The sequence below is a fragment of the Betta splendens genome, chromosome 8, assembly GCF_900634795.4.
Source record: "Betta splendens chromosome 8, fBetSpl5.4, whole genome shotgun sequence".
NCBI lineage: Eukaryota > Metazoa > Chordata > Actinopteri > Anabantiformes > Osphronemidae > Betta > Betta splendens.
Window position 1 is genome coordinate 15,848,687 of NC_040888.2, and position 72,089 is coordinate 15,920,775.

At 41.9% G+C, this 72,089-nt stretch overlaps 2 protein-coding genes across 5 annotated transcripts; both read right to left on the minus strand.

The window, feature by feature from the left end:
- Positions 1 to 737: 737 nt before the first annotated feature.
- On the minus strand, positions 738 to 30,582 carry LOC114860632 (MAGUK p55 subfamily member 2-like). 3 transcript variants are annotated; one of them, XM_029159367.3, is made up of 14 exons: positions 30,372 to 30,582; positions 24,354 to 24,402; positions 23,982 to 24,082; positions 23,677 to 23,832; positions 23,280 to 23,450; positions 23,002 to 23,109; positions 19,444 to 19,563; positions 19,143 to 19,274; positions 18,802 to 18,904; positions 4,719 to 4,787; positions 4,439 to 4,600; positions 4,135 to 4,337; positions 3,136 to 3,264; positions 738 to 3,018 (listed from the first exon to the last, which is right to left on the minus strand). In XM_029159367.3, the coding sequence occupies exons 2-14, from the start codon at positions 24,382 to 24,384 to the stop codon at positions 2,842 to 2,844; spliced, it is 1,662 nt and encodes a 553-aa protein (XP_029015200.1). In that variant the 5' UTR covers positions 24,385 to 24,402; positions 30,372 to 30,582; the 3' UTR covers positions 738 to 2,841. The 3 variants fall into 3 exon arrangements, with proteins under 3 accessions (XP_029015200.1, XP_029015199.1, XP_055366730.1); XM_029159366.3 differs by having other exon boundaries at positions 30,388 to 30,581; XM_055510755.1 differs by lacking the exon at positions 30,372 to 30,582 and adding an exon at positions 28,183 to 30,340.
- Positions 30,583 to 30,842: 260 nt separating this feature from the next.
- On the minus strand, positions 30,843 to 34,599 carry pyya (peptide YYa). Of its 2 annotated transcripts, none has more exons than XM_055511033.1 (4): positions 34,430 to 34,599; positions 33,432 to 33,619; positions 31,879 to 31,974; positions 30,843 to 31,781 (listed from the first exon to the last, which is right to left on the minus strand). In XM_055511033.1, the coding sequence occupies exons 2-4, from the start codon at positions 33,617 to 33,619 to the stop codon at positions 31,757 to 31,759; spliced, it is 309 nt and encodes a 102-aa protein (XP_055367008.1). In that variant the 5' UTR covers positions 34,430 to 34,599; the 3' UTR covers positions 30,843 to 31,756. The 2 variants fall into 2 exon arrangements, with proteins under 2 accessions (XP_055367008.1, XP_029015232.1); XM_029159399.3 differs by having other exon boundaries at positions 30,855 to 31,781; positions 31,879 to 31,959; positions 34,430 to 34,585.
- Between the last annotated feature and the right edge of the window lie 37,490 nt (positions 34,600 to 72,089).

Sequence of the window (72,089 nt, forward strand, 5' to 3'; positions counted from 1 at the left end):
TGAATTGATTTAACACATTAATATGAGACGCATTCAGTAACAAATTCAAAAGTAGTACATTGCGCATTTTTATTTTAAAACTACTACTCTGCGGTTAAATAACTGTGTTTATTTAGTTATTAATAAACTACATGTGTTCATGAGTTTGTCCCAGGTTGTTGCATTTGGGTCCTCCAGTCTTGTTAGTAGGCGGCCGCAGCAGCCTGTGCTCTCTCCCACTCTTAGTGAGCCCAGCTCCTAGTCTCCGTTTGTCTTGGATGTAACACTATCTTCTTTCCCTTATTGGATCTCCCTCCAAAGACAAGTATTGGACTGATCTGTAAACATCTTGGTTAGCTTTGATCATACAACTATAAACATTCACTATACTGACACAGATGCATTCTGCCCCCTCCCCTCCAAAACTAGTCTCAAGGTCTGCTGTCCGACTTTCATCTTTTGCCTTACTGTTTGCAACTGTGCGTTTCTTCTCGTATTGTATTGTATTAAAACTTACTAACTTGCCTCACGAATAGCGGCGTGTATAGACACAGCATATTTAATATCATTTATTATCAATTCATTTATTTTAATGTTACCATGATAATAAATGACTATCCTATGCTTTTCTAACCCATTATTAAGATCCCACATGGTTAAACAAAGAACCTAATTCTGCCTCCATGGAAAACCTGAAAACTCACTACCAAACAGTGCTATGATTGGTGCGGGCCAAGGCAGAAATATGAACAACAATCTCAAGCAATTAAATTTTTTATTCAGCAGAGACTTGAGCATAAACCATTTCTAATTTAGCAATAATCAGTTCTACACCAAAAAAAATTGAAGCACAATTTAATCCTTTAGCTTAAAAAAAGGTTGGTGCTAGAATACATACTGTAGCTCTGAGGTGACATAATTTGACATAATTTCTATCTATCACTCACTGACCAATAGGTTATGCAAGAGTAGCCTGAAAATAGCAATGTTTTCAACACAAATTCTAAATTCTGAACTACTGTACATTAGCAGGGTGACTAAGGTTTATCTGAAATGTAGACTAAATCTTTACAACAATTCAGGGCTAGACCATATTTTACCAACATTTAGATGATTAATAATTAGGATGAGCGTTACAGATAAGATAAGCAAACCTATATTTTATGCAACTTTATGTTCTATTTCTACAATATTGCTAAGATGTACAGAACAAGAATAAGTCTGGTACAGTCAAATTACTCACTTTTTTATATAGTCATCGGGTGCCCATATAAACCATGTAATGAATTTGTTTAGAACAACCCCCAATGACACCATTTCAAAATTCACAGTACTTGTATGTGTATTAAATTTGATACATACTGTGGCTTAGGAAGTCTAACAATTAAATTGAGTGGATGAAAATATTATGAAACTTATATGTGTTACCTTACTGCGTTTCAATGAAAGACTATTACTTTGTAGTAGTATGTAGTGTACATGGTATCGTATGAGCGCCAGAGTTTTAAACACAGACATGATAATTAAATGTTAAATTAAGATCCTATTTTAAATGCATGATAAAAACAATACAGTGACAACATTGTTTTATTACATTTGAGAAATTATTTTTTAAAAAGACACTGATTGTGATTTTGGAATGTCCTTGAGAGAACAAACAGCAGACACTCCCGAAATCTATATATAGCTGTCAGGCAAAAATCTGCTCAAGCCACTATTAAAATCAGTGTACTATAAATGCTATTTTACAAAGACTGATCAACTGTGTTGTTGTTTTTTATCCTTCTTTATTTATTATGTATATGTCATAAAAAATTACTATTTATCAGTAACAATTCATTGTGCATCAGAAGTATTCAGTACTTATTAGTATTTAGCTGCCACAATAGAAGTTCTGACTAAAAACAAGTTGCTCAAAGAGCATTTTACAGTTGGCACCATTGAGAAGGCTACAGTACATCTACGGGGCAGAGGGATTTAGAACATCCAAAAAGCAAAACACTAATTTATTGAAACTTAGTTTTTAAATTTGATAAAGAAAGTTGTGTGCACTTGTAGGCTCCTGTATGCATCGGTACTGTGACATTCTGAAAGTTTTCACTAAAGTGTTGCCTATGGCAAATAGGAACTAGGTAAATTGCGGTGAAAAAAAAACGATCAATTATATACATACTACAAAACTGAAGTGCAAATTATAAAACAATTTGTGGGTACAATATCATAGTAAAATAAAGCCTCTATATAATTCCTCAATGTTTGTGTACGCATATTTTTATAGAGGGTTTTTAGACTATGGAATTGGATCCAGATGTTTGACAATACCAGTGTCTGACTGTAAAATTATGCTTTAAACGTGTTTTATTTAGAGCTGCATATCTTTTTATCATCATTACTATATGTGTCTGTGAGTTTGTCTAATTATTTTACATAGCCACCACAAGAAAGGCACGCAGCTCAGACAGAGCACAGATGGACTGTTATTTTTCCTCAGTATTGTTGGTAAATACAATAAAAGTTACATTAAGATATCTATTTTCCACAGCCAGCCAGAAGTGGTACCAGATATTTCTGACTGTAACAGAAATATTTACATTGTTCATTTCATTGTTTGTAAGTAAATACTTTTGGGTTTTACTAAAAACTCTCCCACCAAGGCTAATCAATTCCAGTTTGCTGAAGATCACATGGCACAAAATATTTGACACAAAAGGGTTACAGTATTTTATTGTCCTGAAGAATATAATCCTGAATAATAATGAATGACTTACTTTCATATACCATACTTTAAAAAATGCTGCTTGAGCAGCTTTTGTGCTCTTAAGATTTGCTCCTAAAGACAAATTTAATTACCCAAACCTTAAATTAAAACACCCAGTTGACAGGAACCCATTGTGGGTTTTTAGAAACCGTTTCCAGGGCTGCTTTGACTGTGCGATAGGTCTCATCCAGGTTATTATTTATAATGCTGAAGTCAAAGTAGTGACCAAAGGCTGTTTGGATTTTTGTACTCTCATCACAGATTCTTTGTAGTTCTTCGTCCTGTGAAGAAAAACACTTATTTCCTTATTTCCATTTTATACTGAACAGTGTGTTGAAAATAAAATATCACATTACAAGTATCTACATAAACAATACAATACAAAAAGTGAGTCTTACTGTCATTGTTTTAGTAACCACCCCTGCATCCACAGCCGTTTGGTTCATTGCTTTAAGCACCTCAAAGTCTGGAGACTGAAGGAATACAACGTAGGGCAAGAACTCTGAGGTTCTCAGCACTTTGAGGGACTTGACGTGAACATAAAACAAATTTGTGTCAATACTTTACACCCAGCTTTATACAGTACTACAAAATCAGCTGATTGTACAATGCCCTTGAGTACATCAAGGTACATCAAACTGACTGAGAATGAGGTGTAACAGTAAAAATATATAATAATCAAGTATATTGTTATGCAGGTGTCTATTTTGTCTGTCTTTTCTCATAATAAGTAAGGTTGGATTGTTGTCTCAATTAGAGGGATACTGTTGGTATATCTTTTGAAAATGAAAATGAATTGTGTCTTGTGATAAATTGCTAAACTGTAAAATAGTCTTAATAACTAGTCACAATTAACCAGTCACAATTAACCAGTCGGAAGCCAAAATTTTGCTAATAACGCTGAAAATTGTATGTGTGCTTTTATTTTGAAGGACGTAGAGGGAGTATGTGTTGGTTTAGTAAACTACAAAATAGTCTTACTATCTATTTAGTCAGAACCATGAATCTTGCTATCAAAGGTAATTAATTGTGTTGCAGCTTTTATTTTGAAAGGATTTGGAGGGGGTGTGTGGGTATTTACTAAATTGTACAAGTCTTTTTGAGTAGTCATGATTAACCATTTTAAAGCAAAAGTAGTGCTATTAAAGCTGAATGTTTGAATTGGTGCTTTTACTTTTAAAAAGTGCAGTCCTAAGAACAGCAAGGATACTGCGCAGAACCCTCAAGCTTCCTGGCCTCTGGTAGAGGACCCGAGCTTGGAAAGTGGATGAGACCACCCAGGGAGGGTGAGAATAGAGTGTGTATATATAAACTAATTATATCCATTAATAACATATTGGTAGACCAGTTTAAACAACGATATAGCTTAATGTGTTTGCATTGGCGTGTGAAACTACCTGAGGATTGGCATCCAGTATGCAGATGCGTCCTGCCTCAACCACCTCATGTATAGAGTCTATCCTGATTCCATAGAGGTTGCCATCATACTCTCCATGTTCAAGATAACGCCCATTTTTAATATCAGTCTCCATGCTACTGCGACTGGTAAAGGCGTACATCCTATTTTCCCGCTCCCCCTTTTTAGGCTTTCTGGAAGTATCTGGAGAACAAAAGACAGGTATTATGTATTTGCTTAACAAGCAACTTTGTCACAAAATCACAATGCTAGGAACACACATTCTTTATGTTCATATGTCATACATGGTATTGTGGTGCCAAAGAGTTGTGAATCCCTTAAGAGAAGCTTGGTCTTTAGTCTTCGCCTCCCCACACTCTGGGCACCAATCAATATAAGAGTTTTCCTTTTGAAAGGCGGGACCTTGGCCACCTCCTCATACAACAGTATCTCATGTCTATCAAACTCTAAAAAGAGAAAGAATTAAAAGAAAGTACAGTAGAATGTTGTCATGTGAGAAAATATATCAGTAAGTAAAAATGAATAATTATATGACCCAACTTCACAGAGTGGTGGATTTGTTACCTGCATTTTTTGTGGTCACATACATCATTTTCTTTTTTTTCTTCCCTCCAACACCAATACACAGATTACCTGTCAGGTAGAGGTAGAGGCTGAAATCACATTAGTTGCTGCACTTATGCCATGTGTGCAACACACAATAGAGAGATAACTTTTCAGCACTTTAATTTTGACAGCTCCAGGTCAAAGATCACCTGTCCTTTCACCTGTCACCTTTGACCATGCTAGGTCGCCCTTTCACCCTGACCTCTGAGGTCATAGGTTGCCCTCCAGAGTCAAGGGTTAGCAAAGTCAGGGGCTACACTCTAACCCTAAATGTCAAAGGTCCGCCCTGTCAAAGGTGCACTGGCCCTTCACCCTCTCAGGTTAGAGAGCCATGTCACTCACATGGCTGCACTCTCGCTCCTCTCACCCTTGTCGGTCATAGATGGATCTGCTATTAAGTCTGTCCTCACAGTATCACCAATGCAAGGCATTCTTCCTTCCCCCATCAGGCTTTAGTCGACAATAACGGCTCTTTGTTTACCCTGTGCTTGCTACTCGGCTGTTTGTCACAGGTCTATATCCAGTGAGTGAGTAAGCAGATGGTAAAACTCTGAGCAGTCAGCATTCCAGTATTATCCCCTGAGCTCATCCTGCATATACCCTTGCTGCGTTGATAACCTGTGGGCCAGTTGGTCAGAGAGGTTCTTGTCCAGCAAGCATATGGCGTTCAGGCAGGGAGTCTATTCGTAAAGGGGCCTTTTCACTAGACACGCAGCCCTGTGCAGCAATAAGCCAGACTGCCTCTGGGGCGCACCCATCCAGCCATTTGTTATTTGAAACATCAGTTCTGAGGATGACGGGGTAAGGGGCCATTTAGGATGTAGGCACTCCGGATTTCTGGAAACATTTAGAGTGAATATGTCAATATAATAATAACGGGTCAATAATATATCTTAAACAAGTCTATCTCTGACAAGAGGGTGTCCTTAAATGAGAATAGTTTTCAGCCTATTGATCTTGCTCCGTGTAGAATAGGTAAAACGCTCTAGTTATCTATTATATAACATAATAGGAGTAGTAACTTTCACCGTCACAACACAATCATTCTATGATGTTAAAAAAGGAGTCGTTATCGCGGCTCTAACCTGAGTAACCCTCGTTGTGGAAATCTACTTATAAAAACATCAACCGAAGATGATAAGTGTGATAAGCCATCTCAAAGTTTACTCTCATGTCGACACGGAGTGGATCACAATTACATCTAAGACGTAATGCACATCTTACTATGTACAAAGTATCCACTGAAGCACTGAGGACACGACCTGTATTTATACGCTGTTACAAACCCCCACATGAGCCGTTGACTAGTTTTTGATATACATGAGTGCAGTAAAGCCCCTATTACTTCCTTAACAATGTTCCCGTGGCCATTACAGTGAAACCCCCAGCATTTGATAACCAAATGCTTGATGACCCCCCCATGAACAACCCTCAGCCAGCATCTCATGACAACACAAAAAAACCCACACCCTCCTTAAAAAAACAGTGTAAAAGCAGAAGGTGTTAAGGCGCTACTATCAGTGGGCTAGGGGTCAGAGTGGGGACAGTCCCCCATCTGTGAACCATTTGCACGGAAAATGGAATTGGAAATGCGTAGAATATAGGTGGGATTAAAACGCCATGTCATGTCTTCGAAGGAAGCTTAAACAGAGGCATGAATCAAGGTTGATTTCTAGTAGAATGCAAAGGGTTTTATTTCTCTGTTTTCACAAAAATATGTGTTAACAAATTTCATTCGCATCAGCTCCAGCATCTCACACAGCTCGTGGATCTCAGAGAGTAAGCGACTCCGTAAGTATGCATTCGCTTTTAAAATTGATGACATTTAGACTCCAGAACTCTTAAGAAATTTTCTTATCGTCAGACCGACTAGCGCTACACCGCCGCCAGCTCCAGCATTTGCCTCAAGAGCAAGGCCCCCTACAGCAGCAGCATCCGCAGGCCAAATACGCCTTTAACACCTTCCCGAATGGATCAGTTCTTACAACTATTACATAATATAGGTTGAATAACATTCAAGTCTGCAATGTGTTGACGATAAAAAAAAGACTTTTTTCTTTTCTAAAAAGACGCCAAGATTAATCCAGCGCCACTGACCGATCACAACCTCAACAGGTAGAAAATGCACAGTGAATGCTTCCATGCAAAATGTATTCCTGAATAACTGTTAATTGTTGCTAAAACATTTAAAACATATCTGAAAATAGCTGAAGCATGTAAAGTATTGATTGATGTATCTGAAGAGAATAAGGAATTGTTTAAACAATTTTAAGTAGAAGAAGCTTTAATAGTAATTTCAAATTAGGAAACTTAGCAAAAAAGATTTGTTGAAATTGAAGAACTGCTGGAAATGAAGGAAGTGTGTAAAGGTTTGCTTAATTTGATGTAATCTATCTTAACGTATTAAGCAGCTAAATATTATATTTTAAAAGGTTTAAGTTCAAGAGCTGAAAGAATAGCTCAAAGTTGTGAAAATATTTGATATATTTGATAGAAGCATCTGTATATAATTGCTAAAGAGTGAAATAGTGTTATTAATTAATCATAATTAACCAGTCAAAAGCAGAAACAGTGCCAGTAAAGCTAACGATTTTGATCGGTGATTTATTTTTGAAATGATCTGGACAAGGTGTGTGGGTAATTACTAAACTATACATTTGTAGTCATATTTAATCAGTCAAATCCGGAAACGTTGCTATAAAGGTTAAAGTTTTACATAGGTTCTTTTATGTTGAAAGGATTTGAAGAAGGCATGGGCAATTGCTAAACTGTAAAATAGTCTTAATAATAAGCAGCCAATAGGTGACAAATAAAGTTAGCAAATCGAATCAGTGCTTTTATTTTGAAAGGATATGAAGAAAGCATGTGAAGGTAATTGCTAAAATGTACAATAGTCTTATTAACTAGTCATTATAAACTAATTGAAAGCAGAAATACTGCTATTTTCAGCTCAAGATCTGGATTGGTGCTTTTATTTTGAAAGTATTAAGATTGTGTGGGCCTAATACATATACTATAAAATAGTTTCATTAACTAGTCACAATTACACACTCAAAGGCACAAATAATGCTACTAAAAGGTAAAGATATGAATTGCTGCTTTTATTTTGAAGAGTTTTGGAGTGGCTGTGCATGCTTAATTTCAAAATTATGAAATAGTCTAATTAACCTGTCGCAATTATGCATATAAAAGGCATGAATAATGCATTTTAGGCTAAAGACATAAATTGGTTAGTTTATTTTGAAATGACTTGTATGCGCTTAACAAAAAGCTGAAGGTTGCAATAGTTAGGTCAACCTGATGCAAAGGTTAATATGCTAATCCAACATTATCCATCAATCATAGGTTAACAGGGCAAAGAGAGCAAAGCTGAAAAGGTTTCTCCAGATGCAAAACTACGATTATACGTATGTTGAAATTTTACACAAAAAACAACTAATGGTTGAAAGTTGTAAAAGTTCAAAAGGTGTAAATCTAATGCAAAAGTAAATCATTGCAAGTGTCACTCCTTCTCATACCAGTTTCAATTAGGGTGCCAACAATGACTCACTATGTAATTCAGTATGTATGTAAAGAAATGTTATAACATTAAAACAAATAGCTCAAATTGGTTAAGACATTAAATGTACAGCTGAACATATCTATATAAGAAAAAGGACAAAGCTGAAAATCTTTGTGGATGGGAAAAATAGTTTTAAATGCTAATAGCATTAACATCTTATAAGAGTAATTAAATTCAGAAAATTTGTAGTATAAAGTAAAGGCTAAAAAAATACAAAATAAAAGCAGAAATATTGCTAATAAATTGTAAGATTTTAATGTTTGCTTTCATACTAAAAGTGTGTGTTGTACAGTCGTAGCACTTCAAAGCGACCACCTTTTCTACCGCAGTACGTGCGGTAGAAAACGCCAGCGCGCCACGGGTGCGCCAACTAAGGATTTTTAATCGTGCAGCAAGCTGAAAAAAATCAGGGTGCTAGTCTCGTGTTAACCACCAGGTGGCCCAAAGATGTGAGGTCCGACTGTTCATTTCTATCTATATCTACACATTAAGCACAAAGAACGATGTCATGGTATTGTATCATTAAATGTAGAGTAGTTCATTTTTAAATATTATAGATTATTATGCGTGTTTGCTTGCTAGTGTGGGCTTTGCTCGCTAGTGTGGGCTAGTGTTTGTTGTCAATTGTGCTTGACACAAGGCACGGAGTTGGATTTAAAGCTAATTTTTCCTAAAAACGAAGTCGTTGAACAAGAGAATCAGGGAAGTGGCGTCACCGTCGAAGCAGACAGTGATGTGACGTTCCAACGATGGTGCTGAGGAGCCACTTATTCATAGGCAGATGACTTGGATCAAGTTGTCAATACGCGCTAGTGTTTCATGTCAGTTGCTGATGTCGCTGCTGTTGGATTGATTTCCCCCTCCAGAATAAAAGCTGGGAAGACGAGAAAAGACGTCGTTTTAGAACGTTTAAAACGCGGAGGACCTGTTAATGTGTCTGGACACGCTTCCAGTAAGTCCAGTAACTTTGTATTGTAACGAGAAAGCCCCACCATCTCGTTTAAAAAGGACAAACGGCATTTATTCAAAGCAGCGTGTTAAAAATTAATAAACGAGCTGAAAACAGTGTTTTCAAAACCAGACACATTAATGGATTTAATGTGTAATGGATGTTTGTGAGTTTTATGTTTGAGGAGTAACAATTGTGGCCACAGTCACAATTTAAAAATGCCAGTACTTTATGTTTCTCCCCAGAAGTCAGTGAAACATTTTCATTGGAGTCTATGGGAGGAACTCTGGAACACTCTGCGCTTTGAGGCAGCCACAGACTAAAGTCCAGGTATGAGGGCATAACCACACACATCATTAAAAAGAAGATAAGTATGACTACAAACGAGTTAAAGAATTATGTTCATAGAGTGAAAACTGCAGCTGTAGTGATGAGTTAAATAGAAAGGTTCTGGCTCAAAAAGACATGTCCTCACACTCCAGCTGTGACATGAGGCTAGCTTACGCAATATACACTAATGGAAAAAAACACCCTATGCTTAAACTGCTATAACTCAAACTATTAAATATTTTAAAAAGCCGAACAATGTATTAATAATTGAATAGTTGTTTTAGAGTGTTTGATTGTTTTGTAGTTGAAATGGTGTCTGTAGCTTAAAGTATGCTGAAAAAGTTAAAGCTGAAAGTAGACAAAGCTGAAAAGGATTTAAAAGGCTTTCCCTATTCATTTTAAAAGGGGCAAAAAAGTTGAAAAATTATGAAAGATAAGATATGAAAGTGCCACGGGTGCGTGTTTACTACTTCGGCCTCTCGAGGAGTGCAGACGTGTTTTCTCTCTGCTACCACTCTGCTTTTGCTTGCAGTGTCCTTGTCTTGTCTTTTTCTGAGCACCCTGATCTGCTATTTTGGAATAACACTTTTGAACATGGAGCTAATCAACTGGTCACTCAGCGCATTGGACAAAATTTTTTCACAAAGGAAAGAATCTCCGGGAGAACCACTCTGCCCCTTGGGGACTTTTGCCTCCGGCTACGTGCGGGACGCGTGGGATTCCTGGTGCCCCCTGTGTCTGGAGCCTCTGTCCATCGAGGATGCAGAGGATCTATTCATATTTTGGACTTTGATAACGGGGCTACTCATGATTGGCTTTGGTGGTGCCCTGCTTTATCGGAAGATTGGAAAGATTGGAAAATCTATGGCTGGCTCATTGGCGTGTCCACCGGCCGTGGAGCTGCAAATGCCGACGGGGGCCATGGTTACTCGGCTGACGGAATTACACCAGAGGATTGCCCGGATTGAAGGACTGATCTGTAACATCTCAGCCCGTTCGGATGCCGGGATTACAGGACTGACTAATAAGATCTCAGCCCGTACGGAGGAAGACAAGAGACTGAGGGATAACATCTGCAGACAGACTGAACACTTGGTGAATGTGGTGACAGCCTTGTCTGACAGGCTAGAGGAGATGTCACGGGTGACCCATGGTCCCACAAGAGGCGAAGAAGCCCTGAGTTCTGACCGATTGGAGTATTGATCTAGACAAATTAGTCATGGATTGTTAAAATGTATTAAATTTGGCTGTGTATTACTCTGTCCCTTCTCCCTCACCCCTCCCTTCCCGGGTCCAATCTAGCTCACCAGCTGTGCCTCTATCTATCCTCTGCCCCTTATTGTGACTCCCTTCAAGGACAACTGTTGGACTGACCTGTAAACATCTTGGTCGGCCTCGGTCATACTTCTATAAACAACACTTCACTACACTGATTCAGATACCCCCCCCCCCCCCCCCCTTACAGTCTCACTGTCTGCTCTCCGACCTTATCTGTCCCGATGAACCCAAGAAAAAATTCCAGCAAGGTTTCCACTTGTACTGTGTGACACTGTATGTGTGTGCGTTTTATTTTTACTGTTTGTACTGCAAATTGCTTCCACTGTCGGACTAGCGCCGGGCAACCTGGCTGCTGATGGGAATTTTCCCGCTGTGGGACTAATAAAGGCATTCTTAATAAGGTAGGAGTGCCTCTTAAACTCCTGTAGAGACAGCTCGATCATTAGTAATCCATTCTGATCCTGTGCTTTAGGCTGCGGATCTCTGAGAAATACCATTGAGCTAACCTTTTCTGATTCACTGCCTTCTTCTTCAGAGGAGCAACTGTGTCTAACATTGAACGCAGAGAAGCTGCAGCATCATCTACAAGACAACCAACCTCTTCATAAGGATTAAGGTGACTGTTCTCCTCTGTGTAGCTACATGAGAATGAGGCAAAAGATGATGGAATCATCTATTTGAATCTGCTATAGTGAGATTTATTTCCAGCTGCTGTATGGTGAATTATGGTAAATTCAAAAGTTAACACAAAATGGTTAGATAACAGAAAGATCTGGGAAAGAACTATTAAATTATCAATTTCAACCCCTTATGTCAGGACAAGATCGAGGGTATGATTAAAACGATGGGTTCATTTACATGCTGAGTAAAACCAATAGTGTCTATTAAGGAGTTAAAAGCAGTGCTGAAACAGTTGCTGTCAACATCTACATAAATGTTAAAGTCACCCACTACAATGACCTTATCTTATAAGAACTTAGTCAGATAATAATTCAGAGAATTCACTTAAGAACTCTGAATATGGAGCAGGAGGACGGTAAACAATACAAAACACAACTGGCTTCTGGGTTTTAGAGTCTGGGTGAGAAAGGCTCAGAGTGAGGCTCTCAAATGAATTATAACTATGTTTGGGTTTAGGAGTAATTAATAAATCTGAGTTATAAATTGCTGCTACTCCTCCACCTCTACCTGTACTTCTAGGAACCAGATAGTTGATGTGACTTATTGAAGTCAACCCACTTAAACTTATATTTTCATCCTGCTGCAGCCAGGTTTTAGTGAGACAAAAAAGATCAATCACTTATCAAGTCATTTATTAACAAGGATTTAGATGAGAGAGATCTGATTTAATAAACCACACTTTATTAGCTTACTGTTACTTTGTTCTGTAAGAGGAACCATTTTCATATCTATTAGATTCTGGCAAGTCACTCCTCTTTGATTTGTTTGTGACTTTTATAGTTTAGGTGATCGGGGAGGAGACACAGTCTTTATGCAATACCTAAGACTAAAAGGGGGCGGCTGTAGAGAACATGCAGAGAGGCGTGTAAGACTGCGACTCTGTGCCCTGGGCTCCACTCTGAGTTGTCACGGAGTAGGGAGGCTAAGCAACATGGCCATGTTCCTAGAGAGCAGAGAGGCTCTTTAAAAGGTCCCTGCACATGCAAAATTCACTTTTTGGACATTTATAGGGTTTACCCTGGTTCACGTTAAGACACCCTTGGTGTGTTAGAAGTACACTCCCTACTTATTTCACATTTAGTGAGTTTATCCAATCTGGTTCAAGAACCATCGTTTGAAATTTGGTGGACTATGTACGTCTGCATTCTATTAACCACTCACAGAACCAGCTTCGGCCCCGCTCAGACCAACCTGGGCACCGAAATTTACCTGCAACAATGCGTTTCAGTCACTCACTGTGCACTCTAGCATAGTGGGTGGCGATAATGCACCTTTCAGTTGGTTGCCACCCGCCATTTAAAAGACAAAAGAAGAAGTCACTCACTGTGACACGAACTGACATTGGGCCATTAGGGTTCACAAAGTGCTTCGTTGTTGGTTGTTCCAACCAGCATTGCAGCCTTTTCATTTTACCAGCGGAGCAGGAAAGGAGAACTTTATGGATTAATTTTCTTGTAAATGGACTGGTGCCTGCACCGCTGCCAAAATGCTTCTTTGTTTGTGGCCACCATTTCATCTCCGTCTGCTTTGTAAACAAGAGTATATTTATTACTGGGCTTGAGGTTGAAGAAGGGCTCTGTTCCTACAAGACGTGATCCACTTGCTGCTTCCCCAAACCTAAGTACATGCTTGATACTTATTTGATTATGTACTCCAGAAGTTTCTTGGTTATAAACATGCTCCCCTCCAGTGTAAGGAATGCTAATGGCTAAAACAGTTGATGCTAACAGCTACTGCAACGGAGAGAGACAGTGTTGCAAGGTGCTGCCACGCAATTTGGATAAGTCCAAGCCTCTTCAGAATTTGTCGGTTCGAATCGTGTGATATATGGCACTGAGGTCATCCACTCAGCTCACATTTTAGCTGCTAGTGTCATGTTTGCAGCTAGCACGATGGTAGCGTAGCGTTAGCGGCTAGCGTTAGCGGCTAGCGTTAGCGGCTAGCGCTAGCCTCCACATGACGTTCAGTACAACTTTGGTTTGGCTGCGATAGTAAGTTGTGATAGTCAGCTGTGTTTCTAATTACTACCGAGCCTTACGTATGTATATCTTAGCCCAAGTAGACCTTGGAAGAGAATTTGGGTTATGACAAGTTCTATCTAAGTCTAACAAGTATGTTGTTGCTGTCTTCTCGTAAGTGTTGCTTATCTAGTCAGCTGGCAAAGTACAACGCAGTACAGTACAAGGTAGCGTGAATATGAGGTCATTGAAGGGTTATTGCACAGTAATGAATATAAGTCTTGTACCGGTTTGCACAAATGTATGCACCTCTACATATTGTTTACATTTGTGAAGGTTGTGAGATAAATAGGAAATACTGGACATTTCATTAATCTATCTATTTCACTATTCTATTCTCTATACCTTCTAGAGCGGTGTCAAGGAAAACAGCTGCATCCTCCATCTGTACAGTAGCTGCACTGCTTCCGATTTCTTCCAAAACACGATGAAGACAATAAAGATCCTCAAATCTCCCCAGCCAACTGCCCATGACTGTGTCTGTTCTACTCCAGAAATTATGCTTTCAACATAAATATGAATCCTACCCATTCATTTTGTGTTCTGCACATTGAACTGGGAAGGTAACTTATCCAGCATTATAGTGCTGGTGCATTGGTTGACAATAAAGTTGGCTTTGACTATTGCTGTTTCACTGAACTATTTTTAATAAGGGAAAACAAACACATGTTTTATAATCTTTCAACTTTTATTGAGGTATTGCCACGGAAACAATAATTTAGGTATTTCACAGGTGGTCTAAGTACAACATAGGTGCCTTGTCCCTCAGGAAACACTGCCCTGATCCACAAAACCTGGTAAGATGGTATGACAGCTTGGACTTTTCACCCTTTAAGTCCCCAGCACCAGCTAACAAGACTTCCCTTGGCTAGATACCTGCAACCTAAAACTTGAGATACACACAGACATAGTACTGTTAAATTTATGAAGAAAAAAAAATTCTACTTTTCTATTAGTTATATATTAGCACTTGATATATTATACACCTTACTGAAAGCAATTAAAAATATATTAGGTCAATATGTAGTTAGAACCAAAACTATGTTTGTAAAACAGAGTTCCCAGGTACGGTATGTGAACTTGCCAGTTAGACGTACCTTGCGCCAGTCAAAGTGTAACCACTTCAACAGCCTCCCATTCGACTTCAGAGTCAGATTTTAGATCAAACATATGGTTGAACTCCACTACGAGGACGAGGTAGCCAGTTTCGCTGTTACAATGGAATCAGTGACCGTGACTTTTGATCCCTGCGGCGGATCACGGCTATGCGCTTCCTCAAAAGGGGTGTGGCGATCAACTTCACTTGCAACACACCCCTAAAACAGAGCATTGGACGAGAGCTTAAAACACAATTTCAGACGGTCGTGTGGGCGATCTCCAGAGCTTTTTGGCATGAAAAGTTACAGACACCTTACTGAGACATCAATTCATCCAATTCTGTAGCAATGTTTGGCATAAAAAAGCGTCTGCATGGACCTTTAAGACGTTCTTGGGTCTCAAAGGAAAGGAGTCGTACAGATTCAGAAGTACCTCAGACTTCACCTGAGCAGGTGTTATTTTAATACGCATTATTGTAGCTTTTGACAATTTGCTACAAAACCTCATCATTTCTGAGGGTGTTTTTACCTGTAAAGTAACGATGCAATTTATGTTTTAAAGTTTTATTATAGCGCTCCACGACAGATGCTTTCCCCTTGCTGGATGTGCTGAAATGTTTGATTTTGTGTTTTTTCATCAGTGCCTTAAAGAGCTTGTTGTAAAATTATTTTCCCTGACCCGTCTGAATAGATTTAGGGATTCCAGTCTTGCCAAGAACGGACTTAAAAGCGTCTGTCTCCTCTTTTGCGCCCTTATTTTTAATAGGCTTAATGTACGCTTTTTTAGAGAATACATCAATAACCATCAGCACAAATTTATAACTGTCGTTTACAGTCGTAGCACTTAAAAGGTGTCAGCCTTTACGGCAATCTGTTTGCACTTTCAGAGCGGTATCACTGGGTTTTTAGTACGTTGGAGCTGTGTTACGCCTATTTGGCCTATAGGTGGCGATCAGCCCCCACACTGGCCTTTATGATGCTGTCCTATACTCATGTTATATAGGCCCATGTACAGTTACATTTTAACACCTCCGCGGTGTTGTAATGGTTTGTTTATTGTTTAACAGCCTTGATGGGTCAATTTTTCAGCCCGGGTTCGAAACCAGGTGGAAGCAGAAGTTGTAATTACTGAACATTTTTATATTTTGGCATACAAGATAATAACAAATGATTAATAGGGCTGGCTGCCTGTATTATTTAGCAGAGCTACAGCCATGTTCACAAGAGGTTCACCAGCCGCTTTCGGCAGTGAGTCATAGACGTACGTTGTTCTGCCTGCTTTCATGTAGACACGGAACTCTTCACAGTTTTTTCAAACGTAGATTTTGTTAATTTCGTTATTCATACATCAACATGCAAATGCTAAAATTTACAGAAAAGATGATGTTCACCCATCAAGTTTGCGAGTTTCCCCTTCCCCCCCAGTGTCCCTGCTCTGGGACGTGGATGGCCCCGCCTACTTTCATTCACCAGACAGACATGAAAGAGGGAATAACTAAATAAACACCTGGTTAACTTCGTAGGAATATGGCTGTAGCTCTGCAATGACTGTGTGGTACAGGTGAAAGGAGTAATAACAAAATAAACGGAATATAAAACGGAAACGCTTTCAAGCGTTTTCTGTTTATATTTTTTATTGCACATTTGTTAAAACTTGATGGGTGTCTCTCTTTTGAGTTTTCTCTTCGGCTAAATAAGTGTAAAACAGTCCTTATTACTCATGCAGAATCAATATATGCAGAACAAACAACTTGCTGCATTAATGAGTCGGAGATCTACTGAGTCCTGGCGTTCTGGCATACCACAGAGAGAGTTTATTACAATTTATTTATTTTTGTTATATGATATTATCTACAAGTTAGCAGTGGTAGTCTGCCAGACTTGTGTGAAATACCATAAGAAGAGCATTTTAAAAAGTCAAGTGAAAGGTTTTGGCGTCTCACAGGTACGTAGGTGCAGCTGATCACGCGCCCGATCTCCCATTGAGCTTTTCTTTGTCTCGGAGCCAAAGTATTTTACACCTATTGACCGAGTGGAGACAATGTGTTAATGTCTCTGTGCCAATATGTAGTAGGGATGGGATGTAAAGTTTGCTTTTGCAACTGAATCAACATCAGATGCCGTAACTCGCACGAAGCGAGTTCCAAATCCACTGTGTTGCCTGTGTAATAAAACATTGTTTTTCTGCAGATATTGTGGTAAATGTCATTAAGGTAAAGTATAATAACGCAGCTTCCGTTTAAAGGACACACTGACTATGTCTTACTGTTTTAACTGTTTAACTTGACCACCTTAAAAGTGGTCAAAGTGGTTTATGCTGCAGAGCAGGAGTTTTTTTCGTTTTCATTCAGTTAAAACATTTATCGTGCATAATAAGCACATGTAAAACGAACAAGCTGCTGCATTAATGCGTTGTTGATCTGCTGAGTCCTGACGCGCCATGGAGAAAGACTTAATACAATGTATTTATTTATATTAAATAAAATCCTCTTACAGATTTTATGTGAACGTCCATAAGAACTGCGTTTAAAAGCAGTGAAGTGAAAGGTTTTTAATGTCAGGAGTATAAGAAAAAGACCATTGGTTTTAGAAGCAAGATGTTGTTTAATTAGTAGGGGATCAGATCAGGGGTCTCTGCCGGTGTGCGCACCCAGCTAATTCCTTTCGCCTACAGACAGGCTCCTGCAGCGACATGTTTGGGGTCATTGTCCTGGAAAAAACGATGCAGTGTTTCAATATACTTTCTAATATATGGCCCCACTGTGCGTTTGATTATGGACTCCTCGAAAAACTGTCCAATGCCACAGTCGATGCGTTTTTCCCCAAAACGAGAAAACGTGAAACGGCTTTAAATCCATTAATGTGTCTGATTTTGAAAACACTGTTTTCAGCTCGTTTATTCGTTTTTAACACGCTGCTTTGAATAAAGCTAGCGCACTAGCGAGCAAAGACACATAATAATCTATAATATTTAAAAATGAACTACTCTACATTTAATGATACCACACCATGACATCGTCTTTTGTGCTTAATGTGCAGACACAGATAGAAATGAACAGTCGGACCTCACATCTTTGCGCCACCTGGTGATTAACACGAGACTAGCACCCTGATTTTTTTCAGCTTGCTGCAGGATTAAAAGTCCTTAGTCGGGGACGCACCCGTGGCGCGCTGGCGACGCGCACGTACTGCGGTAAAAAAGGTGGTCGCTTCGAAGTGCTACGACTGTATGTATTTTCTATCCTCATCTCTCCAAAAAAACCCTGAGGTACCTATTAAGCTGCGCAAAACGCTCCAATCATTCGCTGTGATGGGCATCGTTATAGTGTCGGGGGAAAAGGCATCGCCTTCTTTAAGCTGATAAAGACAAAACTCCATCTTGGTGTAGCAAAACAAATAGCCGAAAGAGCCTGATGTGAGCTTAAGCTCACCCTAGAGAGATGCTGGTATTGCTCTCTGCACGTGGCACAATTGCAGCTTCGTCTTCTTAGGAGCCCTACAGTGATGCTGAGTCTCCACCGCAATGTGCACGCTGCTGATGACGCTGTCAGCATCCTCTACTGTAGGAGAACCGGCCTTTTTTTTTTCTTCCATACGCAATCTTATACATGCGAGGAGGTGGTGGGTAGCGGGTGTATCACATAACCAATGTACTCTGATGATCACACCACACTTTGCCATGGAGGGTGAAGGGTCAGCTCACCTTTGAGGCAGCGGACCTTTGACATTCAGGATTAGAGTGCAAGTAATTCCTGACTTTGCGAACCCTTGACACTAAAGGGACACCTCAGAGGTCAGGGTAAAAGGTCAGGCAACCTTTGACCTAGCATGGTCAAATAGTGATAGGTGAAAGGGCAGGTTACATTTGACCTAGAGCTGTCAAAGTTAACGTGATGAATAGTTATCTCTTTATTGTGCTATGCATAAATGAGATTAGATCATTTGTTCATAATTTCCATGCTCCTTATTCAACATTTGTTTTTATTGTTTTATTTATTAGAATCCTCATTGCTGACCACACAGCCTTTCCTGGCAAATTTCATGTTTCCCTAAAACCATCACACAGATTCATTGCATTAATCACTATACTAAATAAACGAATAAATTAAAAAATAATAATATTTACCTGCAGGAGCCAGTTCTATATCTCGTTTGACAAAGGCTTTCCTTTTCTCCTCCAACATTTGACTGGGTATTAGCCCTGTGTTTCCACCCTCCACATGACGAGCCTATTACACAACATATACACACACTTAGTCCCAAGGTGTAATGTTTGAGTAGTAGGAATGTTAAGCAACACAAATAAAGCAAGGCCACTGTCAATAAAGTACAAAAAAGAAGAATTCTCACTTTCATTTAGACTTCAAAATCAAATTTGGAATTTGAACAGGCTTCTGCATGTCAGATAAGAAGCAAGACAGTGCAGAAACAAATTCAAGCATTTAGGTGCGGAAGTTGTTTTCATACCTGCCACCAGTTAATGTCATCCTGGTTGACTATCTGCAGAATGTCTCCTGTCTCAAACCTTAAGCCTGCTTCTTTACAGGGAATCAGGTTGTCACTGGCTGGGTCATAGTCATAGTGACACTTAAAGAAAACCTGGAGAAGTAGACAGCGCTATTTATATTTCAAACAATAATATAAACTTGTGGTATAGCCCTACATGACAGTTCTGAAAAATCTGCATGTTTCTTTCTGTATGTGTTCATAATAAACAAATACAAAAGTATTAAACCATGTGCGTTGGTTCTGTATTTGTATTTGTCACCTGTCTTGGTGTAATAGCTTCATGGTAGCTGGGCAGTATTTTCAGAACCACAATTCCACTAGCTGCTTGCAGCTCCTCTTGAAGCACTCTTGGGTCCTGGCCCACCTCTCGCCCATTTGCCTGACAGCACAATGAATAAAAAAAAAGAATGGATTCAGAAGGGCACGGTGGTGCGGTGGGTCGCCTCACAGCTAGAAGGTCCTTGGTTCGATTCTGTGTGGAGTTTGCATGTTCTCCCCATGTTCGTGTGGGTTCTCTCCGGGTTCTCCGGCGTGAATGCATGTGTGAATGGTTGTTTGTCTCTGTGTTGCCCTGCGATGGGCCGGCGACCTGTCCAGGTTGCCGCCACTACGCCTCACGCCCATAGCCATCTGCGATAGGCTCCAGAATCCCTGCGACCCCGCATATGGGATTAAGCAGTATGGAAAATGGATGGATGGATTTAGAAGACCTTTAACAGACAAAATCTGTCTAGGCACACTGACTTCCTCTAAATGTTATTTCTTCTGGAATCGTATAGATACGACAATACATTTTTATACATATTAGTAAGTAAATTACTACTTAAGACACTTGTAAAACACATACTTTAACTTGCAACTGTAAGTTACATTGTGCACTGAATTGTATGTCAACATTGCCAACATTTTAACTGCCCTGTACACAATTAAACAAAAACAAACAAAAAGGAGCTATGCATTTTGGAATAATATTTTTTTAATTATTATTTAAAGAATTTTTGAGAGTCATGCTTTATAAGGAATCTATATAAATATAATATATAAATAATATAAATCATTGGGTGTTTTGGGCGCTCACGTGACGGATGAACCCGCTGCACTGAAGTTAGTTGAAAGCGTGAATCTGAGCTTCACATTTAGCAATGGTACGTCCAGACTCGTCACATATACAAATGTTAATAAACATCTCCTGAAAGGAAACAATCATTTTTCTTTTTCCTCTCCGGCGCCGACCGAGCTGGCTGCTGGTCAGTTCCTGTAGGAGGACAGCTCCTGTCCTCTTACTGTGACCTGCCCCACCAGAGACAAAAAATGTACTGGACTTATTCTACGCCAATACCAAAGAGGCCTACAGCGCATCCTTCATCCCACCCCTGGGCAGAGCTGACCATAACATCCTGCATCTCCTGCCTGTGTATAAGCCTGTACTACACAGGCAGCCAGTGTTGCCCCGCACAGTGAAGAGGTGGACGGCGGAATCAGTGTTTCGCCAACAACAAGCCGTAGGTCACCCCTGATATTAAAGCTCTGCTAAAGGAGAAAAAGAGTCAAGCTGAGGGTGATACCACGGCTCTGGAAGACATCCTGCATGATACTATGGCTCTGGAAGACATTCTGCACGGTACCAGTGCCCAAGACACCGCATGCCAAAGACCTCAGCAGCTCAGATCCACCGTGCCGCTGTGCATCACTGTCGTGTGGCGTCTCCCTTTCCCATATACCTTTCCAGTACTGTTCAGTTTCCAGCCTTGGTGGGTCTGCTCTGCTGTTATTACCCTGCCATTGAGAGTACACTTTCACAGGTTGTGTTGCGAACAGCCGGTTTATTCATCTGCCTTCGTTGTCTCTGGTGTATCTCTTTGTAGCCTTTGCTTGGCAGTTTCGAGTGCTTCAGGGGCATCTGGCTGTATCTCTTGGACATCGGTCTTTTCATTGCACCTCTCTGGGCCTCTGTCATTTGGCTCACTTCCCTCCGAGCTGCTTTGATTTTTGCCTCCAACCTTCGTTTCCATGGTGGGTATTGTTTCCCATGGCTCCCATGGTTGCTCTTATAGCTAAGCACCTCTGGGATCACTGCCTACTGGCTAAAGAAGCTCACTGCAATCCATGAGCGCCTGTCAGCACAAATGAACCAGCTGCTAAGGGATGGGACTCACCCTGAATGGCTAACCAAAGAGCGAACAATCCTGATAATGAAGGATTCCTCAAAAGGGTACAGTTCCATCCAACTACCGGCCAATAACCTGCCTCTCCACCACATGGAAGCTCATGTCAGGCATCACCGCAGCTAAGATGAGTGGGCACATAGGTCAATACATGAGCGAAGCACAGAAGGGCATTGGTAAGGATACCAGAGGAGCCAAACACCAACTCCTGGTAGACAGAACAGTCGCCCAAGACTGCAGAGTGCGACACACCAACCTGTGCACAGCCTGGATCGACTACAAGAAAGCCTATGACTCAATGCCACACACATGGATCACTGAATGCTTGGAGCTGAACACCATCAATAGAACTCTTAGGGCCTTCATTGCAAACTCGATGAGGTTGTGGAGAACGACCCTTGAAGCCAATGGGAAGCCACTTGCCCAAGTAGCCATCAAATGTGGCATATACCAAGGAGATGCACTGTCCCTATTGCTGTTCTGCATAGGTCTGAACCCTCTCAGCCAAATAATAAACAAGACTGGCTATGGATACAGACTCCGGAATAGGGCCACCATAAGTCACCTCCTATACATGGATGACATCAAGCTGTACGCCAAGAGTGAGCGAGACATCGACGCACTGATCCACACCACCAGGATCTACAGCTCAGACATTGGGATGTCCACAAAGAAGGGGGTCTCACTCCCAGAAGGAACAATAGCAGACATTGAGGACAGTTACAAGTACCTTGGAATACCACAGGCGAATGGCAACCTTGAACAGGCAACAAGGAATGCGGCAACAGCCAAATACCTCCAACGAGTCCTAAGAAGCCAGCTCAATGGCAAGAACAAATCCCGGGCAATAAACAGCTACGCCCTGCCAGTGATCAGATACCCTGTGGGAATAATAAGGTGGCCAAAGGAAGAGATACAGACCACAGATATTAAGACAAGAAAGCTCCTCACCATGCATGGAGGGTTACACCCCAAATCCAGCACCCTGAGACTATACGCTAGCCGCAAGGAAGGAGGCCGAGGACTAGTGAGCGTGAGAGCCACTATCCAGGGTCAAACATCCAAGATCCACAAGTACATCAAGGATAAGGCCCCGACAGATGACGTGCTGAGAGAATGTCTCAGGCAGTGAAGAACAGAAAATGAGATGCTGGAAGAGGGACCATCATGGGAGGACAAGCCCTTGCACGGGATGTACCACCACATAACTGAAGTGGCTGATCTCAACAAATCCTACCAATGGCTTGAAAGGGCTGGGCTGAAGGACAGCACAGAGGCACTCATCCTGGCTGCACAGGAGCAGGCCCTGAGCACCAGAGCCATAGAAGCCCAGATCTACCACACCAGACAAGACCGAAGGTGTAGACTGTGCAAAGGGGCCCCTGAGACAATCCAGCACATAACTGCAGGGTGTAAGATGCTGGCAGGGAAAGCATACACAGAACGCCATAACCAAGTGGCTGGCATATTATACAGGAACATCTGCGCAGAGTATGGACTGGAAACCTAAACTTGTGTTTGTCAGAGACCAGTCCTGAATCTTTACTATTAGTGGTTTGGAAAAGGTATTATAACCCTTACAGCGAGTCCCCAAGAAAATTAATGAAATGAATAAAAGGGTAGGTCGGGTCATAGTACCTTATCTAGCTTACCTCTTTAATGATATCGCCCACATGCAGGAGGGCTTGCTGGTCTATTATTCCACCATGAAGGATGCGGGCTATCACCAGGTCACCACCCTCAACTTTAAACGTCACACCCTAAAACATAATTAATGTATAAATATTAGTTTCTATTGATGACATTTTGTCGTTTTTAGTGAGGCAAACTGTACACATCACAAGATTCTGGATTAAGGTAATTATGTATTACAATATGAATATTTAATATTTTATCATCATTAGCTGGATTTTCATGCTCTGATACCTACCAGAGGCTCCCCGGCCACTTTGCGAATGCCAACCATGCGGATTGCATCAGGAGCCAGGCACAAATTGGATGTGTGGCCATCCTCCAGCTCATGATCCACATAATCACTTGGGCTAAGGGGTGGGCTTTCACATGTCTGGGATGCCACTGAATCATGTGTCTCCAGCAGAGACTAGGGAAGAAAATATTTCACATAAAAAAAAAAAAAAAACACAAATGAAATTCCCTTTATCGTCATATTTAGTGATGCTAACAAAATAAAATAATGGAATAAGCAATAATAACAATGAGAAAAATATTATGGAAATAACCTATACATCATATAATATGTTTGTACATAGTACGTTTTTCACCGTTTAGTTGTGGCATTTTGCAGTGTAAATGTGTATGCTTCACACCTGGATGTGAGGCTGTGTGAGTATGTGGGCAAGTTCAGCTGCTGTGTCAGAGTGGTGTGTGAAAGGGTGCAGGTCTTTGAGGATCTCTTGCAAAAGCTCCACATTGTTCTCCCTAACCGGTGACAGACGTGGCTCTTTTAGGCTCTCCTCTTGCTCCTATTGCATACACACACGATACAGGCACCAAGTCACACGTAGAGTACAGTAGCCATCAATTAGCAAAAAAGAACAACAAAAAGAAATACACGGATCTGTGTTTTTTGTATTTTCTATTATCTGACTGTTTCTGTGTCTGTGCAACACACCAGAGGGCTTTCCATGATTCCTTTGAGGTAGATGAGGTCCAGATCATTTGCTGTGGTAGAGCTAGTAGTGCTGTCACTCATTGTGTCTGAGACCTGTGGTACTGTAACACATCACACATACACACAGAGAGCAAGAGATGAGAAGAAGCGCAAAAAGAAAAGTACAACAAAAAAAATGACTAATAATACAAAGCTTGCTCTGGATTTTTGCATCATTTCATTAGAAGTTTGAAATATTACTGCCTTCACCTAAGTATTACGTTAATTGCATTGCATTTACAATGTACACAAAGAAATAAATCAAGAAGAGATACTGTACAGGTACAGTATATGGTGATAGAAAATTATGAGGGGAAAAACTTCTAGTCTCACCAGGCTCTGTCCTGGTGGAAGCCACAGGCATGACAACGCTTCAGTTATTCTAAGAAAAAGAACGAAGAGAGAAAAAAAGATATAAATTTAGTAAGCTGTTGACAATAACTACCTAAAATGTTGTCAAATATGTATATTTGCTTTCTTGCTCAGGATACCAGTACTACTGCCACTTGCATGTTACAGCAATTGCCAGCAGTTGATTAGCTTGTACTGTACCTTAACACAAGAGCTGGACAGAGGTTGTTTGGCTTTATCCAAAAGTAACAAACCCACATTTGTAGCACTGATTCTCGAACATGCATTTTAATCCAAAGTAACATATACAGTAAGTGTGGTAAATGGTACTAATTTGAGCCCTGTATAGGCCAAGCTTTAAATCAGGTAATGTGGATACTTGATGCCTCTAAAAAAAAAGATATCAATCAGCTTCTGTCATCGTTATACTATGGAGGAAAAAGGTCATTTTAACGTCAAAAGCGTCTATCTTTCAATTTTCTCTGTGTAAATCAGCCTCCTCGTATCTTCTATAGTTTTCAACTTGTGACAGTTTAAATACCTGGTGTTTTGTTAAATTTTCAGCTTTACGTTTTTTAAGGCAGAACTTCTGTCTTTAAGTCGTCACTACAGCCTTAATCAAGACAATTTTTTCACTCTGTCGTAGTCATACTTGTCTTTCTCATGATATGTCTGGATAAGCCCTCAGAGCTATACTTTAGTCTGTATCTGCCTCAAAGTGCAGAGAGATCCTGAATTTCCCCCATAGACTCTAATGATAATTTCCACCAGATGTCTGAGAGAAATGCACATTTTAAAATTGCAACCGTAGCCACAATCTTTAGTCTTAAACCATAAATCCACACCACCACACCATTTGTTCAATAAAGCCTTGGGATTCACAAAGTGAAGTTTTTTGCACTAACTATTATGATTTAGCTGGACTAAGCCTGTGTATAAGCGGTGAAACTTTGCTTTCACAGAGCACAGTGGGCCTGATTTTCCCCGCCTTTCTTCTCCATGACAACAACGCAGCTACAGTAGTTCAGTGACTGAGCTTAAAGGGGTCATATCATGCTAAATTCACTTTTTGGACATTTTGGAGCATTCCTGTGACTCTATGGGTCACATTTACACACACAGAGCACGGTAAAAGTGCATTTCCTCCTTTTTTTTTACATTTTAAAAATGTGAATTTTCTCATCCAATGGAGACAGACCTCATCCTACTCTGAAGCCGTGACCTCGTTGTCGTCACAGATGTAGAAAATCCTCCCTGCAAATCCTGAACCACCACCCCCACAATGATACCAAACCAAAACTGGACTTCCGCCATTTCCCCCCTCTCACTCACCATGAACAGACGAGCATGGCAGCACCCAAGTCCTCCCATATAAACAGTTCGATTCTTGGGTGTTTTAACCAACATAAAAGTCTCTTCACTTTACCAAGGGATCAACAAGTGAGGACTTTGTGGGTCACTTTAATTTTAAACAGACAGGTGCCAGAAACAATGCCTCAGCATTTATACGTATGTGCATTTCAAACAAGGGTGCATACAATGCTGGATTTGTTTCACAGCTCCTGTTGTAAAAAAAGGATCTATTCCTACAGTCCGTCATTCACTAACTGAAGTAAGTAAATGCTCGATACTTATAATGTTTTAAAATGCTACTTTGTCTGTTTAAAATGTAGTAACCCATGTGCGAGGCAAGCTAATAGCTAGCTATGCTAAGGGCTACAGCCAGTCGACCGAGCCTTTGTCCCCTTCAAATGTGCTCATGTGGGCTCCTGCAGCCACACACCTGTGTTGAGAAAAGCTAATGGCTATCGGCATTCGAGCGGCTGCAGGCAGGGAGCAGTGGGTGTAGCTTTTGGCTTTTTCTGCACCTACACCTGGGCGGAACAGCTGATAGCTCTCAGCCTTCGAGCGGCTACAGGCAGGGAACGGTGGGTCTAGCTCGCTGTAGTAAGTTTGTGCTTTAATACTTGTGATGTCTAAATATGTTGGTTGGGTCTGTTTAAAATGTAGTAACCCACATGTGACACAAGCTAATCGCTAGCATTGCTAGTGAGTCAACGGAGCCTTTGTCCCTTTCAAATGTGCTACTGAGTTGGCGCAATCACACACCTGAGTGGGGAACAGCTAAAAGCTATGGGCCTTTGATCGGCGACAGGCAGGGAGCGGTGGATCGAGCTTTTGTCCTGTTGACATGTGCTGCTGCTCCTGTTTGTCTGTTGCATTAGCCATAGGCATGCAGTTAGGCCTTTGCACTTTAGAGCTACAGCTGGTTGATCTCTACAATAAGAAATTACAGATGAATGCGGTTATGTTTGTTATTACCCCATCCTGTGTCACAGCCTAAATCAACTTGTGATTTGGGGTTATGTCATTGTTCTATCAAACTCTACCATGATTAGTCGGAATGGTAACTGTGTTGTGTTGCAAGCTTAGTTGCTAATTAGTCACATCTCTACAATAACTGCCGCTTATCTGGTCAGTTACCTTTAGCTTGTGTACCATAGCCATTATATTTGCAGGACCAATACAATTTACAGTAAATCTAACATTGTCTTTTCTGTACTGTAGGGGGGCACATCCCAGTTATCCACATGCAAGGAGGTTGTTAAACAGAGAAATCACTGCAGACTGTTGGTACACAGACATCTGCTGCCCAGCTCAGAAGTGTAAGTATGTACGTTTGTATGAAAAAACAGTAAGATAGGCAACAGAAGATTTTAATTTTAATTGGTATATACTGTTTAGATTTTATATTTGAATTGTAACAACTGTTGTTTATACCTGTCCTGCTGCAGAAACAAATCTCCGACATAACCAAGTTTAACCCCTACCCAGGGCATGGTCCGATTACCCTACTTCCATCAAGCATTTCATCTGCAAGGCCCTGCAAAAGCATCTGTCCTCCAACCCCCAGACCTTTTAATTAACTCAGTAACCTATACAGCGCACCTTGGAGTGTGAAGATAACAGTTTGTTATAGCTTTGGAGTAGTGGTGCATTTTGACAATAAAGTTGGCTTTAACTGATACGTATTTCACTTAACTCAGGAAATCATAGTATTGAAATTACATGTTTTTCTCTTTCTAATATGGTAAGCTATAAGGGTGAACCTGCCATAAATAAAAAGCATATAAATTATATATAAATTTAAAAAAAATCTTAATGGAGTATTGCACTCACAAAAAACACATTTCTACTCAAATGCTAAAGGAGTTATTCCACAGGTGGTCTACATCCATCACACAGTGATCATCATTTTGTGTTTTATCCATCAGGAAACTCTGCCTTCAGCTACAACCCAAGCATGAAAACATGGCAGCTCAGATTTTACACCCCAGGAATCCCCAGCACCAGCTTACTAGCCTCTGTAGACTAGATACCTGTAACAACTTGAGATACAGAGACATATTACTGTCAGATTTGTCAAGAAGGATCAAAAAATAAAATTAAAAGCAGTAAAAATATGTCAGGTCAATATATAATTTGAACCAATGTTTTTTGTTCCCAGGTAGGTCATGCAGTGAATCGGAATATTAATGCACATTTTTTTTATTATGTTAGAGCAGCAGCACAAGTAAGTCAAAAACAGTGAAATGTGTAAATATAAAATGTATTTATATTATTTCAGCTATGCTCTCAAACTTTTATTTATTTGTATAATGTAAGCTAAATTAGTGTTTTCTATTAGCAAGAGTTTCTAGGAAAGTCGTGTTGTGAATATTCAAGCTGCACATGCCATTTAGCATAAGCATTAGCAACCGCTAGTCGCTTTGCAAATTATATAAGTCAAATAAATTGAGGTAAATGCGACCTTATCAATGAGACACATCTTGCATCAGCCGAAATGTGGTGACTTCAACAGTCCCTCTTCAGCTTCAGGGTCAGATTCGGGATCGTAGATGTATGGTTCTACTACGCTACCGAACCAGCTGGCTATTGTCGTGCAGTCCTGTAGTGGGTCTTCTTCTGTGGAGGATTGCGTTGGATTGCGTCCTCAATGTCGCACTACTGCCACCTATTGTATCCTAACCGTGCGGTGGCTTGTATCTATGGAGCCAATTTAATAAAAAAACAACACAACAACAAAAAAGGTGTGCGCTTCCGCACAGAGGTGTGGCGAGCAGCTTCGCTTGAGAAACGCCCAGAAAACACAGCGTTTGCTGATGGGGAGTGAAAACCACACATTGACAGGGGCAGTGTGGACGATCTAAAGGGTTTCATGGAGTGAAAATTATGTTAGGTTATGTACAGTGTTGTGGCACACTAAACAAAAACACAAAGTAGGCAGTCACATCAGAAAAAGAGAAAGTGGCGACAGGAATTGTTCTGGAATGGAGTACCCAGAATAAAACAGTCAAAGAAAGACTGCCAAAAAAAGAATTGGTAAAAGAGACTGAATGGGGTGGGGCAGGTGGGCGGAACTAATCTATATATTGCCATGGCGATAGACACAATGATAAAGTAAAGCCAGAGATAGAGGACAGAACAAAGAGGTACACACCCCTCTCTCTTTGTGTGAACAAAGCTGCTAATAAAACTCATGGCTGCCATGAAAACCCACCCTCGTCTACGTTTGACTTCACACACTGTTGTTAATGCCTACTTCAGCATTACACACACCTCAACAAACAGAATGAGAAGCTGATGTAGAAATAAAAAAAGCTTCCACAACAGAAGAAAATAATAAAAGGGATTTAAACTATTTACCAATAATAAGTAATAGTAACTGTTATTTGGGAAGAACTTAATATTATATCCAGCAATAATATACAGTATAGAACTGGATGGAATTACAGTTTTAAAATGCAGCATTTATTTTCTGTACTATTTCTCAATGTGTAACTATATGCAACTGTATGCATTTCATTGCAATATCCCCAGTATTTAAATGTTACTCAAGTAATTTCATCTTATACACTGTGAAAGCAAACTTTAAAAAAAATATTGCATTGAGCAGATGAGAAAAGGATAAACATACTTGTTTTCCCACCTGATACCTAGGAATAGTGCATGTTGTAGCAGGGGGAGCCAAAAGGGGGTGAAATATGTTTTATGGCTGCCTAGTGACGTACTACATAACAACAGAGGAGAGATAGACATTACAGATACAGATAGCTCAGGTGTTTCCCTGGACAATGAAATCAACAAAAACATACATACTTTGTCACTCCATCTTCTTCTTCATTTATCGTGCTTAAGGCTTTTTTACATTTTTTTTGATCGACATATTTTTATCTCATTTGCAACATTGGCAACTTCCACTATGTTCCAACTTCTTAGTTTTCACTCTGGTTATGTTTTCTACTTCTCCTGACAGCACCTTCCTGCCAGCCCTGAATTACCTCCCACACCTCGCCGTACCACCCTCCTACATATCCCTTCACCATCAATTTGCACTGCTGGAAAGAAGCAAAGGGTAGCAAGTAAAAACACATAGCAACATAGTTTTACCGGGGTGTTATTGATAGATAGATAGATAGATAGATAGATAGATAGATAGATAGATAGATAGATAGATAGATAGATAGATAGATAGATAGATAGATAGATAGATAGAGTTTGTTACTTCATAAATATATTTTATAATATAAATGTATATAGAATAATAATAATAACGTCTTCCAACATGCCCTACAAACTCAATGTTCCAAAGTCCAATACCACCCAATATATTTATACATATATATTTTTATTACAATGGGGTTGACTATAATTTTATTCATCATTAAGGGCTGTGAAGGCTGCGTGACTTTTCCTTAATTAATTGAACTATGTATTACGACGAAATAAATATTATTGTGTCTTAAAGGCTTCTCTCTGTTTTCAACCTAACCATGGTTAACTGTTACCTTTTGTATTGGCATTGTAATCATCGTCTAACAAACAGCATAGTGTCACACACCAACAACGAAAAACAACAAAGACAACGCTAACCAAACAAAACATTCTGGCTAGCATGCTAATGTTGTTCTAATAACACTACAATCGATATAACTTTACCGTCACAGACACTCACGCGCTTTGTAACCTTTTTCAGCACCGTTCCACTAGATGTGTTGTCCACAATACACGCGATTCGCCTTAAGAGAAATAATGTGATACAACGCCCGCGTGTGCTTTAAAAGAGCGACACACTAGAGAGTGTCGCAGAGTAGCGTCTCGAGCATAATCCAAATCACGTCACCAAAGCGGGCGAGGTGTCGGCACGTCACGTGACTGCTCAGCTGCCGATCGGCCGTTTAAATGAGCTGGTTGTTTCTATGTCAAAGCTTTATACACATGGCAAGCGTACATCTACGAGAGAGACATGTTTCATGTTACATATACATGTAATGTATTTATGACAAGTCACAACTGTAATTAAAGATATCCACAACTACAATTAGACAAGTCACAATTGATAAAAGTATCTTTAATAGGCAGATATCAGTACAGTGCGAGCGCCTCTTCTCCAAAGCTAGAGCAAAGCAGATTAAAGCCACGTGCTGTGGGATCGATTTTAAAATAAAAATCTTTGATTTAACAAAATGTGAAAACATGTCTCCTATGATAATAAGAGTGCTAATAACATCTGACAAACATATTTGCCATATTAAGCCTACTGATTTATAATTATCTACAAACAAACACAATTACACGCCTTTGTTTAAATAACGTTTATTTGAGAATAAAACCCAGACTGTGATACTGAACAGCCACGTATCAGTAAGGGTTTGACGGTCAGTTTGCTTTGATGCAGTTCTCACACACAACCAGAGGATGTCAATGTTCTGACTGTGTCAAATGGTGTTGAGCTATGTGCCGATTTCATCCCTACTGTGTCAAAGTTTCTCAGTGACACTAAAAATATATGCTATATTAGTGATCTATTTGAAACATATATGTTCAGATTGGAAAAGTAAGTTATCAAGAAATTTTTGAGAGGACAATATGTTCTTAGTTTGGAACTTTTCATTGGCTTTGTTAAGTTGAATGTAAAATATATTACAGTGATTTACAGTGATATATACTTATAATAAAGTAAAAGGTGCCTGGACTGCCTTCACTTTATATTATAAAATGTAAATTATAAAATTATTATTATAGGACATGTTTAATCTTTTACCTAATTCAAGAAATTTTCAACCAATTTTAACCACAGAAAAACATTTTATTTGTATATTCAGGTTACAATGCTCTGTTTAAACTCACATTTTCACATATATATTTGTGTGCGTGTGTGCGTGTGTGTGTGTGTGTGTGTTTACATTACATTATATTCATTTAGGTCATAATGACAAAGATGTAAGACAATGAGAGAGATAGGGAGTGGGCTAGTATTCTGTCAGGGGGGGCACATCTCAGCACGCAGATGGAAAGCCAGATGAGGAAGCAGAATGGCGGCGTCACCACATATAGGAGTTGTAATATCTGTCAACAGAAAACACGATAAACCTATGTAAAACTTTAGATTTATATATGCAATTTATCACTTGTCTAATTAAAGTCCCTGGCGCTAACCCTTTACCTTGGTCTCTGGTCTCTGTTGCTGTCTCCGCCAAAAAGCATCTCTGCATCTATATCCTCCTGAGTTGAACGCTTTCCATACCTATGACAAAATAACCTGTTTTTTTAAAACAAGTCAAAAATAACAATTCGCTTCTGATTTTTTCAAGTTTTTATGAAATCTAATTGGCTTATATGTCAGTGTCATCACTCACACATTATCTCTGCCGCTCATTGCTAATAAAGGTCGCAGTCATGCCAGAGCCTATACCAGTTTACAATTGGGCAGGAGGCAGGGCACATCTTTATCAGTCCATCACAAGTCCACATATACTGCACTCATACAAATCACTTCTACATTCACAGACAATTCAAGCTCTCCTTATTGCATGTTTTTGCACTAGGGGAGGAAACAGGAGTATCCGGAAGAGAACAAGAGTCACAATAATACCTAATTTTACTTTAACATGTTGCATCTACAACCAACTTTCCTGTGTAGATGTTATGTTTTGTATTTTTGGGTCATTATTACTCTAAATGATTAGTGAACATGTAACGTAATAATGGTGAGACCTGTCATCTGCATTAGAGCTGCCTAGGTCAGATAGCCACCACATTTTATTTGATTCAGCTGCATATTTCTAGAGTCTAATCTCTTTATCAAAAATGATATGTATTCCTCTGCAGCTCTACAGTGTAAGAACTCACCCTAGGAAATAGATGGACTTTTCATCCTACTACGGGTCTCCTTTAATCCAACTATGTAAATATCAATAAGCTATTTGGCTTTCATGAATGAAAACAAATAGTCCATGTGCCAGACAGGCTTCAAATCAAAACATGCCACCTGGCAGTTCCATACTGACAACTTTTATGCCGTAGAGCAACAGCCCCAGATAACTAGATTTTAGATTACTTTGTTGGGTTCATCTGTTGCACTTTTATTGCTCTGGTTCTATCGATTTAGAGGCCTGAAGGTTTTAGAGAGTAGTAATTAATGTAATCTGCAGAGCTGCCATTGGGGAGTGCATCAAACATTGACAGGGCTTTGTTATGAACATGAAATATATACTATTAGTTGGTATAATGTCTTGAACATTATGTGGACTATAGGAGGAGACAAAAAGACATATACTGAGCCATTACACCAAAATTAGGAGCTCTACATAATTCTACATTTTGTCGTGGGGGCTGTAAGATAATTGCTTTGGAGTAATGGAGTTTAGTTATTCGAGTATTTAAGTAAAGAATGAGAAAACCTTTTATTTATCACATTACTTACTGCACAAACCCAGTTGTGCTGCAGATTTGCTTATGGTTGTACCAGAATGCTTTTTTTAGGTTGAGGTTGTGAGTAGATGTTACTTAGTTGCTTTAACGTACTCTATACTTTATTGATCCCCTTGGGGAAATTGTGTTCTCTGAATTTGACTAATTCCCTCACTGGGGGAGCAGTAGGCAGCCACACATGGGAAGCTAGTGTGAATTGTCTTGGATGTCTTAGAGTTTTAAAACAAACAAAACAGTGCATGGGTCACAAAGATGTGCTTATAGCCCCTGATTGTGTGTACATACCTCTGCCTGGTAATCAGATTAATGTAGTGTCTCAGAGCAGTGTAGTACTTGGCCAGCTCTTCGGGTGGGGCGTCTTCACCAGGGTTCTCAGGTTTGGGGGGATACGCATCCACCAGTGTTACCAGACACACCAGCACACACAGAATTAAGGCCACCAGCACTGACCATGGCTTCAGCATCATAGTCATCTGTTTCAAAATGAGATGAGGTAAGGTGGTAGACATTGTGGATACCTACTAATTCTAGGTATATAGGCAGAAGGTTTAAAGTAATCTGAGGAAAATTTGGAAATACCAGCAGGAGTTTTGTAACTCTGAATTATAGTTTTTGATATAGTGTTCTATTCTATTTTTCCATTGTGTTATTATATTATAAAATTGTACTATTCTAAAATTGTAATATGGTATAATAATTGTAGTTGTAAATGGATACAAAATGCATTTTGTTAAATGAAAAGGAATAGATATAAAATTAATATCACTCACACACTATGTCAGTATGTTTTGATCGGTAGATTGTCAGAGTCTTGATGGTTGTAACAAAACCATCATACAGGACCACAGCATCTTCATTCATATAAAATGAGCTATACACATAAGATTAGTTTGTAGCTGTAGCAGATTGCTTTGGTTTTTAGTGCATAGTGGTTGCAAATACAACCACAATTACTGTACAATTTTAAGGTATTTACTTCACTTACTTTTCCCCCTTCATTACTACATTTTAAAATGCATCACACACTTATGTGATTAGTTAAAAATTACTATTCAGATGTAGGTTAATAAAATTAAATCAGTCATAGCCACGATCTTTATGAATTAGTCAGAGTATGTAAATTATTATTTTTTATGATAATAAACATTTTACAATTTTTGTTAAATGCATGCTTAGGTTTGTATATATTCAAGAACCCATAATGAATTATTATTAGTAGTATTGTTGATAATACTACAACTAATATGATATTAAAATAAAAACAGCAAAGGGTGTAGACTTACTTTGAGAAGACTTTGGAGGTTACAGGTAAGTCGGAGGTACAGGTGTTTTCTAACAGCAGCAAAGGTCTTTGCGTACGCTGTGTCTTTTCTCTTCTGAGTTTCTACTTTGCAGGTTGCTGCATCTAGGTTTCAAACTTCCATCGATGTGAATTATATAGTATTGCAGCATCAGAAAAGGGAGGGAGTAACACCACAAAGTGTGTGAGAATGCGTGTATGTCTGTAAACGTAAACGAAGGAGGAGGGGAACAGATACAGGAGGGTGAGGAGGAGGGTGGTGAAGGAATGATGAAGAAAGCAAATGCGTCATATTCTGAAGATGATGATGATGATGATGATGATGATGATGATGATGAGACAATGGAGATATTACTCAAGCGCTTGTCACACAGTAAGTTTTTGGTATGACATTTAAGGCCATGACACCAAAAAGCATTATACATAGGTAGAGAAAAAAAATATTAGTGTCAGTTTTCTTCATCCTAGTTTATTGTTTTACACACCACACCCCCTTTGCTTGCCAGCCATCTCTTGTTTCCTTCCCCTAGCAATCTTGTGTGTGTTTTTTGAGCTTTGGTGCTTGTGACTTTTTTTTGTTCACCTGCATTATCATTCCCTTTTTTGAGCATGCCTTACTCCTTAAGTCTAAAAAATCGTAGAAGTACCTGTTACAGTTTTTGCTTTAAGAATAAGAATAAGAATAAGAAAACCTTTAATAGTCCCGCAGTGGGGAAATTACGTCTCACAACAGCAGTACAGATGAGCGGGAATACAGGTACAGAACAGTATGTGTTGGCACAGTACAAAGCAGTACAGTACAGTTAGAGTGAGTATGAGGTCTTTGCAGGGTTATTGCACAGTAATGGGTATAAGATTTGTACCGGTAACAATATATATGATTGTTCACAGATTTACACAAATATTGTGCAGAGCAGGTTGCTGTATAAACCACTGATGCAGTGGGTGAGTGACTGTAGTGGGACGTGGTCAACAGTTCTGATTGTACAGTCTGACAGCAGCAGGTAGGAAGGATCTACGATATCTCTCCTTCACACAGTGAGGGTGGATCAGTCTGCTACTGAAGCTGCTCTCCAGAGCAGACAGCGAGTCCTCCAGTGGGTGAGAGACCTGGTCCATGATGGATGTCAGTTTAGCCATGACCCTTCTCTCACCCACCTCCTGCACCGTGTCCAGAGTGCAGCCCAGGACAGAGCTGAACTTGTTGATGATCCTGTCCAGTCTCTTCCTGTCCCTCACTGTGATGCTGCTGCTCCAGCAGACCACACCGTACAGGATGGCTGATGCCACCACAGAGTCATAGAAGGTCTTCAGGAGTGGCCCCCTCACTCCAAAAGACCGCAGTCTCCTCAGCAGGTAGAGTCAGCTCTGACCCTTCCTGTACAGTGCATCTGTGTTATGAGTCCAGTCCAGTTTATTGTTCAGATGCACTCCCAGGTACTTGTAAGAGTCCACTCTCTAAATGTCCCTTCCCTGGATGTGCATCGGTGGTATGACAGCAGGCTGCTGTCTGCGGAAATCCACCACTTGTCACGACGCTCTAGGTAGCGGACCCACATGCAACAGCGGAGACAAGACTGGGTGGTAATGCAGTTTACTGGTTCTCGTGGTCAGGCAGGCAAAGGTCGGTACACAGAGGAAGCAGTTACGGTACAGGCAGGGGTTAGACAATCGGTGGTCACAAGACGGGCTGGGGTCAACTTACGGCAGGGCAGGATCATAGGCAAGGCAAGAGTCAAGGTCAGGAGAAGCAGGGTCATTCACGGTCTTCAAGATACAGATACAAACGCTGGATTGCTGGCTAATGCTCGTAGACAATCTGGCAGGGTGCTGGGGTGAGAGGTGGTGCTTAAGTAGTGAGTAATGATGGCTAGATGGGAAAGAGGTGAGTATTCTGGAACAGGAAGTAAGGCTGGCAGAAACTAAAAATGACTGAGGCGGAAGTGACAAGAACATAAAACCGGAAATAACATAAACAGTGGTGCAATGACTGAGTCCATGACACCACTATCTCCTTCGTTTTCCCTGCATTGATCAGGAGGTGATTCCGCTGGCACCAGTCCACAAAGTTCTGAGTGAGTCCTCTGTACTCTGCATCGTCATCATCGTTAATCAGTCCGACGATCGCAGAGTCATCAGAGAACTTCTCCAGAACACAGCTGTCCGTGTTGTGTCTGAAGTCTGACGTGTAGAGGGTGAAGAGGAAGAGGGCCAGTACAGTCCCCTGTGGGGCCCCCACACTGCAGGTCAGAGTGTCAGACACACAGTCCTTGGCTCTCACAAACTGAGGCCTGTTTGTGAGGTAGTCCATAATCCACTCCGTCAGATGAAGGTCAACACCAGCCTCCTCCAGTTTGTGTTTCAGAAGCACCGGCTGGATGGTGTTGAAGGCACTGGAGAAGTCAAAGAACATGATCCTCACAGTGCTGCCGGGCTTCTCTGGGTGGGAAAGAGCTCGATGTAGGAGGAAGATGACGGCGTCGTCTACTTCTATGTTGTGTTGGTAGGCGAACTGCAACGGGTCCAGGTAGGTTCCCACCGCAGAGCGGAGGTGACCCAGGACCAGTCTCTCCAGTGTCTTCATGAGGTGTGATGTCAGAGCCACTGGTCTGAAGCTGCTGGGGTCTTTGGCGTGTGGTGTCTTGGGCACTGGTACCACGCAGGAGGTCTTCCAGAGCTGTGGTACCAACCTCTGCTTGAGGCTCAGGTTGAAGACATGCAGTTCGCCTGCACAGGACTTTAGGAGTCTGGAGCTGATGCCGTCTGGTCCAGCTGCTTTCCTGGCCTTGATCTTCCTGAGCTCACTTCTCACCTGGGTGCTGGAGAAGGATAGGGGTTGAGGGAGTGTCTCAGTGTGGTGTGAAGTGAGGGGTTGAGGGAGTGTCTCAGTGTGGTGTGAAGTGAGGGGGTGTTGTTGGGATGAGTCACCAGTCGTCAGGGCTGAGGGTAGAGGGCTTTGTGTAAAGGTGTGAAGGGCTGTGGGGGGTGGTAATCCAGTGGTATGAGGTGACAAAAGGTTTGGAGGCAGCTGCTGGGAGGTGTGAGTGGGTGCTTGGTCAAACCTGTTAAAGTATGAGTTCAGCTCGTTGACCCAGCTTGGGTCCCCCTCAGCCTGTGGGTGCGGAGCTTTGAAGCCTGAGATGGTTTTCAGGCTCCTCCAAACCTCACTGACATTGTTCTGCTGCAGCTGCTCCTCCATCTTCCTCCTGTAGCTGGACTTCCCCTCACGGATTTTCCTCCTCAGCTCCTTCTGCACCCTCCTCAGCTCCTCCCTGTCCCCTGATTTAAAAGCTCTCTTCTTCTCCTTTAGCAGAGCTTTAATATCAGGGGTGACCCACGGCTTGTTGTTGGTGAAGCACCGAACCTGTCTGCAGGGAACAGTGTTTTCACAGCAGAAGTTTATGTAGTCCGTTACACAGTCTGTTATTGTGTTAATGTCCTCCCCATGTGGGTCGCAGAGCTCCGTCCACACAGTGGTGCCTCCTCGCTCTCAGCTGTCCACCTCTTCACTGTGCGGGGCACCACCGGCTGCTTGTGTACAACAGGTTTATACACAGGCAGGAGATGCAGGATGTTGTGGTCAGCTCTGCCCAGTGGTGGGAGGGAGGATGCAGTGTAGGCTTCTTTGGTGTTGGCATAGAATAAGTCCAGTGTTTTATTGTCTCTGGTGGGGCAGGTCACATACTGGGTGTATGTAGGCAGAGCAGCTGAGGGAGGTGCATGGTTAAAGTCCCCAGAGATCAGGAAGAGGGCCTGTGGGTGCTGTGTTTGCAGCCTGCTGGTGACTGAGAGCAGGGTCTCAGAAGCTGTGTCAGCGTTAGCGGAGGGTGGGACGTACACAGCAATTATTATAACATGTGTGAACTCCCGTGGCAGGTAGAATGGCCTCATGCCCCCCGCTAACAGCTCAATGTCTCTGTTACACAGCTTAATTTTGACAGTGCAATGTTGTGGCATACACCACCTGATGTTCACAAACACAGCCAGACCCCCTCCCTTCCTCTTACCGCTGTTCTCCGTTCTGTCTGCACGTAGCAGATGATTGTCCAGTGCGACAGTCGAGTCCGGGATGAGTGACGTCAGCCAGGTCTCCGTGAACAGCAGGACGCTGCTCGTTCTGTACTCCGGCTGGTACCGTGTGAGCGCCGCTAGCTCGTCGATCTTGTTGGGGAGAGATCTCATGTTTCGCATGATGATGGAGGGGACAGCGGGCCTGAAGCGTCTCGTTTTCATCATCACAATCCCAGCAGAGCATAAGTCCAAATGTGCAAACCCGTTCTCATTGGATTGACACATTTTCCCCACCATTTTGCAAAACAATTAACACACGTGTCATGATCATCATCATCAAGCAGTCCAAACTTCATTGTATTAGCTTTGGTGCCCAAACAGAAACCATTTATTTTTAACGGAATAACAAAAACAATCTCATCACTTATTTAATTTAAGTTATTATTTATTCCTCCGGTAAGACACCTTGGCAGATGGTTTGCTGTGGGCTCGCAAACTACAACGATTGCTTCCTAGATTTATCTGTACCTGCCCCTTTAATGGTCGAACTAGGGGGCGAGACAAATGATCTGTTTTTCCTCTCATACACGTACAGCACAATAATTCAATATTCTGAAGCACATACTGATATTCATGGGTACATTGCTTTGCATTGAGACATTGCTTTACATTTTTAACAAAAGGTTATATTTTAACAGTGTTTGAATAAAGACAGTTTCAAGACAAGTTGTTTAGCAGCATTTTATTAGTAATTAGAAAGCCACAGATTCCTCTTCTTTTCTTCATCTGCAGTTAGTGGCTGGCTGTCACGGATCCTACTTCTTAGTCTAGTTTCCTGTTTGCTGCATTCCAGCAGTCCTACTCATGTACCGAACCTTGCTCCTGTCTTGACCCTGCTTTTCTGCCTCATGTTTGTATTGGATTCAGCCTTGTCATGTTTTTAAACACTGCGTGTTTTTGACCACCGTTTGCCTAATCCCTGCCTGTGCCTCAACCAGTGATTATCTGTGTACCGTCCTGCGCCTGTCTGACCAACAATTATTCATTAAACTCTACAAACTTAGTCCAGTCTGTGTGCTGTGCATTTGAGTACTTAGCTTTCTGCTTGCGACACTGGCAAAACAAAACAGTTGTCCCTTCCAAGAGCTTTGATGATACTCGGCCGAACGATATTACCTAAAAAGGATAAAATTAATTATTTTAATTGTATTAGAGTTGCTGCCAGCCAAGGAACATAAGATAGCGCTATTCCTGACAGTCCAAAGCAGCAGCTCGTAACTTTACTCAAATTTTATAGCGCAAGCTTTAAATAATAAATGGTTGAATATAATACTTACTCAGTAATATTGGTGCATAGACACGATACATCTGTCACACCTGTGGACTTGCGTCCGGGACCGCTAGATGGTAGCACCTCCAATGGCTGCATTGGGACAATTGGCACACCTGTGACTACTTGGCAATCACTGTATTGTATTTAAGCCAAAGGCTGGCCAGCACTAGTCGCTGGTGAGACCTTATCGATAGTGGACGTGTTTTGGCCAAGTGATGTGCAGTGGAGAGAGCTTAACTGTCAGCATTATATCGTAAGTCTGCTACAGCTTCCTGTCTCCTGAGAGAGTGTATGATCATTTTGTGTTTTTGCCTCAGGGACAGCGTCTTGTTTTTGTTTTTTTCCTCCTTGCCTTTTGCAAGCGCTTTTTGTTATACCGCTTTTAACTCCAAACTTCTTTTTGTTTTGTTTTCAAACTCCTTTTGTTTTGAGAGAACCTTGTTTCGGCTCCAGTTCGTTCTGCGTGGGTAAACGTAACAGAACTCACCAGCCACCATGGACCCAGCAGAACAGGGTAATTTGGCGTCGGCTGTGTGAACGCAAGGAGTGGCTTTGGGCTGGGCCATGCAGCACATTGATGAGACCGCTAAAGCTATTCTCACGATGAGCTCGCTGGCTCAGGAATCTTATGGTCTTGCCTCGTCCCTGAACCACATCAGTCTCATTTTTGAGACGGAACCTACCAGGGTTCCCACGGAAAAAGACAAGGTTTCATTTTGTTTATCGTGCATGGGCGGAGAGGCATTTGTTTGGGGCATGGCAGAGTTTAAAATCAACACGGAGTACTGCTCTACATTTGCAAGATTTTCTGAGGAATTGACTCTGCTTTTTAACCCGGCGTCATTACCGCAACGCAGTGGTTCCGGTTGTCACAGGGATACTGCACCATCGCCGAATATATTTTGGAATTTAGGACCCTGGCAGCCAGACTCAAGTAACCTGAAGACGTCCAGTTTGACAAGTTTTATCAAGGACTTGCTGACAGCATTAAGGACGCGCTTCTGGGAAAGCTATGTAAACTGATAGAGCTTATTTCTGCATCTGGGCTCCAGTTCATTCCAAGTGGTTAAACGTGACAGCATCTGGCTCTTCCGGATGCCGGCTCTCTGCTGCGGGCAGCTTTGTAGCCTTCCATACGGCGTAACTGTACTCTGGCTGATACAACTAACCACGAATTTCAGGCTGTGCTGAAGCCTATATGAAGAACTTGCTGTCTTCTAAATATTCTACAGCGGGACCTTGAAACTGACTTGAGTATCCGTGTCCTTGTTTATTATTTGGCTGATTTGGCTTAGCAGAACAGCAGTGACACTCCTTGGCACATGGGTCAATACATGAGCGAAGCACAGAAGGGCATTGGTAAGGACACCAGAGGAGCCAAACACCAACTCCTGGTAGACAGAACAGTGGTCCAAGACTGCAGAGTGCGACACACCAACCTGTGCACAGCCTGGATCAACTACAAGAAAGCCTATGACTCAATGCCACACACATGGATCACTGAATGCTTGGAGCTGTACAACATCAATAGAACTCTAAGGGCCCTCATTGCAAACTCGATGAGGTTGTGGAGAACCATCCTTGAAGCCAATGGGAAGCCACTTGCCGGTTGGAATGCGGCAACAGCCAAATACCTCCAACGAGTAAGGCAAGTCCTAAGAAACCAACTCAATGGCAAGAACAAATCCCGGGCAATAAACAGCCACGCCCTGCCAGTGATCAGATACCCTGCGGGAATAATAAGGTGGCCAAAGGAAGAGATACAGACCACAGATGTCAAGACACGAAAGCTCCTCACCATGCATGGAGGGTTCCACCCCAAATCCAGCACCCTGAGACTGTACGCTAGCCGCAAGGAAGGAGGCCGAGGACTAGTGAGCGTGAGAGCCACTATCCAGGATGAAACATCCAAGATCCATAAGTACATCAAGGAGAAGGCCCCGACAGATGACGTGCTGAGTGGATGTCTCAGGCAGTGGAGAACAGAGGATGAGATGCTGGAAGAGGGAGCATCATGGGAGGACAAGCCCTTACACAGGATGTACCACCGGAACATAACTAAAGTGGCTGATCTCAACAAATCCTACCAATGGCTTGAAAGGGCTGGGCTGAAGTACAGCACAGAGGCATTCATCCTGACTGCACAGGAGCAGGCCCTAAGCACCAGAGCCATAGAGGCCTAGATCTACCACACCAGATAAGACCCAAGGTGTAGACTGTGCAATGAGGCCCCTGAGATGGTCCAGCACATAACTGCAGGGTGTAAGATGCTGGCATGGAATGCCATAACCAAGTGGCTTGCATAGTATACAGGAACATCTGCGCAGAATATGGACTGGAGACCCCAAGTTCAAAGTGGAAAACACCTCCCAATACAAGAACGAGCAAGCCAAGATCCTGTGGGACTTCCAGATACAGACAGACAGAATGGTAATGGCGAACCAACCAGACATTGTGGTGGTGGACAAAGTGCAGAGGAAAGCCGTAGTGGTGGATGTGGCAATACCAAGCAATGGCAACATCAGGAAAAAGGAACATGAGAAACTACCAAGGGCTCAGAGAAGAACTGGAGAAGGCTTGGAAGTTGAAGGCCACAGTGGTGCCTGTGGTGATTGGAGCACTGGAGGCCGTGACCCCCAAATTGGAGGAGTGGCTACAACAGATCCCTGGAAATACATCCGACATCTCAGTCCAAAAAAGTGCAGTCCTAAGAACAGCAAGGATACTGCGCAGAACCCTCAAGCTTCCTGGCCTCTGGTAGAGGACCCAAGCTTGGAAAGCAAATGAGACCTCCCGCGGAGGGTGAGAATAGAGTGTGAATTGTACAGAGGAGATTAGTAGGTTACTAGGTCCATGATGGATGTCAGTTTAGCCAGGACCCTTCTCTCACCCACCTCCTGCACTGTGTCCAGAGTGCAGCCCAGGACAAAGCTGGACTTTTTGATGATCCTGTCCAGTCTCTTCCTGTCCCTCGTTGTGATACTGCTGCTCCAGCAGACCACACCATACTGGATGACAGAGAAAGCAAGGAAGCAATAGTTGTAATCTGTGAGCCTGAGGTAAAAAGTTCCCTTATGTTGTTTGAATGATAATTTGTTTTGTCATTGTGGATCGTTTGGATTGTTAGGCTGAGTGACGGTAAGCGTATCGCGTCACTTCTGGTTACTGAGGTTTGCTGCCGCTGTGTGTGTTACTTTCCTGCTATGCCCCCCCCCCTTTCGCTCTGTTCGGTGCTCGGTGTGTCTTATGTTTAGCTTATCCTCTGCCCCCTTTAGTGATGCTAATGGTATCTGTAATAGGTGTACGCTAGTTGCAGAGTTTGGAGGCGAGGTTGTCAGACTTAGAGTCTCGGCTTCGCACTTTAGAAAACAGGCCAGCTAGCCAGGTCCCTTTAGCCGGTGCGGAGCCTCCTAGCTTAGCTGCTGCCAGTCCCCCAGCAGGTCCCAGGCAGCTGGGTAACGACTGGGTCACGGCTTGTAAGAAACGTAGCTTTAGGCAGGCGCCCACGGTTCACCACCAACCGCTTCACGTTTCAAACAGATTTTCCCCACTCAGCGACACACCCGCTGAGAAACCCACTCTGATCATTGGTGACTCCATAGTCCGAAACGTGAAGTTAGAGAATCCAGCGGTCATAGTTAAGTGTTTGCCTGGGGCCAGAGAGGGCGACATTGAGTCTTATCCTAAGCTCCTGTCTAAGGATAAGCGTAAGTACGCTGTGAGGTAGAAAATGTTTAAAGCACAGGGAGATGAGGAAGGAAAGGTAGAGAGAGTAGGAGAGAGGGAACAAGGATCAGGAGAGGAAACGAGGATTAGGAGAATGAGGGGTTGTTGGGCAGTGACCTTCGCAGCAGCGTCTGCAGCCACATGTCGGCAGAAACAAAGTTGTCACTGAGGGAGGGGAGAATTGGACAGTTACAAACAGCATTAGCTTTAGGTGGCAGGACAGTGTCCAGCAAAGTGATGATGATGAAAATGATGGTAGATAAGTTTGCAATCTTCAAAAGCTTCCTATGCTTCCACAGAGCACCCGTGGAGTCTGTGTAGATGGTAACACACTCTCCTTCTGCTAGTTTACTAGCTTCAGTCAACACGATCAACTCTGCAGCCTGAGCAGAGTAGTGTCTTAGCAAAGCGCCAGACTTCAAGACGGCCTCTTGATAGTAATGTTCAGCATGTTGAGTAAGGTGGTGTTGTATCTAAGCCATCGAGCTGTAGAAAGATGTGATGTTTTTTGTTCCTAAAGAGTCAAAGACAGTATGAGGACAAAAGAACAGAAGTCGTACAACCTGATTTTTATCCACTGTTTGAGTGAAAGGTCGCGTAGGGTCAGATCAGTATGACCCAAAGTAGGATCCGACTTAAGGGCAAGCATGAGGTCAGTGAACGTTGTTCAGCCTCAGGCATCCACGTGAGACAAGAAGTGGACGATGAAGACGTCTGCATCAGAACCCTGAGTGGGGCCTCAAAGACAGTAAAGTTAGGAATGAAAGTCCTACAAAAGAACAAAGACCTAGAAAAGACATAAGCTGTTTATACGTGCACGGTTTAGGCAGGTTTAAAAATGCTTCAACTCTGTTGGGTGAGATGGATTTGCCATCAGCTGTAATTACAATGACCCAAAAAATAACCTTAGTCTAAAATAACTGTAATTTAGGCAGGCTCTCTTTGTGGCCTGTAGCATCCAATGTTTCAGTAGCTTAGTGGTGTCTGCAGTAACGCCAACTATGGCTTCCTTCAAGAGGGTGTTGTTGTTTACATGGTCTGTGGTCAGATTTAGGTATGATGACCACTGGTTCACATCCTCTGATCAAACCTACATCATATCTGTGTGTGAGCCACAGGGAAGCAGGGCTTCCTGTAAGGCTGAGTGTTGGGTCAGAGCGTCCTCTGAAAAATAAAAATAAACAAAATGTGGTGTATTTCATTAGAATGCAGAGGTACCAAGTTCACTGTTTGTTGCACATGGCAGGTAGAATAAAAAAAATAAAAAAATTCTAAAAGCATGTAAAGTGGGTAAATATGTCACATGGGGTCGGAAGTCGTTCACCAGTCTCCACTCTGTTGACATCCGTTCACGAAAGGACCCACGTCCTGTCATCTGTCTCCATGTTTTCACAGAGGGATGTGTGGAACTGTAAAATAAAAATAAAAATCTTTTTGTTCATAAGTAAAAGAAATCGCAAGCGCAGACCTGTGTTCATCCCAAAAGAGGGAAGTTGAGGTTAGTTTGTCAGTGTGTGTGTGTGTGTGTGTGAAATCATAACTCTTCAAACTTATAATCAGGACCAGAAGACACATGTGCTGTACAGGACAGGTCAGATGCATCTCTGGAGGTCGTATCACATGGGGAAACAAGCTGTGATGCAGCCTGTTTGAGGCTTAAAGGGTTTTAATACAGGAATCGAAGTCACAGACAGTCCAGGTCATACACGGGTAAGCACGGGGTAGAGGCACAGAGGGAGCAGGCGTAATCGTGTCCGGTAACAGGCGCGGGTCAATAACAGAAGACTTAGATTTACGTGTTTGAATCAGCAGGCTTAGTCAGGTCCAGTTAGCAAGCAGTGTTCAACAACAGAGTCAAACAGGGTTACAGTACCGGTCGGGATCAGGCGAGAATCAGCGGTCAGGCACTCGGAACAGGGTCGATGACGAGATGAGCGGAACGAATAATTGCTGGAACGCGCAGACATGGATTCACTAACAACGATCTGGCAAAGAATATGGTGACTGGTAGTAGTTAAATATGCAGGTGATTAAAGACTAATCCAAGACAGGTGTGTGTAATGAGAAACGGAAGTGAGGCTGGAACCAACAGGGTGAGAACGGAAACCGGAAATGTTACAAAATAAAACTGGAAATGAAAACTGGAACCAAAACATGGATGACAAACTAAGTCCTTTCAAAATAAAACTGAGAACGAAAACCTAGGCCATGACAACAGCTGAGCTGAAGTTAACACCAACGAAAGAGGGATTATTTAGAATGTCTGTAGATGTAACCTGCACCCCGTCTGGAGTGGAAATCAATCAAATACCTAAACTACACGAGATCTCTTCCTAAAAATTTAACTGGACCTAAGCTTGAAAGCAAAAATGAATGTTAAGGTGTCTTGCTGTCAGATGTTGCACAAAACAGTGAAAGAATGTTTTTCTTTAATAGTCTGGTACAGTACGTACAGTAATTATTATTACTTATCTTTAATAGTCGTCTTCCCTTTAATAAGCATTAATAGTCTGTTTTAGTTAGTTTCAGTCTTCCTATAATCTGTTTTTTGTTTTTTCTATAGTCTGGTTTTGTTTTTCTATAGTCTGGCCAGACAAACCTATAGTGTACACAAATCTTTTTAGAAACATAAAGGATTTTATTACTGAATTTGTTGCAAGTTCAAATTGTTTTAACCCATCAGACTGCAAAGTCATGCAGCAGTTGTCATTTAGCTGTTTGTCATCATTTTAAAATCACTCTGTGGGATTTTTTGAGCAAAAAGCAAATCCTCATTGCAAGCAGATAAGCATGAGCATGAATTTGTGCGTGTATCAGCTGTAAGCGTGTTTCGTCATTGCGTGCGTGGAAATGTGTGTGTGTGTGTTTGTGTGTGTTTGCCGTACTGTCTTCTACGTCACGTGGAAAGGAACCGTCACCTTCCTCCTTCCCCAACCATCAGTCTGATGTGAGCGCCAGTGGGTGGAGCCTGACGTAGATGGGACAGTTCTTCTTCCAATGCGATGACAGACATTTCCTGGATCCTCAGATACAATTCTATTGGGCCAATCACGTCTAAAGCCTCTCCTGTTTTTTCAACCAGGGTATGTGGCAGAGCACGTCTTCTCACTCTGCTGTTGCTCTTTACTTGTTTTCCTTTGATGATTGTCATAAGCAGGTGTCTGTGTCAGACACACACGCTTGTATGACAGTTTCACGGCCTCTGCAGCTTTAGACACAGTCCTTTCATGCTGGTGTAGGGCTTGTAGTAGCTGGTCAGTCTGATGAGCCCAGAACGTGATGGCTGCAGACGTTGTGGGAGTCGGTGAGGCGTCCATGCTGTGGTCTGTGTCCTCCAGCTGCTGTGGTATCAGAACTTCCACCCTGTTCTGGTTGTTGATCAGGCGCTTCTTCTCCTTCGGTTCTTCTGCTGATGGTGGGAAAGGAGTCCAGATCCGGATTTACCCTCATCGCGCTCAGTTCTGCATTAGGATAGAGAGCAGAAAGAATGGAAGCATTTACTCTTGACATGATATGTGTGTGTGGTGTATGTGTGTGTGTGTGGCAGAGTGCAAACATTTCTTCCCCAGAGTTGTTATCTCCTTTTTTTTCTGTTACTCTCATCTCTCTTTTGTTTCTTTTAGGGGTTTAGATTTGATAGTTTTGCTTTTTCAAATCTCATCTTTTGTATCTAAGTTTTCTTTTAAGGTGCATATGTCTTTTATACAAGGCGATTCTCCTTTTGAACCCATGACCAGTTTCCCACTCATGGAAAGATAAAACGCACTAATAACCATATTTACTTTTAATTACTTTTACTTTTGTAATGCTGCAGTCTGGTGGTGGAGACTTAGATCGCCCCGAACCCATCTTTCAGAGTCCCGGTGGTTTTCTGCCTTAGATTTTTATGTGTTCCGGCCGGAACCTTTTCAAAATTTCTCTTCCACGGACGTCTCCGTAGAAAGGGAACCGCTCAGATCAGCGACAGAGTTTGTGTAAGTGATCCCTCACCGCCAGGCCCCTCCAAGACCCGGGTCCCTCGTATCTCGAAAACACTTCCCCCTGCAAATGCGCTCTGTCTTTCAGAAGCCGTCTTTTTTCTTGTCCACTCCCGTTGGACTGCGCTCAGATCTGCACACTGGTCTGTTTCCTCAGTACAGACAAAAAGCTCGGTGCCTAATTATGTTTTCTTTTGTTGTTGTATGTTTTAGTCTAGTAGGGGATGTTTTAGAATTGATTGTTATTTGCCTTACTTTCCCTAAACCAAATGATCAGAGCCAAGTTAACCCTGAATACCTGAAACCAATTTCAAACCCGTTTTTTTTTTTTTCTTCAATAAGTCGCAACAAAACGGAATCTCTCTCACCGAGCTGAGTAGAGGTTGGATTTTGTGTTTGTTGGATCACGTCAGAGGCGATCCAGACGAGTGAGCAGTCTTCCCACTCAGAACAGCTGTAGAGGTTTGGAGGCTGAGCGACCCTAGTCCTCAGGACTATCGTCCCTGGTCACACCGTCCAGACGACCTGCAGCGGATCCTGTTCGTAGATGCCAATCTGTGTGGTGGAAATTTCCCATAAAGAGGCAGATGAGAGAGTTGTTCTTTTGTGCGATTTATTGAAATAATAAAGAAAATAAAAATAATGGGGAAAGCAAATAAAAAGCATGGATGTTGATCGTGCACATCACGATGCAAAGAGCCCACGATCCTCAAGTTGCATCTGCCTTTTAACCTCCTTCCCTGGCTCTGGTGGAATGTCTCTCTGCACCAATAGAATTGTTTGTGTCACCTTATCTCGCTGTGAGTGAGAATGCAAACATTCTCACTTCTGCATCATCATGTCTTGTTATCCAAAGGAAGGAACACCAAGGTTCCAAGACAAGATGCATTCGCTTTAACAGCCTTGAGTCTGGTGGGGAGTCAGATAGGAAGGAGTCAGAGTCCGGGTGTAAAAGACAAACATATATCATAAATTATTAGTCAGTCAAATGGAACATCAGATGTTTAGACTTGATGTACGACAGGGCACAAGAGATTAGTTGTTTGTGTAAGAATGTTCAGTGTTGCACCTAACCAGTGCATGTCGACTGTGTTGGATAAGAAATAGCACAAAGGCAAAATTTTTCCATTACAGTTGTCTGAAAGTTGGGTCAACTACATTCTTTTAGAACAGAAATATTTCTCAAGGAGCTTCTGCATTATACGTCCTTCATGGGGGACGTGGTCTTCACACTTTCTCACAGTCCTTTGTTCAACTGATGAGCCAGTTCTTTACAGGTGTGACGTGAAGCATATTGTAAATGGAGGAAAATGTGTAAGACTGAAGGTTCCTGCACTTTTGGTACATTTTCTACTTAAAAAGTCTGTGAGTTAACTTGAAAATTATTGAGCCGTCACAATCAGCCAATTGTGGTGACATTTGGCAGTAAAAGGTGACTGAAATGACACAGAACTGGTATATTATCAGCTGGCATAACTCTGGTAACACATTTATCTATTCAGATGTCCATTTATTACTAGATATGGTGGATGATGATGCTGATTTCCTGCTGTATGACCAGGCCCAACGTCCGTCCATTCTTGAGGCACTGATGCGCTTTGCCTTGTCTGATTCTTCTCGCCTTGTCAACAGAAAATGGGGTGCTCAGATCTCTGTATTTTGTGTAACTTTAATTTGTGTGGTAAACAAAAGACAGAGGCAAGGATCAAACCAGGAGTCTCTAGCTGGGACCTTCTGTGCCCTAACCATTGGGCTGTTGGTCCTCTGAGGCCGACCTACTTATGGACAGACAATAAATTCCTTCATACAGCATTATGTTAACAAAGCCTTGATTTGAGCGGAACCTTTAAAGTTATGAATCCGTGAAGAATTTTCTCGTTAAGCAGTTTACAATATATCTGGTTTTCATGGCTCAGGTGAAGTTGTATGAAAGTTGAGTCATGTCAACTCTTTCAGTCGGGAGCAGAAACAAGCTTCTACAGTTTGTGTCTTTTGCTTATGAAATGAGCCAGTTCATTCAGTTCCAAGTGTGAAGTGAAGCCAAACTGGAGGATAATATCGAACTTCTCTTAGACTGAGGAAGCTTTTGGTTTTTGTCAGTTGTCATTTATTCCAGGCTGGTTGAAATTAAATTGCCAGTAAATTAAGTGCTAATTATTACAATACACTAATAAATAGTATAGCTGAAAGTGGTTGATACAAAGGGAACACCAGGATATATCTATCATGGCAATCATGGCAAGAATAACTCCATCACACACTGTTAGGTTGCATTACCCATTTACAAAAAGCTGCACGTTTTGATATTTGAATGTTTTTTGTAACTTAAATTATGCAGGACTAGTTAATGTCACAGTCCAGGTCATTCAGTTACTGTTTCCATTCATTTCCGGTTTTTATTTTGCTACCACTTCCTGTTCAGTGCCCATGTTTTCAGTTCCAGCTTTACCTCCGTCTCTAGTTAACTCAACTGTGTCTTATTAGTACTTTACTCACCTGTAATCCATCAGCATATCACCCCTGTATTTAAGCACCAGCTCTTTCCCTGCCAAGTTGCCAGATTGTCTGTGTGTACTAGCCAGCATTCCAGCATTGTATTTCGTCGCTTGATCCATGAATGACCCTGCTTTCCCTGACCTTGCCTCCTGCCTCACCTTTGATCATGCCTTGCTGTAAGTTTGACCTAAGCCTGCCTCCTGACCACCGACTGTCTGATCCTTGCCTGTGCCGCTACTGCCTCAATTGTGTATTGACCCTTGCCTGCCTGACTACGAGTACTATTAAACCTTTTTCATCACGAACTTTGCCTCCGCTGTGCATGTGGGTCCACTACCTAGAGCGCCGTGACAGAACAATCTGGCCAGACTGGGACCCAGACGGCGCCCTGCATCTGTTTAAGGTCAGTAGCTGACTTTGTTTTTTGTGTGCGTGGACAACGCGCAGTTGCAATGGTTTTTACCTGCCCGAGTCTGCCCGAGGACCTCCGCTGGTGCTTCGAGGAGCTCGCAAAGGATTATGCGGAAGCCCCCAGTCTGAAGGTCCGGCTCCGTATCATAAAGCAGGCTATTGGTATCCATCCATCCATCCATCCATCCATCCATCCATCCATCCATCCATCCATCCATCCATCCATCCATCCATCCATCCATCCATCCATCCATCCATCCATCCATCCATCCATCCATTTTTCCCATATGCGGGGTCGCGGGGGTGCTGGAGCCTAACCCAGCTGGCTATGAGCTGGCTGGTCCGGTAGCGTAGTAGAACCATATATCTACGATCCCGAATCTGACCCGGAAGCTGAAGAGGAGGCTATTGAAGTCACCACATTTCGGCTGATGCAAGATGTGTCTCATTGGTAATGTCGCATAATTTAATTGATTTATGTAATTTGCAAAGCGACTAGCGGTTGCTAATGCTTATGCTAAATGGCCTGTGCAGCTTGAATATTCACAAAACGACTTACCTGGAAAACTCTTGTTAATAGAAAACACTAGCTTACATTTATACAAATAAATAAAAGTTTGAGAGCATACCTGAAATAATATAAATACATTTTACATTTGCACATTTCACTGTTTTTGTCCTACTTGTGATGCTGCTCTGAAATAATTTTATTTAAAAAATATGCATTAATACTTAGAGCAATCACAGCATGACCTACCTGGGAACAAAAAGCATTGGTTCAAATTATATATTGACCTGATGTATTTTTACTGCTTTTAATTGTGTTTTTTGATCATTCTTGATAAATCTGACAGTAATATGTCTCTGTATCTGAAGTTGTTACAGGTATCTAGTCTACAGAGGCTAGTGAGCTAGTGCTGAGGATTCCTGGGGTGAAGAATCTGAGTTGCCATCTTTTCAAGCTTGGGTTGTAGATAAAGGCAGAGTTTGCTGATGGATAAAACACTAAAAAACACATTGTATGATGGATGTAGACCACCTGTGGAATAGCTCCTTTACCATTTGAGTAAAAATGTGTTTTTGCAAGTGCAATACTCTAAGAATTTTTTTTAATTTATATATAATTTATGCTTTTTATATATTCACCTTTATAGCTTACCATATTAAAGAGAAAAACATGTAATTTCAATACTATGATTTCCTGAATAAGTGTTTTCCCTTCAGAAACAAAGTTCAGTCAAATACGTAATAGTAACTGCTCGGGCCTGTTGCAGGGGGGGTTGGCGGAGTACTCAGGCTAGAACCTTCATTGGGCCCTGGGCGGAGGCTGGCCTTCAATGCACAACCGCAGAGTATGTGTGTGGGTTTGAGTGTCACACTACACGGGGCGAGCATGGGCATACTTGAGCGAGAGAATGGGTAAGTGTGAAAGAAGGGTGAGGATGGCTCTGGCTGTGCTGCGTGTGGCGCCTGGGCAGTAGTACTGCGGTCCCTGGGTCTCGGCTGTCCCTTCCTGGCTGGGGGTTGTGGGGGGTGGTGGGATAGGTAGCAGAGCCAGTCGGGAACCTGGCTCTGCGGACCCTGGTGCTCTGCTTCCCAACTACATTTCTCCGCATTCATCCACTTAGGTCTGCAAGGGGCGTCCTGCTGATGGAGGGACCGGGGCTACTGGGAAGTGGTTCCGTCCCTTCCAAGTGGGATGCTCTGCAGTTTTGATTGCATTAGTCATACACACTTGTCCAGGAATCTGGGGGCTCCTTCCGGGGGGGCCAGTAAACTTCCCATTGATGGCTCTGTCTGCTGGACCCCCCGGAGAATTGGGTATCTCCCAAAGTTCCTCATACTTAGCTACATACACATACATTTAGGGCCGGGGGTGGGCTCTTTCACTGGGGCCTGGGGCTGAGGCCAGTTGTGGCCTCGGCCACTGGCCCTGATGGAGAGATCACCACCCAGTTTTAAGTGCAAAAAGACATTTAGGACGAGGGGGGGCACTGTCCGGGGGACACACCGTCAGCCAGCGGTTGTGATCCTGGAGGTGTCACCCACCTTCAGTGCACTTTAGTTCCACACACTCACGTCCAAGCTGGGTTGCAGGGTTCTGGGGTACCTTTTTCTAGTGCCCTCTGCCTCCCCCGGGTTGGGGGGGTTGGTCAAGGCTCGGGAGGAGCTGCGGTCCCTGCCTGGGGCCACATGGACGGCAGGCCGGAGACCTACCCTCCCCACGAATGTGATCAAGCGAATGGTGTGGGTGGGAGAATGTATCTGAGAGTGCATTGGTTCACGTATGATTGACTAGTTTGTTGTGAGAGAGTCTATGGTGTGTGTGTGTGTTGATGTGATGATGTGTGTTGCACATGTGGGTGGGTGTATGCGTCTGTGTTTGTGTGAGTTGGTATGCGTGTGGTGCGGTTGAAGTGTGGGGGGTCCGGTTTTTCGCCCGGGGTACGATGATCGTCTGCCTGGGTGGTCTCTTTTCTGCTGACCCCACCAATTGCTCACCCTTTGGGTGAATAATGTTAAGCTACAGCCTTACTAACCTTGTAGTGGGACACTTTCCAAATCCAACTGTAAGTATTATTGATACTTATCACTACCAATATGAATAATGTGTGAATATGGAATTTGTGGTGTTGTATGTCATGACTTTTATTAAGTAGTGTGGGATATGTATAATAATGCACATATGTATGTATATTGTATGTATATGTTTGTATTAGTATGTGCACATACCTTAGCACTATTATTGGTATTAGTATTAATCTCCAAGGTAAACCACAGTACAAAAATTGTTTAGTTATGAATGTGTTAGCCTAAGGTACATCCATGCTTCTTATTTATTTTTTTTTTATTTATTTTTTTGCTCCGATTGTTTACTTAACAGATTTGCTTGGTTTCAGCAGCTGGTTGCACTCCTTACCCCCCCTCCCCCCACCCTCCCGCATACACACCCTAAAGCAGAAACCTAACCTGTCCACCAACACAGCAACATCACACACATTTTGGATTAGCTAAATAAACCATTAAATAAACCATAAATCAGGAAGAGTATATATATTCTATATATACTCTTCTTGTTAAAGCAAAGCTGTCCATCACAATATGGCATTCAGCGTAATATATGCTGCTTGCTTAACTGCTGGACAGAACAAAAAAAAAAAAAAAAAACGTAATAGTTAAAGCCAACTTTATTGTCATCCAAAAAAATGCACCACTACTCCAAAGCTAGAACAAAATGTTACCTTCACACTCCAATGTGCCTGTCGCCGCCCGAAGGGCAATAGGGATCAGCTGTTCCCCACAGGTGTATGCGATTACAGAAAAGCTAGACCCACCGCTCCCTTCCTGTAGCCGCTCGATGCCGATAGCCATTAGCTTTTCTCCACACAGGTGTGTGGCTGTACCTAATGCATGTCTTTGGACCGTGGGAGTGGGAATCGAACCCAGAACCTTCTTGCTGTGAGGCAACAGTGCTACCACACCACCGTGCCGCCCAGGGTCTGCACCTCTATTTCTTCATATTTCAGATGGAGCCTTGGGCCTTGGGCCTTATGTTCCGAAGAGATGCAGGGCAGTGCAGGGGTGTGTTCCAGAAAGCAGGGTTGCTTAACCTTCTGCTAAACCCTAAACTCTTGGTTGATTAACCCAGAGCCTGCTTACCCTGCGTAAGTCGGTTCCAAAACACCTGAGAAGAGTTAGGTTAATCTACCGCAGGTTGGTAACCCAGAGTTAACGCACATGCACGTGTATATATAAAGACATCGTCAATGGATCGCGGAATTCATGAGTCACCATGACAATCCGAAGCGACACTAAAAGGGCAGCGTATTTCAACGGCGGAGATGGAGGTTTTAATGCAGAGAATGAAGAATTTAAGCCGATTGTTATTATAAAAAGCAACACAGCTGCATCGGCAAAGGAAAGAAAAAAAAATAAAGTAAAGTGAGTTTATTTAATTACCATTATGTTGCCATCTCCTCTTTTACTGTAAAGGACAATTAAACAGAACTTCCACATCATTTTGTATTATTAATTCCATGAAATTCCAATAATATTAGATAATAGTAATATTCTTGTTTAATAAGGTGTAATCCTTCTGGACCATAAGGAACTCTGTCCCACATCAAAATGAAACACAAAATCCTACAAAAAGGTAAGATTTGATTACACAATTACAGGATCTATATCTTGCATAGACTTCTACAATATTGTAGTACTCTGACTTTATGTCACATTGATCTTATGGGTTGCATTGTCTTGCAGTCACTGATGGACGGATTGTATTATTGGACCCACCAGAAAGCACACAGTCTGGGACATTGAGCGAAGCAATGTAAATAATATTCCATTTTATTTTTCAAGACATGAAGAAATTATGGGTGTTTTGGCGCAGAAACCTTAATAAAAGTGATTCTGACAAATCATGTCTCTTAAAGGTCCATGCACATGCAAAATTCACTTTTTGGACATTCTGGTACGTTTATTTGACTCCCTGGGTCATATTAAGACACTCCTGGTGTGTTAGAAGTACGCCCCCTACTTATTTCATATTTTGAGAGTTTATCCAATCCAATTTTTGGCATTAAAAGTTACAGACACCTTACTGAGACATCAAGGTCCAATTCTGTAGCAATGTGGAGCATGAAAAAAGTGTGTGCATGGATCTTTAAGAGTCCTTTATCTCTGTGGTCTATTCGGTTCACTACTGGATCCTCTTGGTCATCTTCAGCAGGACAAGGAGGGTGGCTCTGCTCGTATTGTGGCAATGTTGTGAAGGACAAAACAATCCACTATATTGTCACATGCCCTCTCTGGACAGACCCTGAGGTCATGTAGACACTGGATGCCTGTGGTCATATCCACCTTGGCTCGTGTTCTGCTGCGGGCCACTGGTTGAATTGTGTCTGTGGTCCTGGCTCAGGTTCAGGGTAGGGTGTCATTAAATAGGGCAGACAGGGTATCCTCTGTCCCCCAGCAAGAAGCCATTGTACAGTCCTGTAAAGATTGAAATGTGTAAAACAATAAAACAATACAGTCAAAACATGAAAACGTGTCTATTACAACATACCCTGTTGAAACGTGTGACATAGTGATCACTCCCTGAAGATTCTGGAATCATGCACTGACCATAGTTATTTGGCTTCAACATTAATGATGAGATGGGCTGCATCAAATATTACCTAGTTAATGGAAACAGTATGGAGTTTAATGGTCTTTAAACCAACAGATTCTGAACAGGAAATAATAGTTACCACATTGATACTTGGAAATGACGTCCTCTTAACATAGTCCCCCTCATTGACTGAAGGAGCTTTAATAGGAATGTGGGTGCCATCGATGCACCCAATCATGTTTGGAAACTCTGAAATGGAAAGTAATAAAGTAATACGGAAAGCGTGTGTCTGTGCAGTACGTCCGAGGTGTGTGTACTATGTGCCATAGATTAAAAAAGTAGAAGAGAAGAGAGGAAGGAGGTGCTCCAACTACTCTAGCAGAATGGAAAAAATGTTTCATTTGCCACTATTTGAAAGAAATTAATTTAAAAAAAATGTAAATGGCATGACAACGATAGAATATTAACTAATATTACTATAATGTTAACTGTGGCAATCATATTGTAGCCTTTTTATTTTCCCACTGGAACCAACTGCAACACATTCCTATGCAAATGAATTAGGAGTGTAGTTTAAATCAAAAGAAAACAGACTTTACTGTGTAAAGTATGTAAATTACAGTACATGCATCTGCCTCCTAGTATAGTATAGCACTGCGTGGTTAAGGTGCTGTTGAGATTCCCTGTTGATTTTAGTGACCATTCCTCATCTTTTAAATGCGTAAAATATGCAAGTCCAGTTGTAATATTCACCTTGAATGACCTGAAGGCCCACCAAATCTTTCCTGCGCCACAACTATTTAACACAATTTTAAAACATTTTAACCAGAACATTCTTGCAGTTTAAGTAAGGCCCCGTAATATTCTCGAATCTTAAAGAACTGAAGCATTATATTTAAATAAAATACAGTATATGAAATATTTAAATATGTGTGATGTATTCAATTTTTTTCCAGGACTTGCGGACATAAAGAGCATGTGTGTGGTGTGTGTGTGAGACGGGAAAGGTGCATTATGTGTCTGTGTCTGATTGTATCAATTGCTCATTGTAAAGGTTAGAGTCACTGAAAGTGGGTAGGAAGACTGGCAGAAAACATTTAACCAGTGCTGATAAAACACACCTGTTTCAATCCTGTCAATGCTTGTCACTCAACACCTCCTCAAATACACATGCCTGGATACATTGACACACTTTATGCACAATGTGTTTTTATTTTGGGAAATGCTGTTGTGATAATATTCTAATGCAATAATATATATGGGATGACAGAACACATGAAAGGACAAACATATAGATGTGCACAGCATGATTTATTTAAAGCCCATTTCCTGTCTTGATGTTCAGGAGTCTGTCCGACTCCATGTTTTTTTAATTCCACGATCTTTCCATCTATGTCTCAGGTCTATCTAAACATTGTGATAACTAGACTTTACTGATAACCAACCTCATTAGTGCTAAGTATAAAACATCATTATAATAAACACTGCTGTGTGTCTGTGTATGTCACATTTAATTTGTTAGTGTTCATGTTAATGTTTTCTATGCTAAATTTTATCTAAATTATTTATCTGTATTGGAAACACTGTCAGAGTGTAAAGCCCAATAAGTTTTACCAAAAAGATTCCCAGCTGCTTTATTAAATAGAGGTGCATGTCATATAATCGATGAGATGATGAGCTCAGCTTTCATAGCTACATTATTATTTCTTTGTTTGTCTTTATAATACCATGGAGTAAATGAAATTCTATCTAGTCACTAACTTTATAAACTGTTCCCATTATAGTCTTTAATTCAATCTTAATGTTATCTCACAATATTAACATCTCTGCAATTAGCAACACAGGGACTGTTGAAGCCCCCCCTCCACTAATGTTCCCTCTAATTTTTCATGTTTCTGAGCAAACACACAAACCCTGCGAGCGTTCCCTTGGACCACTGTGAGCGATATCAGACATGTAAACTGTGATCACGCCAGCACGGCATCCATCCAAATAGCATGGTTTATTAATGTTAAATTACAGCATTTTAATTTGTGTTAGAATACCAACTAAAAGACAACATAAATTAAACTTACAGTGGTGGGTTGGGGGAATGAACTAAAAACACTTCTACACAGATGCAGTCGCGCTTGTGTTTATAGTGTTATAGTTAAAGTTAAGATTTAAGTAATGTTATAACTTCAGTGAAATTAATTTAGCCTTTTGTTCATGTATGTTTTTAATGGTTGAAAAAATACTGCATTTAATCATTGAAACATTGTTGACTTTGAAGTGTCCTCCCTTCTGCTCTGCAAGAAATAGGGAGTACCGGTGTGTAGCATCCTTATCTGATGTGCCCAATGCTTGCTTTGTGCAGAAAATATTTCCCACATACTGTGTGACTATGCACCTCCCAGAATGGAAGAGATATTATGTGCTGAATCCTTGTCTTCTCTTTAGTGAGAGGAAGTTGCCTTTTCTGTAAACTGCTCACTCCTTGCAAGTAAAGTCCTGAAGAAGGTCTCAACTGATTGTGTCTGCTTTATTTAACATTTACAAAGGGAACTAGCCATTACCCTAACATAATTGGGGGCTCGTCCGGGATCCCAAGATCCTGGGATGGCGACTGAAGTCTTTGCACAGCCAGGTTTGGAACCTGCTGAAAATCCTGGGAGGTGGATTCCTGCCCAGAACAGACGTTGGCTGGTGGTCCGACAAGGCGAGGTGACAGGATCCTTAACTAGAGCCAGGACACAGATCAGGCGAGTATGAAAAGAAAAAATCCTAAGGTATCTTTAATTCCGTGAGTGTATCACGAGGTTAAAGAAAGCTGGGTCTTCAGAAAAGTTCTGTGACAGGGTCATAAGGTAAAAGAGGACCGGGTCCTCATAAAAGTTCCGTGAGTGGCTCACGAGGTAAAAGAAGACCGTGTCTTCAGAAAAGTTCCCTGACGAGGTCACGAGGTAAAAGAGGACAGGGTCCTTGTAAAATAGATTAATGATAGTTTGTCTGATTGTAGCAGCGGCAGAGTGGAAACCTGATGGTGTTAACAAAAACTCAGTACACTTCAACTGATCAACTGTGATCAGTTGAAGTAAATCAGACTGTATAAATAAGTGTCATTGTTTGTCAGTCTCTAAGTGAATCTTAACTTCTTAGAGGAAGTCTCAGAGTCCTTTTGTGTTGTGTGTCTGATTGAGATAAAAATTGAGAGGTTGGTTTGCTCAGACAGCTGTGTCCGCAGGAAAGTCGATGATCTCTGTAAACACTGTGACTGATCGTTTCCAATCCTCGTAGTCAAGCAAATTAAACAACTTAAAAGTGGGAAACAAAAACACTAAGGGTGAAAACCTTTAAAGGTGATTCAAAATACATGTCTAAAAGACATTCTCAGTAGACTATCATAATATATATACAATATTTACCACAGTGGAAAAAGAAATTGATTTGATTTGATGGAAATTTAAAAAAGTAGAATTGTGTAAAAAAATTGATGGATAAAATAACTAATAAATGAAACTGTTTAAAGAGAGAGATGGGGAATATAATTCAAGAGACCATTTAAAAATTCATGCTATATGATACAAGAATAACATTGGAATAACATTTTGAACATGGAGCTAATCAACTGCTCACTCAGCGCATTGGACAAAATGCGCTCCCAAAGGAAAGAATCTCCGGGAGAACCACTGTGCCCCTTGGGAAAATTTTGCCTCCGGCTACGTACGGGACGCGTGGGATTCCTGGTGCCCTGTGCGTCTGGAGCCTCTGTCCATTGAGAATGCAGAGGATCTATTCATATTTTGGACTTTGATAACAGGGCTACTCATGATTGGCTTTGGTGGTGCCCTGCTTTATTGTAATTGGAAAGATTGGAAAATCTGCAGCCGGCTCATTGGCGTGTCCACCGGCCGTGGAGCTGCAAATGCCGATGGGGGCCATGTTTAGTCGGCTGACGGAATTACACCAGAGGATTGCCCGGATTAAAGGACTGATCAATAACATCTCAGCCCGTTCGGATGCCCGAATTGCAGGACTGACTAATAAGATCTCAGCCCGTTCCGAGGACGACAAGAGACTGAGGGATAACATCTGCAGACAGACTGAACACTTGGTGAACATGGTGACAGCCTTGTCTGACAGGCTAGAGGAGATGTCACGGGTGACCCATGGTCCCACAAGAGGCAATGAAGCCCTGAGTTCTGACCGATTGAAGTATTGATCTAGACAAATTAGTCATGGATTGTTAAAATGTATTAGAATTGGCTGTGTATTACTATGTCCCTTCTCTCTCACCCCTCCAACCTAGCTCACCAGTTGTGCCTCTATCTATCCTCTTTCCCTGTTGTGGCTCCCTTAAAGGACAACTGTACAACTGTTGGACTGGCATGTAAACATCTTGGTTGGCCTTGGTCATACATCTATAGACAACACTTCACTACACTGATTCAGATACCGCCCCCCCCCCCCCCCACTCACACACACACACACACACACACACACACACACACACACACACACACACACACACACACACACACACACACTACAGTCTCACTGTCTGCTCTCCGACCTTATCTATCTGTCCTGATGTAAGAAAAACTTCCAGCAAGGTTTCTACTTGTTCTGTGTGCAACTGTATGTGTGTTTTATTGTTTGTACTGCAAAATGCTTCCCCTGTCGAACAAGCTGGCTGCTGATTGGAATTTCGCCGCTGTGGGACTAATAAAGCATTCTATTCTATTCTTAGATATTGAATTTAAAATAAAAACTAAAGTAGTGTAATGGTTGAGGTGGAATGAAAGAAATATAATAGAAAATATATAATAGAAATAATTTAATAATTGTTTAATGATCATATAAAAAAAGAAACTATAATAGATGAATAGTAATAAAATCAATGTGCTTAAACATAAATATAAAAGTATGCGCCAACTAAAATATAGGAAGGAACAAGCTCATTGATTAATTAGATGGAACATTGTAGGAGTGGTGAACGGATATTAACATTCTGTGATAATTCCTTATTATTAAAATACTTTATGTGATGTATGAAACTAACACTCTATGTACAGATATTTATTACAAATCAATGAAATGAAGCAAAAGCAACAATGTTTTTTGTAGACATTGAAGAATGCTATAGGCAAGATAATTAATAACAGAGAGAGGCATGACTAACCAGTAAAAGTAGTAAGAAAAGTGAGTGAAGTTGATGATAAGGAAGAACCTCAAGTAAAACTGTACTTATGTGAAAGACTGCTGCATATGCATGATTAACCACAAATTAGCCTAACCATATTTGTTAAAAAGGAAAACCTGCAGATGAGGTTGTTAACAGAGTTCACAACAACAGTGTGAATACAGCTCAATGACAGGCTGGAAGAGAATAGCTCTGAACTGGACAGCCCAGACTGTGCTCAAGGCTCACCATAGAAGAAATCAACAATTAGCTACAGCATGCGTTAAGTGTGGTAGCGAAGGACATTGGTCTCTAAACTGCCAGTCCACTGAGGGACAGCGCCCATACTGCACGGCTGAGGCCACAGACCAGCTGACTTTTGTTACGGGAAAAATTGTTTCTTCCTTATTTCTGTGCAGTTATTATATGATTTATGACTTATGTTCTGCAATTAATATCTTATGTTTTGTCTTACTGTATGTATTTGACATTGCATCTAGATTGTTCAATCGTTGCCTCTGCCTGACTCTCAACTCTAGCTCCCAAACCCAAGGCCGGGGAGTTGTGTCTCTGTCTGTTGAGACTTGGTGCTCCTTTCTCACAGATAGTTGGACGTCAGCAATGAAGGTGTGAGAATGTAAACATCTTCACACACACACCGTGACATGGAAGACAGGGTGCATGTAATTTGATTGGGCTACAGAGACATTCCACCCTAGTTGGACAGAGGGGTTAAAAGGCAGAAGCAACTTGAGGATCGTGGGCTCTTTGCATCACACCTTTGTGGTGTATGCACTGATCTCCCCAGCTGGTTTTTGGTTTGTTGATGTGCACGATCAACATCCATGGTTTTTATTTGTTTTCCCCATTATTTTTATTTTCCTTTATTTTTATAATAAAGCTCACAAAAGACAACTCTCTTCATCTGCCTCTTTCCACCACACTGTCCACAGAATGATTCTGCTGGAGCAGACTGATGGACGAGAGGCCGGTTGGGTTCCAGTACCATTGTAGATGAGGCCGGAGGTGAACGGGAACACACACACACACACACACACACACACACACACACACACACACACACACACACACACACACACACACACACACACACACACACACACCTCTAAGGTATACAGGTGCAATTTGTGAAAACCCGCTCGGTTATGGTTTACACAAACTATGGTTTCCTATGGTCCTAGAGCTACAGGAGTAAAATTAAAATACTGCAAAAAATCTGAAAAAATTCAGCTTACTTTAGAGTACGGATACACTCTACAGAACTTCATACACAACAATCTGACTCTATGATGGTTTCAGAGGTCAACTATTTAATGTGGTTTACGAGGTCCGAACCGTATTGTTAGGTCCTTAAAAGTACATGTCAATCACATTTGATTGACACCTTATTAGCATAAACTGTCACGGAACGGCAGATAAAGGACCCACATGCACAGCACAGAGAACCGTAGGCAGATGGAAGAGAGTTAAACAGTTTAATCCAGTATTCGGTATCACAGACAGTCCGGGTCATACACAGGAGTTCGTTGGGCTTCAGTACCGGTGGAGCAGGCTGATTCAAGTCCAGGGACAGGCAGAGATTCGGTAACAGAAAATCACAGGTTACAGTACCGTAAGGGAGTAGGCTGGAATCCGGAGTCAAAAACAGAGCAGAATCAAAAACGCGCGAACAGGGTAACTCAATGCTGGAAGGGATGTCTGGCATACATAAGACGATCTGGCGGAGAACTAATGTGACAGGTGGTGGTTAAATGCAAGGAGTTGATTACTGATACGAAACAGGTGAGTGTAATGAGGACCGGGAGTGAAGCGGGAACTGCTGTGGTGTGATAAGAAACGGAAGTGCTTACAAAATAAAACCGGAAACTGAGATCAAAAACAGAAAAGTCCTTTCAAAATAAAACCAAGAACGAAAACCTGACATAAACACACAGATCCGACAAACCATAGTATTTTACAAGCAGGATTTCAACTGTTTTAATCAATGAGTAGGCCTTTTAAATAAAATCTCACATAATGTAAATTAAATTTAGGTGAAAACATAAAGCTAAATGAAAACCAATACATAAGGGTTTCTCTTTTCCCCTCACCAATGGCCCATCAACTTATTCATTTACTTATCCTAATAGGAATAGCTAAATAAATGCCGGACAAAAGAAAATTCAACAAGCATAACTTCACTTGTTTTTTCAAATAAAGAAATAAAAACAGCTAAATTAATGTCCAACAGCATATAAAACTGTAACAACCATAACTTCACTAAAAGGTTGTATAGTATTGTGGCGGCTGTTGCCATTCACGATTACGTTATGTCAGAACAGGCTAGATGCTGGACCCACATGGACAGCACTAAGAACAAAGTTCAATGGGTTTACTGGTAACAAGGGTAGGTCAAACAGGCACAGGTCGGTACACAGAAAAACAGAGGCAGAAGTACAGGTTGGGATAAGCAAGGGGAGGTCAAAAAACAGGCGTAGGTCAAAATCAATTAGCAAAAACTGGCAACTGGTACAGTAACAGGGACATGACAGGATAAGAGGTCGAAGACTTACTTCGTGTAAGTGCATGTTTACGGCACTTATTTCTGTAACTGTCTTTTTACCGATACACCCCGGTTTCTAACAAAGTCCCTTATGTTTTGGACAGTTCTTTCATCCAACACTGGGGCTTCTGCCCGTATGCATTGACAGCATTCATTTTTAGTCGCCAGTCTTCCTTCCAGTACATGGTCTTTAAAATGTCGCATTACAGCAGTGACCTCTGCTTTGGACCACAGTCTCTTTGGCTTTCGCATGGGGTTTGGTTGCTCAGCAATATCATCTATCATCAAAACAGAAAACATTAAAAGAAGAGTTAAGACCGACAGGCACTTTATGATACAATACATCTTCATTGGAAAATTATTTTGCAGCAGAAATAGTCAATGGTCAAAAACAATAAGATAATAATAATAATATATAATATAGATAATAAAGGGGAGAACAATAACATTAACTGTGCAAAAAAACCTAGGTATTAGGTAAATTAAACAAATAAAGAATATTGTGTGTGCATGTTTACAGTGTTAAAGAAACACACTCAATGGTGGAAAGTCCTAACATAGTGCAGAAAACTCACTTCTGCAGCATGAGGAGACAGGAAAACCCCTTCTGATGAGAAGAATCTCCAGCAGAACCAGAAAGCACCGTCAACTAGGCTAAAGGTTGAGTACACTACTTACAGTACTTGTGCCTTTTATGGCAATGATATTTCTGTAATGTATTGCAATTTTACATTATGTTAAAGTTGTTAACAATAAAAATTCATATTATAACAAAAGCGCTGCAGTACAAAAGTAACATGCTACAAATTCCTTTACCTTTAGGGGCAGTTACTGTGTTGTTCATCACAGAGACCGTTTTGTTCATAATTGAGGACAATGATGTTTCTGCTAGACACAAAACTTCATATTTTTAAACCGCAACAATTATCAGATCTCTAAATATGAAAGTGTAACAGTTACCTACCGATAGTGCTGTCTTCACTACCCTGCTCTGTGAAGTCAATTGGCTCACTAGGTCCAATTCCTGAGTCCACTTCTGAAGCAGCTAAACCACGGTCATCATCCAATTCACCGTCATTTGTTTTTTTCTCTGTGTCGCTTACAAAGATTTCATCTGGGTAAAAGAAAAAAGGCATTCCTTTAATCAATTTTGTCAAAACAGTCCAAGTATATATCATAAACATGTATTTATAACTGCTATTCATGTAAGATGCAGACAAACCTTCAATTTCAATTTCATCTAGGGATTTCCCCTGCATGTTGGAAAGCTGTCCTTTTTCCATTGACAAAAGCATCTTGGAAATTTTGGCTAGTTGTGTTGTTGGAACTGGCAATCTATAGAAATCCCGGTGAACACGAATGTCGTGGCCCATAAAATCAGCAACCTGGTCAAGTTCATTATTTTTCAGGTTAAGTACTTGAGAGAGTGTAGCCACGTGCTTCCGGAGTTGAGTTGACCTGAGGTATTCAGGGTGCTTGGCTCCACACTGGTTTGAATGAATACGTAAACAGTCCTGTCCCCTGTAGTGGCTCATTGACTTTGGTCTTGCAAAAAGGAAAACATTTTTTTCGTTAACACAACATTCGGACCTACTGTCAGTCAGTAGTGACAAAGCATCGATCATCTTTGGAGTCAGCAGAACAGGAACCTTTCTTCCTCTTTTCCCCTTAATTTCAAGTCTGGTGAAATAATTGCAGAGCCTTTGTTCCACTTTGGATAATCCCATTGCAACATCTTCATGGAGATTTGTTTGGTCTCTTTCGAAAAAACATTTCAGGTGCATTTTTGAAACCTCACCAGCACGTCTTTGATTGAACACAACAATTTGTGCAAGTGTAACTTTTGCAAGATTAGCATAGTTTTGTTGAGTGGCTTTCTCTTTAAGGCTGCAGAAAGCAGTTTCTGATTGTTTCTCCAGGTACTGATGAAGCTTTTGCACATCTTCCGTAAATGGTAATGTTGATGGTTTGTTGTACTTTGCATCACTCAGTGTATTCAGAGCACTGTGAGACACCAACTCTGACAATTTGGAATGGTACAACCTTTTAAATGTCTCCGTAGACTTGATCAGGTTCTCATCTGTTGCCATAAGTGCTCTGCAGTGGACAATCTCAGCGATTCTATTAAGTATATGTCCCAGTTTTAAAGCCAAGCTTGGTGTTTGATAGGAATGAGTCTCTTCTTCAAAGCCGGTTACCTTCTTGACACCTTCAATAACTCTACGAAAGTTTGCTGGTCTAATGGCATCTTCAATGTTTTGAACAGAAAAATTTTTGCGTATAGTCTCAGGGTGCTGGATTTGGGGTGGAACCCTCCATGCATGGTGAGGAGCTTTCGTGTCTTAACATCTGTGGTCTGTATCTCTTCCTTTGGCCACCTTATTATTCCTACAGGGTATCTGATCACTGGCAGGGCGTAGCTGTTTATTGCCCGGGATTTGTTCTTGCCATTGAGCTGGCTTCTTAGGACTTGCCTTACTCGTTGGAGGTATTTGGCTGTTGCCGCATTCCTTGTTGCCTGTTCAAGGTTGCCGTTTGCCTGTGGTATTCCAAGGTACTTGTAATTGTCCTCAATGTCTGCTATTGTTCCTTCTGGGAGTGAGACCCCTTCTTTGTGGATTACCTTGCCTCTCTTTGTCACCATCCTCCCACATTTCTCGAGCCCGAATGACATCCCGATGTCCGAGCTGTAGATCCTGGTGGTGTGGATCAGCGAGTCGATGTCTCGCTCACTCTTGGCGTACAGCTTGATGTCATCAAGTCGGTATCCATAGCCAGTCTTGTTTATTATTTGGCTGAGGGGGTTCAGACCTATGCAGAACAGCAGTGGGGACAGTACATCTCCTTGGTATATGCCACATTTGATGGATACTTGGGCAAGTGGCTTCCCATTGGCTTCAAGGGTGGTTCTCCACAACCTCATCGAGTTTGCAATGAAGGCCCTTAGAGTTCTATTGATGTTGTACAGCTCCAAGCATTCGGTGATCCATGTGTGTGGCATTGAGTCATAGGCTTTCTTGTAGTCGATCCAGGCTGTGCACAGGTTGGTGTGTCGCACTCTGCAGTCTTGGGCGACTGTTCTGTCAACCAGGAGTTGGTGTTTGGCTCCTCTGGTATCCTTACCAATGCTCTTCTGTGCTTCGCTCATGTATTGACTCATGTGCCCACTTATCTTAGCTGCGATGATGCCTGACATGAGCTTCCATGTTGTGGAGAGACAGGTTATTGGCCGGTAGTTGGATGGGACTGTACCCTTTGAGGGATCCTTCATTATCAGGATCGTTCGCCCTTCGGTTAGCCATTCAGGGTGAGTTTCATTCCTTAGCAGCTGGTTCATTTGTGCTGCCAGGCGCTCATGGATTGCAGTAAGCTTCTTTCACCAGTAGGCGTGGATCATGTCAGGGCCGGGTGCTGTCCAGTTTTTCATACCTGAGACTCTGTGTTGGATGTCGGCCACTGTGATAGTCACTGGATTCTGTTCAGGGACGTTGCTGTGGTCTTCCCTCAGATCCACCAGCCCCTGTGCATAACTGTTGTGTGACGCTGTGGTGGAAATTTTGGAATAAAGGCAGATAAGAGAGTTGTCCTTTTGTGCGATTTATTGAAATAATAAAGAAAATAACAAATAATGAGGAAAGCAAATCAAAAAGTCAGCTGGGGAGTTCTGAACATACACCACGGAGGTATAATGCAAAGATCACACCGTTCTGAGGTTGTCTCTGTTTTTTAACCCTTCTCCCGGGACCTGGTGGAATCTCCTTATCACACTGTGGGTGAAGATGTTTACATTACACAGGGAATACACAAGGTTTACAGCCTTGGGTCTGGTGAGGCATCAGATAGAAAGGAGCCAGAGACCAGGGGTAAAAGGCAGACACAGGCCATAAACAATCAATCAGTCAAACACAACATTAGATGTCAGCACTTAATGTGCGACAGAACCTTGAGAGGAAGATAGACTGTTTGTCTAAGAATGTTCAGTCCTGGGTCTAATCAACAAGTACAGAATGCATGGTTGCTATACAGAGTCAGAAATGAACACAAGAAGCATTAAAGTACATTTTTTCCATTACAGACGCCACCCTTTCCCATATACCTTGCCAGTACTGTTCAGTTTCCAGCCTTGGTGGGTCTGCTCTGCTGTTATTACCCTGCCCATTGAGAGTACACTTTTGCAGGTTGTGTTGCAAACAGCCGGTTGATTCGTCTGGCTTCGTTATCTCTGGTGTATCTTTTTGGCGGCTGGCCAAGGCTTGTAGCCTTTGCTTGGCAGTTTCGAGTGCTTCAGGTATGGGCATCTGGCTGTACCTCTTGGGCATCGGTCTTTTCATTGCACCTCTCTGCGCCTCTGTTATTTGGCTCACTTCACTCGGAGCTACCTTGATTTTCGCCTCCAACCTTCGTTTCCATGGTGGGTATTGTTTCTCATGGCCCCCATGATTGCTATTATATCCAAGCATCTCTAGGATTACTGATGCTGAAGCGTATATCAGCTCATTGGTTTCAGTGATTGTTGTGGTAGGGATCACTCTCAATGCTGCATTCACATCTTCCATGAGACTTTCTGATGGTACTTTACTTAGCCGTTGTAGTTGGCTTCGGGGTTGCCTGTTCAATCTCGCCATAATCTTATCTTTTAGGTCAGTCTGTCAAACAGTGCCCATTGGGGCTTCCTACCCAATTTCTGGTTGGGGAGATGGTGAAACCTCCCCTCTGACCTGGCGTCCTGGCTCCCCCTTGCCGTAGCATTTGTGTTGTATCTCGTCAATCTCAAGTTGTGATAGCAGTTGCCGTTTGTGGATGTTGGAACACTGAGCTACTAGTTGCTTCGCCGTAAGTCTTGAATGTGGGTTTCTCCATTCCCATTCGCTGCACATTCTTTGCATGTAACCCCTCTGACTAGGGTGAGTAGTAGCATTCCAACAGTTCTCGCAGCCACCTCCCAAGGTGGTAGAGAACGAGTCTTGTTCTCGCATCTTAGCAATTTCTTTCTTGTTCCAGTAGCCCACTTCTCACCAAGGTGCTCTGGTTCCCCAACACCTGACGCAGACCTTGTTAGACCGGGTGACGTCTGAGCCTCATTGTCTCACTGGCTCATTGTCTCTCATCATTATGGGGTAGGCGGTGGGGTCTTGCCCAAGGACCCACACTGGATGCTTATTTGCTCTAACGGGGATTCGAACCGGGGGACCACCCGTTTACAAGTCCACCGACTTTACCGATTGAGCACTGAGGCCGCACCATAATCTGATGCTGTTACTAATCCTCACCTTAATTTTAGAACCACTCGAAGAAATATTTTTCAGCCCTGAACCATAAAAAAGGTAAATAGAGAGTGTCCAGACCTACAAAAAGGTGTTTAGTATATGTTGCCAATTTGGGTTCTTTTTCTTGGGCCTGCTCTTCCAACGTCACTTATTGTACTTACACAGCTTTCAATTTATTTTAGCCACATACAGACTCTAAGCCCTTCATTTAGAATCTCCAGTTGGCGTCTGTCTCAGAGTTAGCCAGACTCTGCGAACCCAGTTTAAGCAAACTCTTTAACCCCAGTCACTGAGGACACACATGAACCCATCTACTCTCTGTATTCCTCCCATAAGCAATGATCAACTTTACTGCTAAAAGTAAGTGTAAATGTCTGTTTCATGGAGTCTATCCCAGACACTCCCCAGACAACGACCCTCCCAAACTACAAGGGTTGCGGAACAGTCACTGCACCTTAACATGACCATAACAGATTGTTCACTACCTATATAATAATATATGATATTACACATTTTTATACTACAATGGTATTATTCCTGCGGGAGAATCAGATGTCGTAAATAAATCTGAGTGACTCGATTTTGCCGACTTTAAAAGCTCCGGTAAATAAATAAGTTTTATGAAGCGTCCACAGTCTGTGGCGTCCTACAGCCTATGTAGGTGCAGCAGTTAACAATATGTTATCATGTCTCTGTGCCAATACGGAGTAGGGGGAAGAGATGTGAAGTTTGCTTTAGCAACTAAATCAACATCAGACACCATGTTTACGGCGCAGAGCGAGTTCCAAATCCATGTAATCCTATGGCTCCCCCTTGCCGTAGCATTTGTGTTGTATCTCGTCAATCTCAAGTTGTGATAGCAGTTGCCGTTTGTGGATGTTGGAACACTGAGCTACTAGTTGCTTCGCCGTAAGTCTTGAATGTGGGTTTCTCCATTCTATGTAATAAAAGTTTGTTGTTCTGCAGCTATTGTGATTAATGTCATTAATGTCAAAGTAAAATGTTGGAGCTTCCATTTAAAGGACATTGGCAATATCTTACTGGTTTAACTGTTCTCACACACACCTTCAAAGTGGTCAAAGTGGTTGCTGTGGTTTCTTTTTCATCCAGTATAACCATTACATTTACCGTGTATAATAAGCATGTGTATATATGCAGAGCCCATCCATCCATTAACCGCTTACTCCCTAGTGCGGGGTCCCGGGGGTGCCTATCCCAGCTGGCTACGGGCAAGAGGCAGGGTACACCCTGGACGCGTCGCCAGTCCATCGCAGGGCAACACATAGACAGACAACCATTCACACACACTCACACCTACGGTGGTAGGTGTGAGTGTGTGTGAATGGGTGTGTGAATAGGTGTGAGTGTGTGTGAATGGTTGTGGAAAGGTGTGTGTGGACATGGAAAGGAAAATATAAATTTATATAAAGAGTGTGTGTGGTCTCCACTGGTAGTGGAGAGAAGCCAGTCGGAGAACCCGGAGGAGAACGTGCAAACTCCACACAGAAAGGCACCAGGGCCGCCTCCGGGAATCGAACCCAGAACCTTCTTGCTGTGAGGCGACAGTGCTACCCACCGCACCACCGTGCCGCCCTATGTAGAGCCCTCCCCCCGGTTTTATTCAGAGGTACTGATTGGTTGTTTAGGCAAACTATAGGCCATTAAGTCATCCCAACCCCCTATTCAGTTGCAATGGGACGCACAGTCAAAATAAATTGTAAACCCACTTTGTGTCTCTTCTCTTAATGTGTATAATCAACAAAGATAGACCTTTATTAGTCTCACAGCAGTGAAATTTCATCAGCAGCCAGCTTGACCAGCACTAAATCGACATTGGAAGCAAGTTGCAGTATAAAACAATACAAAGCCAAAAACACACGCACATACAATGGAACAAAGTACAAGTGGAAACCTTGCTGGAATTTTTTCTTGGCTACATCAGGTCGGAGAGCAGACAGTGAGACTGTAAGGTGTGTGTGTGTGTGAGGGGGGGTGTATCTGCATCAGTGTAGTGAAGTGTTGTTTATAGAAGTATGACCGAGGCCGACCAAGATGTTTAGATGCCAGTCCAACAGTTGTTCTTGAAGGGAGACACAATAACAGAAAAAGGATACATAGAGGCACAAAAAGGGAGGGTCAAAGGGAGAAGGGACAGAATAAAACAAACCCAATTCTAATAAATTTTAACAATCCACAACTAATTTGTCTAGATCAATACTCCAGTCAGTCAGAACTCAGGGCTTCATCGCCTCTTGTGGGACCATGGGTCACCCGTGACATCTCCTCAAGCCTGTCAGACAAGGCTGTCACCATAGTAACCAAGTGTTCAGTCTGTCTGCAGATGTTATCCCTCAGTCCCTTGTCTTCCTCCGAACGGGCTGAGATCTTACTAGTCAGTCCTGCAATCCGGGACTCCGAACGAGCTGAGATGTTACTAATCAGTCCCTCCATCCGGGTCATCCTCTAATTTAATTCCGTCAGCCGAGTAACCATGGCTCCCAGCGGCGTTTGTAACTCCACGGCCGGTGGATACGCCAGTAAGCCGGCCGCAGATTTTCCAATCTTACGATAAAGCAGGGCACAACCAAGGCCAATCATGAGTAGCCCTGTTATCAAAGTCTAAAATATGAATAGATCCTCTGCATCCTCGATGGACAGAGGCTCCATACAAACGGGGCACCAGGAATACCACACGTCCCGCACATAGGCAAGAGTCCCCAAGGGGCAGAGTGGTTCTCCCGAAGATTCTTTTCTTTGTGAAAAATTTTATGCAATGTGCTGAGTGACCAGTTAACTAGTTTTTTCCTCAACACGAGAAAAACGGGAAATGGCTTTAAATTCATTTATTCGTTTTTAACACGCTGCTGGGATTAAATTCTGTTTGTCAGTTTTATAACAAGACATTGGCTTCAAATCCAATTCCGAGTCTAGTTTTGAAAAGACAGTTTTCAGCTTGTCTTGTTGTTTAACACAGTGCTGTGATTAAATTAAGTTTTTCACTTATATCAAGAGAAACAATGGATGTTGTTTGTATTTTATCTTCCGGACAACTTAACCAGAAAACAGCTTGATTTGAGTCGATGTTGTCTGGAAAGGAAAATATAAATTCATTACTTAAGTTACCCTTGAGCACCGGCTTCCTGTTTTTGTTGTACTGTGTTTCAAAATAAGAGTCTCACTTTCTTAGGCCGCACGTCTGGTGTCTAACGTGCCTACCGTCAGAGCAAACCTTACAGCGTGTGTGGTGGGGGGGGGGGGTCTCTCTCGATACAATACAAAGTTACTGGACTTACTGGGAGCTGTGGTGCTGACTACTTTGCAATGACAGCCAACCCAAACAACCACGTGCTGTGTTACCAGCGTGTACAGACACAGTAACAGGTCCTCCGGTTGTAAAAAACGACTAATTTTCTCGTTTTCCCAGCTTTTATTCTGGAGGGCAAAATCAAACTGTTAGAACCTACACGGACAGTTAAATGGATTTAAACATTTCCAGTTTTGAGGAAAGAACGGAAAACAAGAAAACGACTTGTCTCGTTTTCCCAGCTTTTACTCTGGTGGGGAAATCATACTGTTAGAATGTAC

Bases quoted from the DNA above. Each gene is read 5' to 3' on its own strand.
- LOC114860632 (XM_029159367.3), bottom strand. From the start codon at position 24,384: ATGCCTGTGGCTTCCACCAGGACAGAGCCTG. The intron at 4,601-4,718 runs GTAACAAATCCA...TTCTCTTTTTAG, and splicing joins TGTGACCACAAAAAATGCAG to AGTTTGATAGACATGAGATA. The intron at 3,265-4,134 runs GTAGTTTCACAC...GTTCACGTCAAG, and splicing joins TACTGGATGCCAATCCTCAG to TCCCTCAAAGTGCTGAGAAC.
- pyya (XM_055511033.1), bottom strand. From the start codon at position 33,619: ATGACTATGATGCTGAAGCCATGGTCAGTGCTGGTGGCCTTAATTCTG. The intron at 31,975-33,431 runs GTATGTACACAC...TTAAAAAAACAG, and splicing joins AATCTGATTACCAGGCAGAG to GTTATTTTGTCATAGGTATG. The intron at 31,782-31,878 runs GTAAAGGGTTAG...TTCTGTTGACAG, and splicing joins AACAGAGACCAGAGACCAAG to ATATTACAACTCCTATATGT.